Below are 72,089 nucleotides of genomic sequence, written 5' to 3' on the forward strand. Positions count from 1 at the left end.
ACACACCAGCGTTATCATACAGGAGAGAAGCCATATCACTGTGACCAGTGTGGGAAGAACTTCACTACGTCAGGAGATTTAAAGAAACACCAGCGTGTTCATACAGGAGAGAAGCCATACCACTGTGACCAGTGTGGGAAGAACTTCACTACGTCAGGACACTTAAAGAGACACCAGTGTGTTCATACAGGAGAGAAGCCATACCACTGTGACCAGTGTGGAAAGAACTTCACTTCTTTAGGACACTTAAAGAGACACCAGCGTGTTCATACAGTTCATCCAAGAGCTGTGAGTTCACTGAAGCCTGCCTCAAAAAGGACCCCATCTTTGTAAGCAATAGTGTGCGTGTGCGTGTGTGTGTGTTTGTGTGTTTGATATCAATTTGATATCAAATTGACTTTTATGATCTGAAAATCAGTCTATATTCTGAACATCTTTATTGTTTATATTCAGAACATCTTTATTGTCCCTGGAAGGCAACTAGACATACTGTACAACGACACATACAGAACAGTACAAGAAGAATTTCCACACAAACCCACCCCTCCCTACTTTCTCTCTCTTTCTCATTCCCCCTTTCTCTCTCCTCTCAGGTTCACCACCAGCTATTGAAGAAGAGATGGATGAAGGGAGTTGGAGAAAGAGAAAGACCTGTCGTGGAATTTGGAATGGACCTGGTTTCTTAGGCCTTGATTACACTACTGCGTTTTCGCCTACATTTGTGCCTAGCAATGACAATACCGCAGCCAAAATGAAGCTCGAACCCAGAGGCCTCAGGATATGGCTGGGGCTACGTTTCAGCACTCAAAATCTGGAGCTGTGTTCTAGTGTAATAGGCAGATCCAGAGGCTTTTGAAAAAACTAGGAAAAGGCCTACATTGTAATGCTGTGTTCACTTCACATTATAACAATCAGACAGGAGATTTACGAGTTTGAGCTATATAGCATCTTAGTGGATACGATAGTTAATCAGCCAAGCGGACGTTTTGTTCCCGACCAAATATTACCTTCCTCACACCAGTCTGAACTTTCAAGCAATCCTGCCCTTTTCTTTTTGAATAATATTCTCAATATTCTAATCTGGCCCCCGGGTGATTACTGTTTTTTTGCTTCCCTCTGGAATATGTAGAGAATGGGTCGTATGCCCACCTCCCTTGTTCTCTGTAAAGCGCATTGTGTTGCCTCTGGGTATGAAATGCGCTATACAAATAAAGCTTTGATTGATTGATTGAATTCTCCAATATATAGTCCTTACAATCAGTTTGTTTAAGTCCTTCATCCATTCCCTCACGATATACCTCGCATATTACGACGAGACTTGAAATGTGCATCAGACATGGAACAAACACTGGGATGGGATGGAAATGTATTTGTTGGTGACTGTTGGTTGGATGAATGGACAGCTGCATTTTAAACTTGATCATGATGTATATTTTTTCATAAACCTTTTTTAATAAACAAACCTGAGAGAAGTACTGTAGGGAGTTCATTTGTGTGTATGGGGGTTTGTGGCTGAATTTGGCTCATTTTCTCAAAACTCATATCTCAAAAACCCTGCTGATGAAACTTAGCATCTCCTTATAATCAGAAAGATCAGACACAAGAAGACAAAGAACCTTCAGCTTCCAGAATCAGGTCAGAATTGGAAAGGTCTCATCAGTCTCAGGACCACTGTGTCATCTGTTCTCCCAAGGTGTGGAGGCACCATTCATCTCTCGTGAGCCCAGGGATCTACTGGAGTGTAGCATAAAGTTATACAATACCGTCTTCATCTTCCCAACCTTGTCTCCCGGTCTGTGAGAGCCTTTGCAGCCCAAACCCAGAATACTACTAAAACAGATGACTAGCCTCACATTATTGACCAGCCTTGTGAAGTCATCTGCCATCCCCAGAGGCACTGCAGCTTAGCTTTAAAAGTTAAAGTACAATATTTGAGCAGATACGCCCCAGCACAGAAAAACCTTTTTGAAAACCTTCACATTCCAAAATCTTGAACAGCTCGACTGCAACTTTTTTGAAGAATCTCTGAAAGCCTGCGAGCTGTGTGAGGGCATTGCCAAAGACCTGGAGAAGAGATTTCACCCTGGGGCCAAGGTTCGCCCCTTCTCAAAAGTCTCTAAACAGGCTACTGGTGAGACCAGCATCCATCAGACTTCCTTGATAGTCCTTGATGGATAAACTTTGGGAATTTTGATTGACTTGGAAACTTGAAACATGACCATCCAAGTTCAGATAACGTAGTAATGCACACAAAAACATTTACATCCATATCATATTCATTCTTTATTCAAGGACTTTGTGATACAGTGCATTTTCTACCCTTCAAATAACACATGAAGATGTGATGGACTAGTGGGACAGCCCGCATAATATCAAAGAGGCTGATCAAACGACAACTATCCACCAGCCTTACTGCTGCAATTAAATCACCACTGTTTCATTGGAAACATATTCATAGGATATTGACTAGATGGGGTGTGCTTTTATTCAGAAGACCTTCTGGTTACAATAGTTGTCCTCTCAAAATGTAAATTTTAGCTTTTTTCCTTAGAAAACCCTTTCGACTATTACTACTAGGAGCTCATACAATACTACGCCAGCTACAGTTTATCCTGGAGGCAGTCTGTCAACATTGAAGCTTCAAAAGTAGGGATGGATGAATATTGTGCTGTTTTAGTTCTTGTGCTGTTCTTGAGTAACCAGGCCAGGTCACGCCTGGCTTATGTGTGTTGGCTGGCTTGTTTCTGTGCGGGACTGGTAGGACGGTAATGTCTGATAAATAAAGATGGGTCTTGTCACCTGGACACATCAGTTCCAATGCTTCCAATGCTAATCCAGCACAATGAGAGCGGGATAGCCAGTAAGCTCATGGGCTCACAACAACTAGTAGCAGCTTCCATAACATTAATGGTAGCGGTCAGTGGCTAAAGCAGTTACACTGATGATTCCTGTAATGTTAGCTATTTTGCTGCAATGGGTTCAACTTTTGTTTCTGGATAACGGTCATGACTTGCTGTTTTGCACTTCCCTTTAGGTGGTGAATGAGTAGACCCAGGACACAGTGGCTTATTTGGACATTTAGGATCTTGATATTATATTGATATGAAGATATGAAAGTAAAGTATTTGCCTTTAGAAGTAAATTTTAATTAAAATGGTTCTTAGCTAAGTAACCTAAGTGTAGGCAGACTTGAAAGGTCAATTGTAATAATATCTTCAAATTCTTATTTGAATTGTTTTTGACCAACACGTACAATTTGAGATTGTAGTGAGGAAAATAGCTGTATTTTCAGAGAAATGTATTGGTTTAACCTGATCCTGTTAGCTGTTTCTAATTATGATGATTGACCCCTGATTGAAACTGTGTCTCCCTTCCATAGACTTATGAGATAAGGCTGACATTCCTTGGTTGGTACATTCTGTGGACAACAGCAATTGTTGTGGTTAGAGATAGAGACCAGAGCCCTGTACTACGAAACAGGATTACAGGGTTAGCGCGATAACTTCAGGTTCAAGATTGGTTTCTCCGTACTACGAAGGTAGTTCATTTTTCACCGTGCTATATCGCCGTGGTAACTTATGCTGCCGAGCTAACCTGCTCCGGGGCAGGTTAAGTTCCAGATTATGGATCAAAACGTATGAAGCACTGACCGATCAATTCACTTGGAAAAAGACATAATGAATGTTAAGATTCTATTATGGAACTTCAGTGTGCGAATTAAACAATAATCTGCTGTGCGAGAACAGCGAGAGGTTCTTAAGAAGACTTTTTACAAACCGCCAAAACCCTCTTTGGCTTTCCCCGATATCATGAAATATTGCAGAATGACAGCTGCTTGAGCCATATTTTGCCTTGTGCATTTAGTCATAGACTGTAAGCTATGCACTGGCTTGTGTTTTATTAGTCTACCTGCAGTTTCGTGTAGGCTGTGGGTGATGCGGAGAACCAAGTAAAAACACTATTTTTTTATTCAATTGTCAAGTCTTCAATGTTGATTTATTAGACTACCCTCCCGTTCCTAGGAACAAAGAGAAGTAGGCTACATTTAATTAAATTGTGATAGCACCAATGCCTGACAATCAGCCTACTTCTCCAACCCGAGCTTCACTTTTTCCATTTTAATAGCCTGTTTTATCTCTAGTTCCTCTTGTATAGAGACTTCACATTGTCTACTCCAACCTGAAACTATTAAAAACTATAGCCTACATTTGCTTTATTTAAGCGTCCCCTGCCAGTCTAGCAGAGCTGAAATAATAATATATATTGATATAGGCTACAATTGCTTTACATGCCATAAGAATAGCCCAATGATCTAGCCTACTCGTGTTCATGTGGAGGATGATGCTAAAACGTAGGCAGTATTTTTCCAGCTTTCCTTCCTTTGGCAGTAGTGACTGTGTTGCGCCTATAGTTCATATTTCTATATTATTGCTCCTCTTGTGTGAAATGCGGTGGACGGAACTTGGTTATGCGTATTGTTTGCCTTGTCCATGGCCATGTCCGAATACCCATACTAAGGTATGCGATTGGTCATTTCGAGCAAATACCTCCCCTTTTACCGTGAACGCGCTCATAGCTAGATTGGACCAGCTGGGTAGACTTAAGAACTCTCCTGCGCTCTAACCCCCCCCCCCCCCCCACCCACACACACACACACACACACACACACACACACACACACACACACACACACACACACACACACACACACACACACACACACACAGAGCAATGGCACATTAACACTGCAAACAGAAAACCAGCAAAAAAGGGCTTAATACTATTGACTGATTAATCAAATGTGTTAATGAAAATGACCACAGCACAACATCCTATGCATAACAATAATGCATTTCGTGTATATAGCGCTTTTCACAAACTCACTCAAAACAGTTGTGGGGTTGGTGTCGATACAACTTGAGTGATCATTTGACAGAAATGAGTTGCCTTTTCCAGAAATGGACAGAGACGTGATATTTAGTAAATAACTGGAATTAACTTTATTCACATACATGAGTTGATGTTGCGTAGGCATAAAGATGAAATGATAAACTGTCATTCAGCAATTCCACTATAATTAGCCTACTGGTAATACATCTCCGCACTGGCCTGTGAGCCCCCGAGCTCGGCGGGTTAGCCGCGAACTTCATGCCGCAACGAGCGATCTCGTCTCTGGGTGGACAGCTGTTCAACTCGCCTGGGACCAGGTCCCCTGAAGCTATTTCGCCTGGCTGCCCATCGCGCTGTTGTGAACAGAATGAACACCACCTACTAGCAAACAAAACATGTTCAGTCACAATTATACTGTTAAAACTAAGATGGGGAGAGCCATGAACGCGCGTTCACATTTCACATCTGTTCATGGACTACAAGAACGCGTCATTGATACCTTTGACTGCGCATGTCAAAGGTACCAATGACGCGTTTTTCTCAAAGATGGCGCGGTCTTATAGGGCTTCACGTTAGATTTTGAATCCTGGGGGCCTGTTCATAGCTCTCAGGGGCTGTGACAGGAAGTGATCTCTCCCAGACTGTGACAGGAAGTGATCTCTCTCAGAGACTGACAGGAAGGCCCAATCCCAAACCACCCCCTACCCACTCCCACTCCACCACCGAGTGTCCCTCCAAATGAAGTGTCACTCTCAGCATGTGCTTGTTGGTGAGGTCCACGCGAGGAAAACAATCATCTTCGGAAGGTATTTGTACTAGCCTACCTTTGTCTGATTGCTCCTACAGTTTAGGGTGCCATACCATTGTTCCGACATCCTATTAGTCCGACGTCTCATTAGTCCGAAACATCCCATTGTCGGTCGGACTCTTGAGCCGTCGGAACAATGGGATGTCTGACGATCGGTGAACAAGTTTCGGACTAGTGAGACGTCGGAACAATGGTATGTCGGAACAGTGGGCAGTCCCCCAGTTTAGGTAGCCTACTGTAGGCCTACGTTTCGTGCATCCTGTATTTGGCGTAGGCTAAACGTACATTCTGTATTATGTGGCTGTGAGGAAAGTAAACATTCCACACATTCTGTGGTAGGCTATGATTGATTTAGGACCAAAAACAGGGAACGATAACACAGATGATCACTTCATAATGTTGGACCACATTAAACATTTTCCCCTCTGGGAAATTAAGACTCTCATCTAAATCACCCAGTTAATCACACTTAAGCATTTATTTGGCTGCCAACAGAAACACATATCAAATGAATATGGCTACACAATGAAACGTTTAATGGAAAATAAAGTTTACAGACAAAAACTCAAAGAAAATGACTGAAATTGTTTCCCCAGACTCTGACGTGGGGTGGGACTCAGAGGAGGGGGAGTCTGCAGTGATCCTTGACCTGACGGACATGCCCCCGCCGGTTGTAGCCTCCACCTCTAACGCCACGACCTCCAGTGCCTCCACCTCCAGCGCGCCGGCCTCCACCTCCAGCGCCATCTCCATCTCCAGCGCCTCCGTCTCCACCGCCCACGCCTCCACCTCCGGCTGCCAGCGTCCCTGCCTCAAGGGTCCCTGAGGGAAACCGTCTGGGCTTCCTCTCAGACGCTGTGCTGGAGGCCCAGACGGGGACCCTAGAGGCCCAGAGGGACATGGCAGAAGGGATTGGGGCAGTTGTGCAGCAGTTGGTGGAGGTCACCACACTACACCACCAGAGCCAACAGGACATCCTCACTGCACTTCATTCCCACACATGCTGTCACGGACCTCACAGTCACTCACTACCACACTCACGGACCTCACACATTCACTCACAAACGCACTCACACACCTCACACAGTCACCCACCAACAGACAATAAAATGGTAACAATGTGAACCTTACTTGTTTGTGTCTTCATAGCTGGCGCATGACCTCAGCGCGGGCCCTTTGGCCCCGTTGTTAACCCTCATGACGGGGAGGGGGCTGAGGGCTTGAGTCCTCATTTTGTGGTGGGGTCTTGACTGGTTCTCATTCTTAACAGCTTTGAATATGTATCTTGGCAAACATAACACAGGATGATGTACAAGGAGGGGACAGATACCTAGTGAAAGTACTATTGGTTGCTAGTAAAAAGACAATAACGAGGGCTTGGTATAAGGTGGAACGCCCAACCAAGGAGCAGTGGCTGGGTGTTGTGGAGCAGATTTATGTTATGGAGAAGTTCACGCATGCATTGATGCAGGAAGGAAAGTTTGAAGGGAGATGGGAAAAATGGATGGATTATAGAAGGAAGTGTGATGATACCACTAATTTTGAAATTGTAATATTTGAGTAAGAGAAAATAGCTGCATTGTGACTTGATGGAAGTACCCATAAGCTGTTATATTCTTGTGTTTTTTGTTTTATTGTATTGTCGTTGTATGGATGGAAAATGCTAATAAAGATTAAAGTTTAGGAAAAAAAGAATATGTATCTTGGCATACGCACTTACCAACAAGCAAGCAGTCACGCGCAGTGCCTGCCTCCAGTCTAGCCCCTACCCTGCTGTGCGCCAGGATGAATGAGTCGTGTGTGGAGCCAGGCCACCGTGCCACTACACTTGTGATGAGCATGTCGGTGTCATGATTTGGGTATTTATAATGTGCACATTTTTGCGATTCACATAGACGTATTAATTCACTGATGGTGCCTTTATGAATATGTGGGTGCAGTCGCCATCGCCGCCACCTCTTTGGAGTTCTATCTCGGCCAGTAGGCCGAGTAGCGCCGGATTAATTTGGCCTCGCATTACGCACAGGAGGACTGTCATTTATATGCTTACCAAACAGCAAACGGGTCCACATGATCACATATTAATGACAATCTAATTGGTCAACTATTGCCGTTTGATGGAGTGCCTGCATTAGGTGTGTGAGGACATATTGCGCAGAAAGGTTTGGGACAGCGCATAGGTTAAGTTTGGGGAACAAATCCATATCGGACCATTAATGAGCCGGTTAGAGGACACGATCTTGCATTGCGATATATGTTTGTGCAGAATTGGGCTATTAGCCTACATGATTGTGCGTTTATAAACTCTCGCTCTTCCTCTCTCCATCAAACATTGTAATTCACCGACGCACCACCGGCGTCGCCAGTTCCCCCTGTGTTCAAAAAGAGTGTAAAACCCTGTCTAAATCGGTACGCCGAGTCGAAAGGTGTCGTAAAAGCGTGTAAAAGGGCGACTAAATATACGCCCTTTTTGGTTGATAGATCGCGTTGTTGGGGCGGAAGAGTGCGTACGCCAGAAATCTCGGAAAAGACCGTGTAAAAAAAAGGCGTACCTCAATGATAAATGATGCCCCTGATTGGTCAAGTCACGCCTCAGGAGACACGTCACAGTGGAAACCAATGCAGCTGCTTAAGCTGTGCTTCATAGCCATGGATGTATTAATAGAACACACGCACAATTAATGCTGATGATCATTCAATGATGATTCCACAGCTTTCATCTATGACATCATAGAACAATCATAGCCATATAAAAGACAGCGAATAAGTAAAGATCCATCACACATTCCGTCTCCTCCTGGAGTGCATTCACCATTAATTTCCTGTGAACGTTTCAGACATTCCTGATGGCTTTTAAATCGCATTTAAAGCTTCTCATTGGAGTTGCTCTCTTGGTGGCTGCGGCCAAGATCGATCCTTCGCACATCGAGGCCTTCAGAGACACCCTGATGTCTCTCACTGTGCCTGACCAGTGGGCTGCCTCTCCGCCCACTAGAACGGACCGCGTCTTCATCACCCACGACTGCCAGTTACTGGACCATGACGACGGCCGCTTCGCTGGTCTTCAAACGGGGACAGAGACGCCCGACGCCCAGCAGATGGAGACCAGCATGTTCTGGGTCTGGGACCTGTTAGCTAAGACCTTTGCGACAAAGAACACCAACGCCCACCAGAAGACGAGAGTAGCCCTGGTCATCCCCATGATCGAAACACCGACAAGGGTCAGCGCTTTGGACAGCGGTTTACAGAAGAAGACCGGCGGGTTCTGGGACCTCTCAGCTAAGACCTCGGCTAAAATATTCCTTGCTGTGGGAGTTACGTTCCTAGGAGCAGCAATGTTCTGCCTTCTGCGAGGAATTCATTAGGGGCAGTCCTCCAGGTAAACTGGGGCAGCATGGAGGGGACTGAGGAGGTGCAGACTGGCCAATAGGAGGAGACTGACAGAAACCTCTGATATTTTCTTTTTTGTTTGTTGTAATAGTTTAATAAAAGTGTCAAAATGTATAGGGTATCTGTTTTTGAGGCTTTGTTGTACCCTAGGCTTACTAAATGGGCTCTGGTAGCCTAGGGAGAAAGAGAGAGGGAGAGAGAGACCTTGCTGCTTTCATATCTCTCAATAGCTGTCTGTTGATTTTGTACATTCAACTAGAGTGTAGATATTTCTACAATTATCCAATAGAGGGAGCTCTAATGCAAGTGAACTGCAGCACTTGTGCCTCCCATATCCACAGCAAAGAGTCAAGACACGACGTGCCTGCCCTGCATTACCGACAGTGCCTTCGGTAATGAATGAAGGTTTGTATTATGTGCACTAACTTACTACACAGTTTGAACATTTATGAATACTCAGCAATGAACCTGTGAAAGTTTAAGACCACACTGCTTATCAATCCTCATTATCGAGCGAGCTATGTAACATTTGGTTAACTATTTGAGGTGGCTAGCAAGCTTATTATGAAGTGGCCGTGAGAGGTTTTGCTGACCGCAAGATGTTATGAGGGGAAAATGGATCTAACGTTAGCTACATTTGCAGAGGACATCGCTGTATTCTCAAATAAATAACCATCCGAAATAAAATGGTGACTGAATGCATCACACGTTTTGTTATTTTAATCTGAGATAATGATATTAGTTAGCTTGTAACGTAAGCGGAGGGCTACAAAACGTGTCAGTCAAGACAAACATAGCAAGCTGTGCTCAGAGGCTCGCGTCTAACTTAAAGGAAAATGCTCGTTTTTGACAACCTGGACCTTATTTACGACATATTATAAGAAGTTTGACTCACCGAGATCACTTTTGTGTAGTTCGGAGGCCTGTAGAAGAAATGTAAAATCCAGCGCGAGCCAGTATATCCATGTAATGACGGCGATCGGGGCACCGAGAATGCAGTTTCTCAAAATCTATTTTCGGCCGCTAAACGGTTGTTTTCATCAATCAGATTGAATGAATCGACAGTTGAGATTCCTCAACGTTAGCCATTGTAGTGGTTTTCAAATACAGGGTCTGTAGCCTCTGTAATATGATCTTTACACGCCTCTCCCCCACTTGCTCCAGCACGCATGCGCACAGGCCAGCGCGCAGACTGGCTATTCTCCGGCTCACATTCTCTGCGCTACGATCGTTGTTGGTGCCAAGAATATTGTCGTCGTCATTCGTCAGCAACAATCCGATCGTAGCGCAGAGAATGTGAGCCGGAGAATAGCCAGTCTGCGCGCTGGCCTGTGCGCATGCGTGCTGGAGCAAGTGGGGGAGAGGCGTGTAAAGATCATATTACAGAGGCTAAAGACCCTGTATTTGAAAACCACTACAATGGCTAACGTTGAGGAATCTCAACTGTCGATTCATTCAATCTGATTGATGAAAACAACCGTTTAGCGGCCGAAAATAGATTTTGAGAAACTGCATTCTCGGTGCCCCGATCGCCGTCATTACATGGATATACTGGCTCGCGCTGGATTTTACATTTCTTCTACAGGCCTCCGAACAACACCAAAGTGATCTCGGTGAGTCAAACTTCTTATAATATGTCGTAAATAAGGTCCAGGTTGTCAAAAACGAGCATTTTCCTTTAAGTCTGGACGAATTTAGCTCGATATGAGCAGAGTAGGAATGATGCCTGAAAGGGCTTAAGTACAACCACCAGTTTGAATTGTTCACCTACCGCCCCCCAGACCACGAGTTATGGGTATTGATTTAACCGGCCACGATAGAGATGAATGTGTCCCAATGGGGCTTGTTCTCAGTTATACTCCTCATGGGTTAAAGCGGGGAAAAATCCTGCGACGGAAAGACTGCCCGCGCGAGTGAAACCTCCTGCCCTGACAGGAGGTTTCTAGGTGCCAAAAGGGCTCTTGACATTTTATGTAATAAAACATACAAGAAAACTACAGTGGCCTAAATGAGGGCCACAAGAAGATGCACTTATGAGTTCTGGCAAGTAGTAGTACATTAGCTTTTCCTACGTTAAATGCAACTGTTGACCACACCATTCTTATCAGCAGGCTGAGCAGTATTGGGGTGACAAATCACTCTGGCATTGTTTTCACACTATCTTTTCCACCGGGTGCAACACCTAAGGTTTGATAGCTCTCTCACACCCCCTCCCAGTCACCAAGAGTGTCCCTCAAGGTTCCATACTTGGTCCTACCCTGTTTTCCATCTACATCAATAACATACCACTGGCTGCTGGCAACTCACTCATTCATCTTTATGCCAACGACACAATTCTTTATGCCACAGGCCCCTCCCCCACCACTGTTCAATCCACTCTCCAGGGTAGCTTCCTCCAGGTACAACATGCCTTTACCCAACTCAAACTGTCACTAAATACATATAAGACAAAGGCCATGTGGTTCCACCGGAAGGGTGCTCCATCCCCTTCACCGTTAAACATCACTACCTCTGAGGGAGCTATCCTGGATCACGTCACCACCTATAAATACCTGGGCATCTGGTTAGACTCCACTCTATCTTTTTCTCACCACATCTCAAAGCTACAGTCTAAGGTCAAGGCCAAACTAGGGTTCCTCTACAGAAATTGTTCCTCCTTCGCCAAAATCACCCTCATCAATATGACCATCCTCCCCACACTTGACTTTGGTGACACAATATACAGGTCTGCATGTAAGGGCACACTCTCCAAACTCGACACTCTTTACCACTCTGCTATCCGCTTTGCCATAAACGCCCCCTTCAACATGCACCACTGCACTCTTTACTCCCTGTTAAACTGGCCCTCACTACACACCCAACGCAACATTCACTGGCTCACCCTCATCTATAAGACCCTTCTTCACTGGTCAACACCCTACATGTCTCGCCTGCTGCATTCTCTCCCTGTCACATACAACACCCGGTCCTCTCTCTACATCCAACTGAAAATACCCAACTCCAAAACCTCTCTGGGAATTGCATCATTCCAGACTGCTGCTGCCTCTGACTGAAATGCTCTGCAAAACTGGACAAATTCATCTCTATTCCCACCTTCAAAAATGCCATCTCACTCACTCTCGCCGATTCGTGTAAATGCTTTTCCACCATTTAACATCCTCCCTCAGTTGTTTTGCCATTCATTCCACTTGTACTCCTCTTCTGTGTTATGCCTGTTTTACCATGCCTGTGTGATGCTCGGTGTTGTGTTCTGTGTAATTGTATGCTGCATGTTATGTTATATTTGTGTTGTGATGCTTCAATGTGTGCTGTCTTTAACTGTTTTTTTTTAACTGTCCCGCGTGTTTGCTGAAGAGTTTGTGGTGGTGATGCTTAGTTGTATGCTGTATGTTCCATAGGTATTGTGATGCTTCCATGTATGCTGTCCTTAACTGTCTTTTAACTGTCTTGCATGTTTGCTGATAATTTGCTGCTGCTGTATGTCTGTGCTGGTGATTGCTCATTGTAGTGTTGCATGTTGTTTTATATATGTGTTGTGATGTGTCAATGTATGCCGTTTTTCTTCAACTGTCTTATATTTAACCTTGTTTTATTTTTTCCGCCCACTAACCTCCTTCCCTCAAGAGGCTTTTTGCCAGACCGCCTTTGTAAATAAGAACTTGTTCTTAAATGCCTGCCTGGTTAAATAAAGACTAAAAAAATAAAAATAAAAGCTACTGCAATACTGTACCTCAATGTGCCTTTTTTGCAGCCCAGTTTAGAATGTAGAATGTGTGGTAGACTTATATTACTAACCCTTACTGTCAGTAGGCCCTGATGGTGCCATTTTGTTACATGTACTGTATTGTAGTGTAGTATATTTTGACCTAGTAATTGTTTCAACTTTTGTCCATTCTTACTGCAACATCATTAGATACACACATAAGTGAAAGCAGAGGCCTATTGGGTTCAAGCCAGGACACTGTCAACGTAGTCACCGCATCAAGTTCTATTAATACATCCATGATCAGGGCCGTTACTAGGAATTTTGGGCCACCTTAAAGAATATTGGTGTGGGCCCCTACCCCTCCGACTTTTCGTCACCACTTTTTTCGACCCCCATTTTTTATGTATCATTTTGTATTAATTTTTCTGTTTCTCTATGTTCTTTTTCCAATTTACCTCTCCATAGACATTTACCTGTGTACTTCCTGTGCTTGGACTGTCTCTGTCTGTAGCAGTTTCATGACTGGAACTACTATGAGCCTCTTCACTCCCTTCACTCTCTGTTTCTAACTGGCTAGGACCTGGCTCTGTAGACAGTAAGACCAGAACAGTGTCTTCTTAAGACTTATAAATCTATGTAGCACTGTAGAGTTTACAGGAAGCTGGCTAGGCGGCTGTTGATTAGCTAATGAACGCCTTACTTATTTCACGAGCATTCATATGTAGGCTATCTTTACCTGGATTACATCTACATGTTGCTATTCAGTACAGTAGTTCAGTAATAAGTTTAACTAGCCAACCAGTGTCTACCTCACTCACTCACCGTCTAAAGCATCTTCTGGGGGTGGGTGTCTAGGTCAGACGAGGCCACAGCTGATTCTGTGAGTAGCAGGACATAAAGGATTTAAAAAGAAATCAACTCTATATGAATTTCTATTAATTAACTTAACACTATTTATTTATTAACCATGGATTTCTTTATGTAATGTAACTGTTTCATATGTAGGCTATCTTAACCTGGGTTAACTTACATCTACATTTTGCTATTCATAGCAGTACAGTAGTTTAGTAATAAGTTTAATAGCCAACCAGTGTCTACCAGTCACTCACTCACCATCTAAAGGATCTTCTTGGGGCTGGGAGTGGTTGTCTAGATCAGAGGGGGGCACAGCTGATTCTGTGAGTAGCAGCACATAAAGGTTTTAAAAAGACATGTCAACAGGACCGGCTAGCTAGCATAGCACATTATAATTTAAGCATTCATGCGAGTGGAAACATGTGTCCTGGCTGCTGCTACTGGATTTTTATGTATTTATTTGCACGGGAAGTATTTGCAAATGTGCCAGCTGGCAAGCTAGCTAACAGTAGCCACCTCACTAGAACAGTGCAGTGGTTGAGGCTGGCTAGTGAAAGCTAGCTTACTAGAACTGTAGTAGCTGTCTAGTTAATCTGTCATTTAGTTAATGGTAGCGTAATGTTATCTAGCAGCTAGCTTACCAGAACAGTAGTTGGCTGGTTGCTAGCACTGTAGCTCCTAGCTGTATAGTTAATGATAGGTAACGTTATATAGCAGCTAGCTTACCAGAACAGTAGTTGGCTGGTTGCTCAATCAATCAATCAAAGCTTTATTTGTATAGCGCATTTCATACCCAGAGGCAACACAATGCGCTTTACAGAGAACAAGGGAGGTGGGCATACGACCCACTCTCTACATATTCCAGAGGGAAGCAAAAAAACAGTAATCACCCGGGGGCCAGATAAGTGAGCTGTAAAAATTCTTCCCTGACCCCTCTCAACAAGGCGATCGAGCAAGCTCCAGGAGTATGTTTGTCTACCGGCTAAGAACATTTATAAAGCAATACATTACATTAAATTACATTTCAGAGTGAGAGAGGCTAAAAGCATCATAGGAGAGAGAACATTCTACGGACATGCTACGACATCCACAGCAGACACGGGGGTATCTATCGGACTCCGGGAGGTCTGCTGGTGACAGTGGGGCATCCACTGGACCTGGTTAGAAGATAGGAGGGAGAGAGAGAGAGGCACTAGGGAGAGGGAAGGCAGAACAGGGTTAGTAGCACATAGAGCCATACAGACCACACAGATATTGAAACAGGCAAGCTCTTGGAATATATTTGTCTAATGGCTAAGAACATTTAAAGAACAATAAATTACATTAAATTAAATTTTCAGAGCAAGAAAGGCTAAGAGCATCAGGTCCAGGCCTAAGCCGGATGTGGACTGATGTGTGTCTGTGTGTATGTGTGTGTGTGTACTAAATACTACGATATCCACAGCTCCACAGCTGACACTGGACCTGGTTAGAGGATAGGAGGGAGAGAGAGAGGCACTAGGAGAGGCAGAAAACGGTTAGTAGCACACTGAGTCATTGAAGCAACACAGCTGTCAGAACAGAACAAGCCTGTTTCAGGATAACCAGCTTCTGTACACTACTTGATATACATACATTGCATAGCAGGATAAATACCAATGTATACAGAGGATTCACAGGTAGGTTTGAGGCTGCCTTTCTGTGTCTCAAGGTCCTAGCTAGTGATTGTAGGCTAGGTCGAAAAGGTACGTCTTGAGGTCTCGCTTGAAGACCTCCGTTGTTTCGGCCCTTCTTAGGCACTCCGGTAGGGTGTTCCAGAGGTTGGGGGCATAGAAACTAAAAGCTGCCTCTCCGTGTTTCTTGGTCCTGGCTTTTGGAACTGTTAAAAGTTCAGTACCTGAGGATCTGAGTGGTCTGTTGGGCATGTACTTAACAAGCATGTCTGAAATATATTCTGGTGAGTGACTGTGGAGAGATTTATAGACTAGTAATAGTATTTTAAAGTCTATTCTAGAGTTGACTGGTAACCAGTGTAGTGATTTTAAGGCTGGTGTGATGTGTGCCCTTCGTCTAGTCTTAGTGAGGACTCGTGCTGCAGCATTCTGTATCATTTGTAGCTTAGAGATTGCTTTCTTTGGTAGGCCTGATAGTACTAGCTACAGTTGCTAGCACTGTAGCTAGCTGTCTAGTTAATGGTAGCTAACATTATCTAGCAGCTAGCTTACCTACAGTAGTTGGCTGGTTGCTAGAACTGTAGCTAGCAGTAGCTGTCTAGTTAATGGTAGCTAACGTTAGCTAGCAGCTAGCTAACCAGATCGAGTTGTTACCAGAACATAAGCTTACTAGCTAACGTTAGCTACCTAGCTTAGCACTTTCTTCACACACTAGGCTAACGATGTGTATGATTTAACGTTAGGCTATTAGTGCTAGTATTTGACAGCCAGCCTGTATAGTGACGTTAATGTCAAAAGAGGTGAGACTTGCCAGCATGAACCATGGCATGGACCAAACCATTTAAGAAGGGGGATATTGCTCAGTAAATTAAAACTTTTTTCATCTGTATTGCATTATTTGTGGCTTAAATTGAATTCTGATGCAGCATTAGTGTGACTGATCTACATGCAGAATAATTTCCTCATAGAAAGAGGGACCTCTTGTTTTTTTGTGGGCCCTGCTTGCTTGTGGACCCTTATAATCATGATCACCTTTCACCCTAAACAAGAGAGCTCCAACCCGCAGACATACATTCTTGCATTGAACCAATTAGCTACTCGTGTTTCAACGCGTCATTGTTCCCGGCTTTCACCGATTGGCTAAGGGCTTTCAAAAGAAGTAGTCAAGTAGCCGTGACTGTTTGTAATCCGTCTCTCTCTACCTTGGGACCTTTTCCCCGTTTGTCACGCCTGTAAAGATTTGGAATAGCATATCCTTTATCCATCTGAAGAAAACAAGAGACACGCTCTTCATTCTTTTTAGAAAACACACGTTTCCATCATAACCTCTTCACCAACCTTTCACTGTAGGCTACAACAATCTTCAATTCGGTAAGTTGTATGTTCATTTTTATATTAGAGCTCAACGGTTTTGGGCTTCGGTTTAGAAAGTGAATTTCTCATACATTTAGGGTTCGTTCTTTAAAATCATTAAAGGGTTTTAAGCCTGGAGCAAAGTCAACACGCTAGCTGATGAATCGTGATCTTAGGGACCGTTCTTAATTCATGGGAGGGGGTTTTAGTAGCTATGCATTGATCACACGAGCCCGTGTACTTCTGCACCCGTGCCTTTGTCTTCGCGGTTCTGTTCGTCCACATGCAACCAAGCTTTCGGGCCCCTGAAACCGTGTTCGTTTGAAACCGGAGAACAATTCCGGTTTCAGCGGTTGCGTATGTGCTAGTGGTTGAGGTAAAATGGTAAACGTAAGAAAAATGTTGTTGCTACTTATTAGCATGCTGTCGGCAGTCTTTGGGTGTCATATCCAGCTGCTTAACCTGGTCAACGAACAGAGGCGCCCGGACGAGCAAATAGTTATTTTATTTTTATTGTGTTTACATTGTATTCATTGGTGACGTTAAGGAGCAATTCTACCTCACTATCTGTCCAAACAAAATATTCTGCCCTGTGAGTCGCCATTGTTGTTTGTGTTTTCGTATTTCCCTTTCCGCGCTTCTGTTCCGGTATTGACTCTGGCTTCTGATTGGTTAAAATGGCCTTTACTTTTGAAGTTATAGGCCCTTTCTGAATCCAGTCCCTCCCCACTCGCACTCAGTCACCGAGTGCACTCCGTTTTGTAGTCCCCTCACAGCTGAATGTAGTTCCCTTGATTCACTCCAGCGGAAACAGGAAACACAAACCACAACGGTTACCATGGTTTCGCGTCAACAGCACTTTGCAGCGGCAGAGGCATCGTTCGTATCTTCCTTGTTACAGCTTATGAGGGTTGCCTATATCAGTTAGCTACCTAGGTCCTAAGTGGAAATATCCAAATTACAATATGGCCAAGGCATTCAATTATATTTATACATCATTTTAAGAACTCTTACCTATTCATTTCACCGTTACCCTAATTCATTATTATTATTAGGACTATTGTCAATAAAATAATTGTCATTTTTCCACCGCTGCTGCTTCAGCACGATTATTTGTAGGCTAATAGTGTATTCTTTGTTTGTATTTTTGTTTTTATTTGCATTAAAACAAAGCAGGTTTTCCCTGGTCCGGGAAGATGGTTAAAATGTTTTGGTCAGAATGAGTGCTGTGTGACTCCTCCAATCACTCCACATCTTACCAAGTAGTAGTCCTACACATCATTTATCAAGTCCTAGTAATGGGATACAATCACACAATTAATCTTCTTTCAAAGAATCTTAAACATTAAGGTGTTTTTGGTTGTAGGCCTAATCAGTGAAATCTGCCAATGGAACAAGTGAAACTTTGCTTAATGTTTGGAAGAAGATGCATTTATCTAAAGACAAATCACTTGTCCTATATCTCACTGAAATGTTGCTTGTTGGTTGAGTGTCTACATTACGTGTAAAAATATGTGTTTTGTGGTGAGTGGCAGGCCGTTCATGGACTAAACCTGTGAAAAAACTTACTCCCAAGCTTCTTTAGTGCTGTTTTGTTTTTGTGTGGAGAACTTTTCATTTTCCATTCTCAGTTTGATCAGCTGGTTAGTCTGAACAACAGTCCTGGTAAATATCCACCAGCCACCACTTTACATTACAATTAATGAACATGAACATAATCTAGCGTTTTCTGAACTGGAGAACGGAATTTGATGCGAAATATAATGCAAATGTCCTATAATTTGTGAGGAACTTACATTTGTACGGCGCATTTTCCATTTCGGACAATAAAAACAGCTGCACATGTGAATCGAGCCTGCATCGGTGCAGACTCGCTACCGAGGGTGTTATAAGCCACTTCCACTCGGCGCGAATTGGTTTCAGATGGCACTTAATATGGCGCGGCCTCCGCGTGAACGCGCAAACCGAGGGGGAGTGCATAGGGCGAGGGAAGAGGAGCTGGATTCGAAAAGGGCCATATTGTCACCTACTGCTTATATTACATCACTTGGCGTCGGATGTTGCGGTTTCGCCACTCGTGGGGACGAAGCGCTGTACAAATAAAGCTTTGATTGATTGAGCAGGGAGGAGCGAGAGCGAGCCCATAGGAGGGTGGAGCCCAAGCCCCCAGGAATCTAAAGTGAAACCCTATTGAACCGCGCCATCTTGGCTAAATTTGTAGTCATTTGGCTATTTCTGGTGACTTTTGTACTTGCGCAGTTGTGCTTTTCTGTCCTACGCGCGTCCACGAACAAGTGCAATGAAATGAAAACAGGCTTGCATATTAACCTGTTTTTGTCAAATATATCCATTGGAGACATTTTTTTTTTATCCAGGCATCTTAGTTTTAACAGGTTAATTATAGCTGAACATGTTTTGTGAATCAAATGTTAGATCATCTGGGAGAAAGTCTGTGTAATTGTGTATAAGTTGCATTACTGGAATTTGCTGGAATGCTTGTATATTTATATTGTAACAAAAAATGTTATTTTATTGCGACTTGCCACGCTATTTAGTGGCGCAGTGTAAAAAGGGGGCAGAGAAATGTACCATACTGTTGAAAGCTCAGAGACAAACTGAGACCCACCAGGAAATACAAGTACGCCTATAGGATAGGCGGAGCATAAGTCCCCTACCTAATCTAAAATAGTGGTGATTCTCCACAGAAAAGAGCAGAGCTTTTCAAATTGGGGAGGGCTATCTGCTCACTAGGGCAGACACAGACCTGGAGCAAAACTAAACTTAAACAAAAACTCTAGTTTAAGAAGTTTGAATCAGAAATACAAAGTAGGTAAACAATGGATATACCATCACCACTGGCCATTGTGGGATGCAAACATCAAACACTATTAAAGGAAATTGAGAGAACTTCTGGAAAATGTACAAAACACACTAAAAAATTGAGCTCAGCGTGGCCTGAGGGTTGTACTTGAGATGATGGTGTGTGTGTTGTATGGAATGCCTAATAAGAGACTACAGGCCAAGAGATACATCTGATAAAGATTACAGGCCAAGAGATGCATCTGATGAACATCAAAAGAGAATTAGGATTAAAAATCATAAACCTGTTCAAAGATGAGGGCCAACACTACAGGAAAACTGACAAAAGACCAAGAATGGATGAAAGTAAACAGCAGGAATAAAAAGAGAACTTGGGACTTCACACTCAACCAAAGCAAAAACCAATGTTTGAACACCTTAACCAAACTGTAAAAGACATTTGCAAAACCTGTAAAAAGGAAATCATTTAGCAGCTCAATTAGTCCATTAATTGCCAGTCCAAGTATGACATGGATTTAGTGAGAAAAGAGAAGAGACAGTAAAAGAGAAAGTAGCAGAGGGACAAAACAACCCCAGAGAGGGACGCACAAGCAGACAGAACTAAACATGCTGCAGAGCAGCCAGCCAGAAGAGCTACACAGATAGATACAGACGCACAAGCAACCAGAGATAAAGAAGCTCTTAGAAAGCATACGTCTAGGCAGAGACAGATGGAGAGAGATGCACACGCAACCAGAGATGAGCATAATGCTGAACAGCATGCCACTAGAGAGACAGAAACAGCAGGATCCAGACATGATAAGGGACTGTGTGATAGAACTAATAGAAGGAAGTTCATAGAGAAGCAACTCTCAATGAATCCAGAGGCCTATATACAATCAGATGCAAATAAAAAGGCTACGTGAAGGCTAAGCCTAGTGCTTTAAGCCACTATGGCGCTGCTGCTCCGGATTGATCTAATTGACACATTTTACGTTACCGTGTTTGTTGATAAAGTAGTCGGACAATAAACTGCTGTGCGAACACTTGGTCCATTTATTGTCCTTCAGGGCTGTACGTTAACTTTTTTAGCTCCTAGCACTGGTGCTACAGAGGTAAAAAATTTGTAGCACAGGCCAAAATCTTTTAGCACAGGCCAAAAGTTTGTAGCACAGGCCAAAAGAGTCCAGTGATGTCATTGAGCTCTTTTCTCTTTGAAGTTTTGCAACTGTAATTCCCTATATATAGGAAAAGGCTACACCGACGGTGATTAAAAAAAAACCTGCACACATAATTTAAGCATCTAATCCAAATAAGCACAACTGAAAAAAGCATGAAAGTTCTTCTTTAAAACAATGTGGTTAATAAAGGACTAAGCAACCATTTCTGTTGAAATGTAATTACCTTCTTGGCCCTTCCTTTCACATCAGGAGAGGGAGAGACGACAGACAGGTGGTTCATGTGCTGAAGAGTTGCAGCATACTGGCCGCTGTCCTGTTCACCCGATCCAGCTTGTTTGAGAAGTGCATTCAATGCACGCTCAACATGAGGAATCCAGCGTGTGCCTTTGAATAAATGAAAATGTAATCTTGATTCTGAACAAAGCAGCAACAAACCAAAGAAATTACAACTAATAAACAACATCAACTTAAAGGTGTACAGTCGTGCTTTTTTCAGTTGTGCTTATTTGGATTAGATGCTTAAAGTATGTGTGTAGACCTTTTTAAAATCACTGTCAGTATAGCCGGTTCCATATGTGGAATTGCAGGTGCAAAACATTCAAGGAGAAAATGAGTCCTTTGATGTCATTGGTCTCTTCTCTTTGGTCTATTTGGTACAGTGCAGTGGTGGTTCTAGACCTTTTTGACTGGGGTGGCACAAGGGGGGCACAGAGATATGCCAGGGTGGCACTTCAGATTGTTTTTCACGCTTGTATTTGGGGTTCAGTTCAGGCTGGGGTGGATTAAACCATTTTGTACATTTTGCTAAGGGGTGTGTAGGCTCAACTATGACTTATCTCAACCTAGCCCTTCACTACTCACTGAGAGATTAATAATCACCTTTGACACTTGAAGGATTGCTGATGTTGACTCCCAGCATTTCGCCCACTGCCTGGAGCTCCCTCTGTGATTTGGGGCTAAAGTGGTAGGTTTTCCACAGTAGGTGTAGGAGATCATAAACTTTAGCTACCATGGGCTCCTTCTTTTGGACAGTCAGCATGGCCAATTCCAATCTAAAATTAATGACATCGTGAAATTAGATTTGATTATAAAAATCTAAATTAACTCCTTTCTTGATTTTATGTATATTAGATCAAAGTCAGTGTATTTCTAAACAGCATTAAAAATATTTACCGATGAGGCATGCAGTGGAAGGGAATGACATGCTCCCCGACCTCTTCTTTCAGCAGGGCAATGACACCTCAACGATGACCCATATTGACCGCTGCTCCATCTGCTCCGAAGCCCACTAGCTTCTTCATCCACCCAGTCTCCTCCGGTCCCAGCTTCTCAAAAGCAGTCTTGGTGCCTTGTAGTACTCCTTGAATGAGATGGATGAACATGTATCAGAAATAACATAACTTGCATTCAGTGTCCAAAATTAACTTTTTGCACAGCCAAATGGCTAGTGTGTGTTCAAATGCTATGCAATAGATAACTATTGTTGTTGCTGTATTCTTTTTGGGGGATGGTGAGCAGAAAATCTAACAGCTAGAATGTCACACCTGACACAGCACATGCGCGCACACACACACACACACTCCCACCCATTACATTACAGCCCCCCCCCCCCCCCCCCCCACACACACACACACATACATACAGGCAAGCACACACACTTGCTTTTGTCTGGCGACTGGCGCTAATTCTGGACCCTTAGCCTTATTGTCGCCGTCTCATAATAAAAAATATATATATAGTGGGGCTACTCACCTACTGCATTGCCGTGTTCTAGCTCCTGCTGTCCGACCAGCATATTGGCTGGTTTTCCGTTTTGGATGAGACGCACGTACACCATCTCACACTCCTTGTTAGAGGCATCTGTGTCACCGTCGATCATGACAGAGACATAGTGGTTTTGTTTGATTTCCTCAGCCAGGTTGGACTTCATTTGTTCTGCTATGGTCTGAACCATCTCTCCACAACGAACATGGTTGTCATAGGATGGCGTGATATCTGCTCCATTCTTTTTGCATAGTGAAATTAAAGGCCTAAACTTTGTAAAAGGAAGTTCTTCTTTTGCGATGCAATAAGCAACATTCATCTTCATCTTTACTTCACGGAGAGCAGCCTCGTCTGCTCTGGTGAGCCCAGCATTGAGTAGTTTAGAGACAGTACCAGCCCGGTTCGGTTTTTGTTTAGCATTGAATGCATCTCTGGCCAAAAGATGACGGTGAGAAGTGTTGTGTTTGCTAACGTTATCTCGTTTAAAAATGTTATTGCCTACAACATAAGGACTGTTGTCGCTCTTTTTCGAAGTTTCCTTACAGTACGAACAAAACAATAGCCCTTTCGCTTCGTCGAAGATTAGCCAAGGGAAGTCTTTTTTCCACTCTGGGTTGTACTTGTATGTTTTCTCTTTAGTGGTAACGTCTTTTTCTGTTTCAGCTGGAACAGTTATGATGCTGGGTTCTTCTCTTCCATCCCTTTCTTCCTGGCGAGCTCGTTTGCCATCTTTCTCGAGCGGCAGAAAAAAGCGCTTCATCTTTGAGCCTAGCTCACCTGCTCAACTTAAAGCGTTCCTTAAGCGGAAGTTGTGAAATGGACCCACTGCATTGTGGGAAATGGTGTTTGGTGAACAGGCAATTCTATGGTGAGGGAAGGACAAAAGGACTACAACTGAAAAACAAATGGCAACAAAACAGCCGGTAGCACGTGTGCTAGTATGCAAAATAAGTCATAGCACTGCCCATTTTTCCACTAGCACGTGCGACATATATGTCGCACTGTACAGCCCTGTCCTTCCATAATCAATAATCCAGCAAACAACCATTTTCTGTTTGTACGCATGTTTGTGAGTGCGTGTGTGGTCAAAAACTGTTTGCCCTCCGTGCAGCAACACCTAGCCAACAACAGGAGAGTTCCTACCTAAATATCATCAGTTCCTATTAACATGGGAGGGGCAACGCATTGACCCAATTAACCTGAATTTGGCTCTTACAGGCTATTTTAAAGGAAAGATTTCATGAACAATTAAACAGGACAAAAATAGGCAGAATAGGACTTTTTAGAGATCAGGGATGGACCCATCTTTGCATGTGTTAACTGTAGAATGATTAGGCATTACAGTAGAATGATTAGGCATTACAATCAGGTGGAGAAATATGAACACATGTTCATTTCTCAGATTTCCAGAATCTATTCTGCTGCTCCCACTCAAAATAAACCACCTCTCCAGTCTTGAAAGTTTCCTTCCCTCCCTCCCTCCCTCCATACAGTCAGACCCTACATCTCACCCACTTGGTTTTCTCCCTCCCTCTCTTCCTTCATCCTTCCTTCCTTCCATCTCTCCCTCCCTCACCAGTTTGTTTTTAAGAAACCATCCCCCCTTTCTCCTAGGTATGTGAACCGTGCCTGTACTGAGGAAGAGCAGAACCTGGTAGCGTTTCAGTACCGTGGAGGGATCCTGTATCGCTGCTGTCGGCTGCTGGCTGTCGGGGAGGAGCTGCTGGTCTGGTACGGACAGGAGTACAGATACAAGAGCATCTCCTTCGACTACTTCTGGGACAAAAAGAGCACCACTAGAGGTAGCTGTCATCGACTCTCCTTCCCTCTGTCTTCTCCATCTCTCTCTCATCCACTTCTTTTCCTTAAAGCTGAAACAACCAGAGGTCTGCTAGTCATAATAGTAACCGCTGTCCAAGTAGCTCTCCTCTTCCGGCCTTCCCTCTCTCCTCTGTCTTTTTCCCATGGTGCCAGAGAGCAGGAAACGTGGGCATACAGCGTGAAATTCAGGACACTCATGGATGCAACGATACAGGGGACAGTATGTGATGCACTGCAATGGCGCCTGTGCAAATTGCTGTTGTGGGGCACGGAATGCTCTTAGTTGCCATGGAACATGGAAGCTTGACATAAGTTAAGGAGTGCTGGCTAGCTTATTCTAGCTATCTAAGTTAACACCGTGGGCTTCAACATATTACATGTTTTCTCTCCTCTCTCCTATTTAGATTTTGTCACTTCTTTTTCTCTCTCCTCTGTCGCTTTCCCTCCGAGCTCAGCCAGAGGAACCTGTTGCATATCTTTCTCTCTCCTGTCCACAATCGGAACTTGTCATGTGGTTGTGTCCCCCCCACCTTCACTAGCTACATATAATCACCCTATACAGTATTTGAACTTGTACTAAATGTGTGATAATCATTTTAATGTTTGTGTGTCTCTCTTTCACTCTCAATCCCAGAAGTGATGTCAGACTTGCCCCAGATGTACTCCTGGTCCGAGTGCCAATTCTCCTAAAACTCCCAAATCTCACTCCACAATCACATCAAGAGCAGCCATGACAACCTCTACATCTCTCTGCTAAGGAACGGAGAGATCAGACCAGAGACTCTCCCAACCTGCTCCTCTTGATCACTCCCTTTCACCACCTCCAACACCCCGCTCACTGCAGCTCCTGGCCAGAGGCAGAGAGACATTGACAAGCCAAGATCGTATCACTGTGACCAGTGTGGGAAGAACTTCAGTCTCAAGGCTAATCTCAGGACGCACCAGTGTGTTCATTAAGGAGAGAAGCCATACCAATGTGACCAGTGTGGGAAGAGCTTCATTACATCAGGAGAGTTAAAGACACACCATTGTGTTCATACAGGAGAGAAGCTTTGCCACCGTGAGCAGGGTGGAAAGAACTTCAGGGAGTCAGGAAAGTTAAAGACACACCATTGTGTTCATACAGGAGAGAAGCCATACCACTGTGACCAGTGTGGAAAGAACTTCACTATGTCAGGACACTTAAAGACACACCAGCGTGTTCATACAGGAGAGAAGCCATACCACTGTGACCAGTGTGGGAAGAACTTCACTATGTCAGGAAACTTAAAGACACACCAGCGTGTTCATACAGGAGAGAAGCCATACCACTGTGACCAGTGTGGAAAGAACTTCACTACATCAGGAGAGTTAAAGAAACACCAGCGTGTTCATACAGGAGAGAAGCAATACCACTGTGACCAGTGTGGAAAGAACTTCACTAGATCAGAAGAGTTAAAGACACACCAGCGTGTTCATACAGGAGAGAAGCCATACCACTGTGACCAGTGTGGTAAGACCTTCACTCAGTCGGCACACTTAAAGATGCACCAGCGTGTTCATACAGGAGAGAAGCCATACCACTGTGACCAGTGTGGAAAGAACTTCACTTCTTTAGGAAACTTGAAGAGACACCAGCGTTTTCATACAGGAGAGAAGCCATACCACTGTGACCAGTGTGGAAAGAACTTCACTATGTCAGGACACTTAAAGACACCAGCGTGTTCATACAGGAGAGAAGCCATACCACTGTGACCAGTGTGGGAAGAACTTCACTATGTCAGGAAACTTAAAGACACACCAGCGTGTTCATACAGGAGAGAAGCCATACCACTGTGACCAGTGTGGAAAGAACTTCACTACATCAGGAGAGTTAAAGAAACACCAGCGTGTTCATACAGGAGAGAAGCAATACCACTGTGACCAGTGTGGAAAGAACTTCACTAGATCAGAAGAGTTAAAGACACACCAGCGTGTTCATACAGGAGAGAAGCCATACCACTGTGACCAGTGTGGTAAGACCTTCACTACGTCAGGAGATTTAAAGAAACACCAGCGTGTTCATACAGGAGAGAAGCCATATCACTGTGACCAGTGTGGAAAGAACTTCACTACTTCAGGAGATTTAAAGAGACACCAGCGTGTTCATACAGGAGAGAAGCCATACCACTGTGACCAGTGTGGAAAGAACTTCACTACGTCAGGAGATTTAAAGAAACACCAGCGTGTTCATACAGGAGAGAAGCCATATCACTGTGACCAGTGTGGAAAGAACTTCACTACTTCAGGAGATTTAAAGAGACACCAGCGTGTTCATACAGGAGAGAAGCCATACCACTGTGACCAGTGTGGAAAGAACTTCACTTCTTTAGGACACTTAAAGAGACACCAGTGTGTTCATACAGTTCATCCAACAGCTGCACAGACTTCACTGAAGCCTGCCTCAAAAAGGACCCCATGTTTGTAAGCAATAGTGTGTATGTGTGTGTGTGTTTGATATCAATTTGATATCAAATTGACTTTTATGATCTAAAAATCAGTCTATATTCTGAACATCTTTATTGTTTATATTCAGAACATCTTTATTGTCCCTGGAAGGCAACTAGACATACTGTACAACAACACATACAGAACCGTACAAGAAGAGTTTACACACAAACCCGCACCCCCCCTCCCTACTTTCTCTCTCTTTCTCATTCCCCCTTTCTCTCTCCTCTCAGGTTCACCACCAGCTATTGAAGAAGCGATAGATGAAGGAGAAGGGAGTTGGAGAAAGAGAAAGACCTGTCGTGGAATTTCGAATGGACCTGGTTTCTTAGGCCTTGATTACACTACTGCGTTTTCGCCTACATTTGTGCCTAGCAATGACAATACCGCAGCCAAAATGAAGCTCGAACCCAGAGGCCTCAGGATACGGCTGGGGCTACGTTTCAGCACTCAAAATCTGGAGCTGTGTTCTAGTGTAATAGGCAGATCCAGAGGCTTTTGAAAAAACTAGGAAAAGGCCTACATTGTAATGCTGTGTTCAGTTCACATTATAACAATCAGACAGGTGATTTACGAGTTTGAGCTATATAACATCTTAGTGGATACGATAGTTAATCAGCCAAGCGGACTGATCTTTTTTGTTCCCGACCAAATAGTACCTTCCTCACACCAGTCTGAACTTTCAAGCAATCCTGCCCTTTTCTTTTTGAATAATATTCTCAAATCTCCAATATATAGTCCTTACAATCAGTTTGTTTAAGTCCTTCATCCATTCCCTCACAATATTGCTCGTATATTACGACGAGACTTGAAATGTGCACCAGACATGGAACAAACACTGGGATGGGATGGAAATGTATTTGTTGGTGACTGTTGGTTGGATGTCTGGACAGCTGCATTTTAAACTTGATCATGATGCATATTTTTTCATAAACCTTTTTTAATAAACATTGTATAACCTGAGACAGGTACTGTAGGGAGTTTATTTGTGTGTATGGGGGTTTGTGGCCGAATTTGGCTCATTTTCTCAAAACTCACATCTCAAAAACCCAAAATGACACTGCTGATGAATCTTAGCATCTCCTTAATAATCAGAAAGATCAGACACAAGAAGACAAAGAACCTTCAGCTTCCAGAATCAGGTCAGAATTGAAAAAGGTCTCATCAGTATCAGGACCACTGTGTCATCTATTCTCCCAAGGTGTGGAGGCACCATTCATCTCTCGTGAGCCCAGGGATCTACTGGAGTGTAGCATAAAGTATAAAGTTATACAATACCGTCTTCATCTTCCCAACCTTGTCTCCCGGTATGTGAGAGCCTTTGCAGCCCAAACCCAGAATACCACTAAAACAGATGACTAGCCTCACATTGACCAGCCTCGTGAAGTCATCTGCCATCCCCAGAGGCACTGCAGCTGAGCTTTAAAAGTTAAAGTACAATATTTGAGCAGATATGCCCCAGCCCAGAAAAACCTTTTAGAAAACCATCACATTCCATTCCAGAACAGCTCAACTGCAACTGTTTATGAAGAATCTCTGAATGCCTCCGAGCTGTGTGAGGGTATTGCCAAAGACCTGGAGAAGAGATTTCACCCTGGGACCAAGGTTCGCCCCTTCTCAAAAGTCTCTAAACAGGCTACTGGTGAGACCAGCATCCATCAGACTTCCTTGATAGTCCTTGATAGATAAACTTTGGGAATTTTGATTGACTTGGAATCTTGAAACATGACCATCCAAGTTCAGATAACGTAGTAATGCACACAAAAACATTTACATCCATATCATATTCATTCTTTATTCAAGGACTTCATGATACAGTGCATTTTCTACCCTTCAAATAACACATGAAGTTGTGATAGACTAGTGGGCCAGCCTGCATAATATCAAAGAGGTTGATAAAATGACAACTATCTACCAGCCTTACTGCTGCAATTAAATCACCACTGTTTCATTGGAAACATATTCATAGGATATTGACTAGATGGGGTGTGCTTTTATTCAGAAGACCCTCTGGTTACAATGGTTGTCCGGTCCAAATGTACATTTTTGCTTGTGTCCTTAGAACACCCTTTGGACTATTACTACTAGGAGCTCATACAATACTACGCCAGCTACAGTTTATCCTGGAGGCAGTCTGTCAACATGGAAGCTTCAAAAGTAGGGATGGATGAATATTGTGCTGTTTTAGTTCTTGTGCTGTTCTTGAGTAACCAGGCCAGGTCACGCCTGACTTATGTGTGTTGGCTGGCTTGTTTCTGTGCGGGACTGGTAGGACGGTAATGTCTGATAAATAAAGATGGGTCTTGTCACCTGGACACATCAGTTCCAATGCTTCCAATGCTAATCCAGCACAATGAGAGCGGGATAGCCAGTAAGCTCATGGGCTCACAACAACTAGCAGCAGCTTCCATAACATTAATGTTATTGGTCAGTGGCTAAAGCAGTTACACTGATGATTCCTGTAATGTTAGCTATTTTGTTGCAATGGGTTCAACTTGTGTTTCTGGATAACGGTCATGACTTGCTGTTTTGCACTTCCCTTTAGGTGGTGAATAAGTAGACCCAGGACACAGTGGGTTATTTGGACATCTAGGATCTTGATATTATATTGATATGAAGATATGAAAGTAAAGTATTTGCCCTTAGAAGTAAATTGTAATTAAAATGGTTCTTAGCTAAGTAACCTAAGTGTAGGCAGACTTGAAAGGTCAATTGTAATAATATGATGAATGAACAATTGTAAACATAGTACTCAACAGAATAGGTAATATTCAAGTCTTGATTGAAACTTTTCCTAAATGCTTTATTAAACATACAGACATGCACATTAAAAGTAGCCATAAGTTGTTGTTTTGAATGTTCTCTCAGGACATGTGGTTGTGACCATCTTTGTAAAGAAGAGAGGCATGTAATGCACATGTATACAGTAGTACAGAGTCAGTTGTCTATTGTATAGACAACCCTACTAACACAGTGGGTTGCAGCAACTTCGCACATAAGTTGTAGTTTGGTCCTATAGGGAGGGAAAGTGAAAACATGCGCCCCTAGCGGATTTGTTCCTGTCGGAGAGGAGTTTCAACTCCATAGACCGGATTTTCTAATAATTACTACGAAGCCATTTCGGTGACATTATCAAAACAAAAACTTGTGAGTGTCTTTACAGTAATAACCTACTAACCGTGATAATTTCAAACAGTATTTCACCTTCTTTCAAATTTTCGAAATTGCTCCATTCCTCCAGTCAAAGTCAATGGAATTTAAGAAAAATATTTTCATGATTCGGATTGTGATTGAAAATCAACTATGATCACTAGAATCAATAAAGTTTGTCTCCAACATATTTGTCGTTTAAGGCATTCTACTAACTTTTCGGTGTAGACCAAGATATCGTTTTTCAAAAGACGTGTCTATGAGAAACCCCATTCATTCTATCGGCATTAGGAACACTACCACTAGGGGGCGATGAGATTACTTTCCCTCCCTATAGCAAAAGTATCTGGCGGCGGACTGGAGACACATAGGTTACGCCCACCAAAGTTACGCCCACACATAGGTTACGCCCACCAAAGTTACGTCTCTGTGGGTACTCGATCGGCGCATGCGCGATTACGGCATCGCCACTTGGGCAAAACATACCAGATGTCCTATGTTTCGCGATCCGCAAATACGACGAAACCGATCGGGTACCGGCAGTCATATCTGACTCTGGTATGTTTTGTTTTATATTTGGATGGATATGAAGCTAGCTAGCTAGCTGGCTAAATTACGAATGATAATACTAGTAGCCCACAACACACACGATGGTCATCTAGTTGGCTTGTTACATAATTATATTTATTATTGATCAGTGTATTCTTCCCTAGGCCATTATTGATCATGTCTGTGTTCAACGCAGGTGGAAGTATGTCAATATATTCAACATGAAGTTTGACCCATATTCTCCTCGGCGAAAGGTGCCCAGATCTTCCTGTACCTGCGGATTGGGGTGGTGAGCTCATGCTGTGCTGGTGTGGGATCTGAAGATGGACTGTAGTGTGTAGACTGTGGCGCAGCTGAAGACTAAGATGACGTGAGATAACATAGCTTTTATTAATCATCAGTGGGGGGGTATTTGATGTTGTCACAGCAGCAGTGATACATTATACATATACAATAGGCTACTTATACAATAGGCTACTTTAAAGAACTGCCCTCACTTGTATACTGTTATGTGTATCTTGTGTATTGTGACTACCTTATGACATAAGGTAATGTGTATCTTGTGTATTGTCACTACCTTATGACATAACATAAGGTAATGAAAATACACAAGACACACAACAGTATACAAGTGAAGGCAGTTCTTTAAAGTAGCCTATTGTGTAAGTACACTCATTTTAATTAGTGCATTTAACAAAAATGTAATTCAGTTAGTATAGTTCCGAATATCACACCCTGACTGAACAGGTAAGCATGGCGACACTAACATAGCTAAAAGCCACCCCCCACGCCTAAGCCTGCCCGTTTAGGGCCTAGTGAAGCTAGATTGGTGGAGGAGTGACCATACAGATGTGTCGCCTGTCAACCTAACAACAATCGGGAGATTCTTGGGGAGACAAACTGACTTCTAACCAACTTTGACTTCGTAACGTTGCCTATTGGCCTAACGTTATACAACACAGCATACTCACAACAGTTCTGGTAGGCTATAGCTTCAGAAACCTACAGCACAGTTTGCACCTGATTAATTCTGTTTAATGACAGGGAAGGGTACAGTGAGTATGGTGTGCTGTGTTTCTGCCATTGCACAGGCTAACGTTCGGTTCCATCTTTTATAAACTTAGTTTTTGGCCTGTCACTCCTTCTTTCCAAACGTCACAACATCATCAACCAAACAATGGTATGCAGATCAGTCCTACGTCAATCACTAGGCAGTTCAGACATCATCTGAGCTCCTACAATCTCCATATACGGTCATAACATACACAGTCTTAAACAGAAATCACATGATCTAACGGTTTCTTCATGCACATGACTACCCCCCGCAATGGAACCGTTGGTGCTTTCCGAGAAAGGGGAAGTGGCCCCTTTCACTGCGAAAAGAGGAAGTCACTCGCAGGTGCGGCTCTATTTTAGGATTTACAGTTACAAAGGTTAAACAGAGTTAAAACAGTTAGTCATAATTCAGGATTCTTGTTAACATCGTTAATATCACGTCTATAAACACACTACAACTGCCAGCAATGCATGATTGTCATCTCACAATATTTGTTACCTTTCAGAAGTCAGGATCTAAGTCGCAATGCAGCTCAAGCTCCGTGTCTTCGAAGTCGTCCTTCAGGACCAGGTCGTTCCCCTTCAGGGATTCTTCCAAAGCATCAAACACCATATCCGTCTTCTCCGGGTTTGTCACGACCTCTCTTGAACCTGACTGTGAGGGTCGCTTGGGAGGTCACTGAACTGAAGTGCCCTCGGCCTTGGCTGCCTGCGGTGGCACATACGCACAAATCCTCTTCCCCCTTTCTCTTCTGTCGGCGTCTAGTTGACTTGTGAGGTCGATCTGAGGCCGCTCCTCTCTAGGCCTCCCAGGATCCCTCAGTTGGTTTGGAGACCAGGGTCGCCCTCCATAGCCCCCTCTCCTCTCTGGCCACTTCTTCCCCTGGATCACATCAGGGTGTGTGCTAAGAGAGATCACATCAGGGTGTGTGCTAAGAGAGATCACATCAGGGTGTGTGCTAAGAGAGATCACATCAGGGTGTGTGCTAAGAGAGATCACATCAGGGTGTGTGCTAAGAGAGATCACATCAGGGTGTGTGCTAAGAGAGATCACATCAGGGTGTGTGCTAAGAGAGATCACATCAGGGTGTGTGCTAAGAGAGATCACATCAGGGTGTGTGCTAAGAGAGATCACATCAGGGTGTGTGCTAAGAGAGATCACATTTTGTCACCTTGAGTTTTAATAGTGTTTGTGACCATATGAAATGTTCCTCTGATCCCCACAGACTCAGGCAGAGAACACAAGAGAGGAAACCCCCCCCCACACCCCAGCGGGGGCCGGACCTCTCCACAGCTGCCCCAGCTACCCACCCCCTCACTCAACACCGCAACACCACAATAAAGAACCCTTAGGCAGAGAGTGTAGGCTGGTTCCCTGTAGGGATAAGGGTGCTGCTTGTTTTCTACAGTAATGCATATTTTACTATTTGTAATTGTAGCTATATACTCCAAAGCCAAATAAAACTAGCAAACAGTTCATGATATAGCTACTGTTTCCCTTGGAAAACAATATTTGCATCTCAGTGGTTAAAAGTTACATTTAAAGACATTGTTTATATTAGACCTATTGCCTGATTTCCCTCCATGGTCTGCGTCTCTCTCCCTCAGGTTTTGAGGGACTCCCAGGCTCGGTAGTGGATTGGTCAGTCAGTATATCTTCATCAACAATCTAAAATGATGTTGGTAATGAGGTTGAGCATTGGAACTGAATAGTCGTCTTGGACTGTTAGAACCAATCATGGGAATTGTTGTTTTTATGTTAGAAATATCTGAAACTCTTTATATTATGGACTGAAATCATCATACTGTAGTTTTATTGTGTTGTATTGAGAGATGTGTTTTAATGGCTGTTGAAGAGCAGGCTAATGACTGAGTGATTTCAAAGTGATGGCTTATTATGTGAAGTCCCTCCCACGGCTTATAGAACCTCACCACCCGCTCCACTCACCACCAGGTTTTATTGTTATCCGTGGCTCATGAATCTAATATGTTCTTTTTAAACTACCATCACATGAGTCAATCAGCCCCAACCTCTCTTAAGATGCTTTCCCCATTTCTCTCTCTCTCCCAGATGTGTGTGTGCTCCAATTCACTCTCTCTGTCAGAGCCGTGCCACTTGATTTAAGCCTCTGTCCGTGCTTACAGGTCAAAGGTTAACCCCTCTGTGTGCACTCACACACACATTCCAGGCCCAGACCAAGCTCCCTTTAGCCGGCCTGGGCTGGCCCAATCGCCCTGCTTTAAGACCTTCTAGCTAAATCTCAATCTTTAATTCAATGACCCAAGCAAGATATATCAATACTCACCAAACCAATAAAGGCGAGGAGAAAATATCTGGTGCCAGAGTAAGAATCTTTATAAAAACGTGGTTTATAAAGTTATACAGATAATCGAGTTACATGAAAAATACAAGTTAACATAACAACATAACAACATAAAAGAGAATAGCTCCTAGGTCTTCTGCTGCTGACTTCTTCCACGCCTCTGTTGATGGAAAGAAAGTCCCGTCTCTCCTGTTGTGAGCTGTTTTTAATCCGAACAGGGAAGGCAGGGGCTGACATCACATCTCTTTGGATGAACACAGAAAGGGCTCCACCTTTCTATCTCTGTATTGCGCAATATTTCCTGAGCCTATGCCCGCACTGTTTCGTTTCCGCCCCGTGCCTCTCCGTGTCATCTTTCTGTTCCTCCCCGGTCCCATCCTGGGGCCTCATTTATCATTGTGCATTGTACCCTTTTTCATTAACACCTGATTTTTGTACTTGGTTTTCTCCGCAGATAATGTGATGTATCATGCCAAAACTCAATGGGAAATATTGTGAGATATAAACACAATATTTCCCATCGAGTTTTGTCGTGATATATTACAATCAGGTGTAAATGAAATAGGGTGTATCCACAATGATAAATGAGGCCCCTGGGGAGGCATAGGCTATTTCATGTTCTGTTGATTCATGTCCGTGATACCCTCCTTAACTTCGAGGTGGGCGGGAGCTCCAACCCGCAGACATACATTCTTGCATTGAGCCACTTAGCTACTCGTGTTTCAACGCGTCATTGTTCCCGGCTTTCACCGATTGGCTAAGGGCTTTCAAAAGAAGTACTGTAGTCAAGTAGCCGTGACTGTTTTGTAATCCGTCTCTCTCTACCTTGGGACCTTTTCCCCGTTTGTCACGCATGTAAAGATTAGAAATAGCATATCCTTTTATCCATCTGAAGAAAACAAGAGACAAGCTCTTAATTCTTTTTGAGTAAACACGCGTTTCAATCACACCTCTTTAACTGTAGGATACAATAACCTTCAAATCGGTAAGTTGTATGTTATTTTTTATATTTAAGAATAGAGCTCAACGGTTATGGGCTTCGGTTTAGAAAGTGAATTTCTCATACATTTAGGGTTCGTTCTTTAAAATCATTAAAGGGTTTTAAGCCTGGAGCCAAGTCAACACGCTAGCTGATGAATCGTGATCTTAGGGACCGTTCTTAATTCATGGGAGGGGGTTTTAGTAGCCTATATATTTTAGTTTGGTTAAAGAAGGAAGTCGAGGTCCGTCGATGCCGGTTCAACTCATGCTGCGTGCACACTATGGGTAGGACTATTTTTAAAATGCGCTGCGGATTTCTTTCCATTCAAAGCTATGGGAAAATATCAAAATGCGGGCGGATATTGAAATGCGCTGCGCATGTGCGCTGGCCAGAGCGGATTCCTGAAGTTGAAAATAGTTCAACTTTTTGAGAAATCCGCTTTGACGTGGAGCGTGTTTTTATCAGACGACCAATCATGACGGAGGTGGGATAGCAGGCGCGCGCAGTGATGCCAACTTAGCGACTTTCCAGACCCCCCTGGGGACTTATTTCATGAAAAGCGACTAGCGACAAATCTAGCTACTTTTTCTGGTCATTTGGGGAATTATCGTGTTGACAAGGAAGCGAGCTCAGCTCACGAGTCACGAGAGAGAGAACTTTTTTTGCTTCCTTCACGTCCTCTCTCCCTCGCTCGCCCACACACACACCACACGCGCTGGAACCCTCCCGCAACAACCAATCATATTGTCAGAAACGGCTAGTTCACCTAGATACTGGTGACGTTAGGTTAAGTTTCAATTAAGCCATGTAGGCTATATTTTCCCCCGTTATTCTTTAGGTTTACAGACCTACGTTGTTTAAAAGAAAAAGGGTAATGTTATACAGCAACAAAAAAACAAGTTTGTATATAAGTCAATAGTTTGATTGTTTGTTCCATGCCCATCATCATCACATGGCTAGGGTTGCACTGTAAAAAGTAGCTAATGTTATACAATATATCCCGCCATCTAGCTACTTCTAGCGACTTCTGGGACAGCCAATAGCTGCTTCCCTTACTGAAGAGTTGGCAACACTTGGCGCGCGGAGGATATCGTGAACCCATAATAATGGAGTCCGACCAACTTTCTCCTCTTCAGCCTCTAAATAGGCTACAGCCAGAGCAATCTTTCTACTTTTTGACAGTAAAAGCCAAAAAGTTGCGAAGTGCAAGTAAATAATGTAACGGTTGGTTACAAGACAAAACGTACAATGTATCGAACTTGGGTAGAGTCAAGAATGTTGTTATGGAAACGAAATACCTTCGCGAGAGCCTTAGTTGGGTAGTCTAGACCTGGTCCAGGATATCCTAGTATAACGCTGTTACTCTCAATGCAATTTGCCTATGAAAGCGCTTCATCGGCCCGCTTGTCCGAGTCTACAGACAAAACCGTTTCGTTACTCACCAAAGTAAACACATCGTTGGAAAGATGAAAGCCTTTTCTCCTAAAGCGCTACAGTTTGTAGTCCCCCACCTTTCAAATAAAGGGCAAATTTGTACACTTAAATGTTTTATATCCACAGCGCATCGACTGTCTTCTTCTACCGGCGAATCGGCGCTAGATTAATCAATTGTGCAGCCATGAAGCATGTTTACACATCTTCTGTTAACGTTAGTCCTGCCTATAGAAATGCACTGATATCAGATGGGCAGGGAAGTGCAGAAAAAAATGCTGCTGGATTATTTTTCAGACGGGACATGTGTTAGGAGGGGTGGAGCCTAACCTTCGTCAGAGGGCTTTCTGCTCCCCCTCCCTTCGCTCACAATGACAAAGTCAGCTGTTATCGTGGGTTTTAGCCAGTTTAGGGGCGCAGTGTAAAAAGGGAGCAGAGAAGTGTACCATACTGTTGAAAGCTTGGAGACAAACTGAGACCCACCAGGAAATACAAGTAAGCCGATAGGATAGGCGGAGCATAATTGTGCGTTCCAGGCAACCCGTAACTCGTGTTTTTCCGACCTCCTACGCGTGAAAATGCTCCGCCGGGAGCATTGCAGGCAACTGGGAGTACATCGATCTGTACGAGTTCACGGGTGGGAAGTTACGGGTTTGACTGCCATTCCAGAGCATTTTCACGTGTAGGAGGTCTGAAAAACACGAGTTACGGGTTGCCTAGAACGCGCCATAAGTCCCCTACCTAATCTAAAGTAGTGGTGATTCTCCACAGAAAAGAGCAGAGCTTTTCAAATTGGGGAGGGCTATCTGCTCACTAGGGCAGACAGAACTGGAGCAAAACTAAACTCTCACACAAAAACTCTAGTTTAAGAAGTTTGAATCAGAAATACAAAGTAGGAAAACAGTGGATATACCATCACCACTGGCCATTATGGGATGCAAACATCAAACACTATTAAAGGACATTGAGAAAACTTCTGGAAAATGTACAAAACACACTAAAAGATTTAGCTCAGCATGGCCCGAGGGTTGTACTTGAGATGTGGGTGTGTGTGAGGTTATGGAATGCCTAATAAGAGACTACAGGTGAAGAAATGCATCTGATAAAGACTACAGGCCAAGAGATATATCTGATAAAGACTACAGGCCAAGAGATGAATCTGATGAACGTCAAAAGAAAAGAGAATTAGGATTAAAAATCATAAACCTGTTCAAAGATGAGGGCCAACACTACAGGAATGCTTTGAGACCTTTCTGGACCAGAGTGGGCTCCCTTCATTAAATAAAGGTAAAATAAAAAACTAAAAAAACTAAAGACCAAGCATGGATGAAAGTAAACAGCAGGAATAAAAAGAGAACTTGGGTAACTTCACACTCAACCAAAGCAAAAAACAATATGTTTGAACACCTTAACCAAACTGTAAAAAGCAAAACCTGTAAAGGAAATCATTGAGTCTCATACAGCAGCTCAATTAGTCCATTAATTGCCAGTCCAACTATGACATGGATTTAGTGAGAAAAGAGAAGAGACAGTAAAAGAGAAAGTAGCAGAGGGACAAAACAACCCCAGAGAGGGACGCACAAGCAGACAGAACTAAACATGCTGCAGAGCAGCCAGCCAGCAGAGCTACACAGATAGATACAGACGCACAAGCAACCAGAGATGAAGAAGCTCTTAGAAAGCATACGTCTAGGCAGAGACAGATGGAGAGAGATGCACACGCAACCAGAGATGAGCATAATGCTGAACAGCATGCCACTAGAGAGACAGAAACAGCAGGATCCAGACATGATAAGGGACTGTGTGATAGAACTAATAGAAGGAAGTTCATAGAGAAGCAACTCTCAATGAATCCAGAGGCCTATATACAATCAGATGCAAATAAAAAGGCTACGTGAAGGCTAAGCCTAGTGCTTTAAGCCACTATGGCGCTGCTGCTCCGGATTGATCTTATTGACACATTTTACGTTACCGTGTTTGTTGATTAAGTAGTCGGACAATAAACTGCTGTGCGAACACTTGGTCCATTTATTGTCCTTCCATAATCAATAATCCAATAGTCCAGCAAACAACCCGGTACGCATGTTTGTGAGTGCGTGTGTGGTCAAAAACTGTTTGCCCTCCGTGCAGCAACACCTAGCCAACAACAGGTGAGTTCCTACCTAAATATCATCAGTTCCTATTAACATGGGAGGAGCAACGCATTGACCCAATTAACCTGAATTTGGCTCTTACAGGCTATGTTAAAGGAAAGATTTCATGAACAATTAAACAGGACAAAAATAGGCAGAATAGGACTTTTTAGAGATCAGGGATGGACCCATCTTTGCATGTGTAAACTGTAGAATAATTAGGCATTACAATCAGGTGAAGAAATATGAACACATGTTCATTTCTCAGATTTCCAGAATCTATTCTGCTGCTCCCACTCAAAATAAACCACCTCTCCAGTCTTGAAAGTTTCCTTCCCTCCCTCCCTCCATACAGTCAGACCCTACATCTCACCCACTTGGTTTTCTCCCTCCCTCTCTTCCTTCATCCTTCCTTCCTTCCATCTCTCCCTCCCTCACCAGTTTGTTTTTAAGAAACCATCCCCCCTTTCTCCTAGGTAAGTGAACTGTGCCTGTACTGAGGAAGAGCAGAACCTGGTAGCGTTTCAGTACCGTGGAGGGATCCTGTATCGCTGCTGTCGGCTGCTGGCTGTCGGGAGGAGCTGCTGGTCTGGTACGGACAGGAGTACAGATACAAGAGCATCTCCTTCGACTACTTCTGGGACAAAAAGAGCACCACTAGAGGTAGCTGTCCTAGAATCTCCTTCCCTCTGTCTTCTCCTCCATCTCTCTCTCATCCACTTCTTTTCCTTAAAGCTGAAACAACCAGAGGTCTACTAGTCATAATAGTAGCCGCTGTCCAAGTAGCTCTCCTCTTCCGGCCTTCCCTCTCTCCTCTGTGTTTTTCCCATGGTGCCAGACAGCAGGCTGACGTGGGCATACAGCGTGAAATTCAGGACACTCATGGATGCAACGATACAGGGGACAGTATGTGATGCACTGCAATGGCGCCTGTGCAAATTGCTGTTGTGGGGCACGCAAATTGCCGATATTAGGCAGCCACGCTATCTATGAACAGAATGTGTAGGAGCCATTTATGAGTTTGGTATTTCATCCTTTGAGTTTGTATTATGAAATTATGAAATATAGTAATTATATGATTTACACTTATTGTTATTGTTATTATTTCTATGATTTGCATCATGATGTGTACTTCCCCTTTAAGAGGCCTGCTGCCCAAGTTGAATGAATTACCTGAATGAGTGGTTTACCTTGATAAGGAGTGGTTGCTTGGGTGGGAGGGAGAAGGACCGGGAAGGCAAACAGTTTTTCTACCGCACGGTATAGACATACCGCATGAGAGTGTTTGTTTGTTTTTCAAAAATAAATGATTGATTCAGTTTATACAGCGATCGGATGGATCAGAACTCTGTATTTGTGCGCGTAGACTTATTGGCTATCCGGGAGTGGAAGTGACTATCATAGCGAGTTTGATATTGTTTAAAAATACGAAGCCACTATAGAATGGAATGCTCTTAGTTGCCATGGAACATGGTAGCTTGACATAAGTTAAGGAGTGCTGGCTAGCTTATTCTAGCTATCTAAGTTAACACCGTGGGCTTCAACGTATTACATGTTTTCTCTCCTATTTAGATTGTGTCACTTCTTTTTCTCTCTCCTCTGTCGCCTTCCCTCCGAGCTCAGCCAGAGGAACCTGTTGCATATCTTTCTCTCTCCTGTCCACAATCTGAAGTCGTCATGTCGTTGTGTCCCCCCCCCCTTCACTAGCTACATATAATCACCCTATACAGTATTTTAACTTGTACTAAATGTGTGATAATCATTTTAATGTTTGTGTGTCTCTCTTTCAATCTCAATCCCAGAAGTGATGTCAGACTTGCCCCAGGTGTGCTCCTGGTCCGAGTGCAAATTCTCCTAAAACTCCCAAATCTCCCTCCACAATCACATCAAGAGCAGCCATGACAACATCTACATCTCTCTGCTAAGGAACGGAGAGATCAGACCAGAGACTCTCCCATCCTGCTCCTCTTGATCACTCCCTTTCACCACCTCCAACACCCCGCTCACTGCAGCTCCTGGCCAGAGGCAGAGAGACATTGACAAGCCAAGATCGTACCACTGTGACCAGTTTGGAAAGAACTTCGGTCTAAAGGCTAATCTCAGGACGCACCAGCGTGTTCATTAAGGAGAGAAGCCATACCAATGTGACCAGTGTGGGAAGAGCTTCACTACATCAGGAGAGTTAAAGACACACCATTGTGTTCATACAGGAGAGAAGCCATGCCACTGTGAGCAGGGTGGAATGAACTTCAGGGAGTCAGGAAAGTTAAAGATACACCAGCGTGTTCATACACGAGAGACGCCATACCACTGTGACCAGTGTGGAAAGAACTTCACTACGTCAGGAGAGTTAAAGACAGACCAGCGTGTTCATACAGGAGAGAAGCCATACCACTGTGACCAGTGTGGAAAGAACTTCACTAGATCAGGAGAGTTGAAGACACCAGCGTATTCATACAGGAGAGAAGCCATACCACTGTGACCAGTGTGGGAAGACCTTCACTCAGTAAGGAAACTTAAAGACACCAGCGTGTTCATACAGGAGAGAAGCCATACCACTGTGACCAGTGTGGGAAGAACTTCACATCGTCAGAAAAATTAAAAACACACCAGCGTGTTCATACAGGAGAGAAGCCATACCACTGTGACCAGTGTGGGAAGAACTTCACTTAGTCAGAAAAGTTAAAAATACACCAGCGTGTTCATACAGGAGAAGAGCCATACCACTGTGACCAGTGTGGGAAGAACTTCACTTCGTCAGAAAGGTTAAAAACACACCAGCGTTTTCATACAGGAGAGAAGCCATACCACTGTGACCAGTGTGGGAAGAACTTCACTATGTCAGGACACTTAAAGACACACCAGCATGTTCATACTGGAGAGAAGCCATATCACTGTGACCAGTGTGGAAAGAACTTCACTACGTCAACAGAGTTAAAGACACACCAGCGTGTTCATACAGGAGAGAAGCCATACCACTGTGACCAGTGTGGAAAGAACTTCACTAGATCAGGAGAGTTAAAGACACACCAGCATGTTAATACAGGACAGAAGCCATACCACTGTGACCAGTGTGGGAAGACCTTCACTCAGTCAGGAAACTTAAACACACACCAGCGTGTTCATACAGGAGAGAAGCCATACCACTGTGACCAGTGTGGGAAGACCTTCACTCAGTCAGGAAGCTTAAAGACACACCAGCGTGTTCATACAGGAGAGAAGCCATACCACTGTGACCAGTGTGGAAAGAACTTCACTGGATCAGGAGAGTTAAAGACACACCAGCGTGTTCATACAGGAGAGAAGCCATACCACTGTGACCAGTGTGGGAAGAACTTCACTTTGTCAGGACACTTAAAGACACACCAGCGTGTTCATACAGGAGAGAAGCCATACCACTGTGACCAGTGTGGGAAGAACTTCACTATGTCAGGACACTTAAAGACACACCAGCGTGTTCATACAGGAGAGAAGCCATACCACTGTGACCAGTGTGGGAAGAACTTCACTACGTCAGCAGAGTTAAAGGCACACCAGCGTTTTCATACAGGAGAGAAGCCATATCACTGTGACCAGTGTGGAAAGAACTTCACTCATTTAGGAAACTTAAAGACACACCAGCATGTTCATACAGGAGAGAAGCCATACCACTGTGACCAGTGTGGAAAGAACTTCACTCAGTCAGGTAGCTTAAAGACACACCAGCGTGTTCATAGAGGAGAGAAGCCATATCACTGTGAGCAGTGTGGGAAGAACTTCACTACGTCAGCAGAGTTAAAGACACACCAGCGTGTTCATACAGGAGAGGAGCCATACCACTGTGACCAGTGTGGGAAGAACTTCACTCATTCAGGAAGCTTAAAGACACACCAGCGTGTTCATAGAGGAGAGAAGCCATACCACTGTGAGCAGTGTGGGAAGAACTTCACTACTTCAGCAGAGTTAAAGACACACCAGCGTGTTCATACAGGAGAGGAGCCATACCACTGTGACCAGTGTGGGAAGAACTTCACTCAGTCAGGAAGCTTAAAGACACACCAGCGTGTTCATAGAGTAGAGAAGCCATACCACTGTGAGCAGTGTGGGAAGAACTTCACTACGTCAGGAAACTTAAAGACACACCAGCGTGTTCATACAGGAGAGAAGCCATATCACTGTGACCAGTGTGGAAAGAACTTCACTGCGTCAGGAGATTTAAAGAAACACCAGCGTGTTCATACAGGAGAGAAGCCATACCACTGTGACCAGTGTGGAAAGAACTTCACTCAGTCAGGAAGCTTAAAGACACACCAGTGTGTTCATACAGTTCATCCAAGAGCTGTGAGTTCACTGAAGCCTGCCTCAAAAAGGACCCCATCTTTGTAAGCAATAGTGTGTATGTGTGTGTGTGTGTGTGTGTTTGATATCAATTTGATATCAAATTGACTTATGATCTGAAAATCAGTCTATATTCTGAACATCTTTATTGTTTATATTCAGAACATCTTTATTGTCCCTGGAAGGCAACTAGACATACTGTACAATGACACATACAGAACAGTACAAGAAGAGTTTCCACACAAACCCACCCCCCCCCTCCCTACTTTCTCTCTCTTTCTCATTCCCCCTTTCTCTCTCCTCTCAGGTTCACCACCAGCTATTGAAGAAGCGATAGATGAAGGAGAAGGGAGTTGGAGAAAGAGAAAGACCTGTAATGGAATTTGGAATGGACCTGGTTTCTTAGGCCTTAATTACACTACTGCGTTTTCGCCTACATTTGTGCCTAGCAATGACAATACCGCAGCCAAAATGAAGCTCAAACCCAGAGGCCTCAGGATACGGCTGGGGCTACGTTTCGGCACTCAAAATCTGGAGCTGTGTTCTAGTGTAATAGGCAGATCCAGAGGCTTTTGAAAAAACTAGGAAAAGGCCTACATTGTAATGCTGTGTTCACTTCACATTATAACAATCAGACAGGTGATTTACGAGTTTGAGCTATATAGCATCTTAGTGGATACGATAGTTAATCAGCCAAGCGGACTGATCTTTTTTGTTCCCGACCAAATAGTACCTTCCTCACACCAGTCTGAACTTTCGAGCAATCCTGCCCTTTTCTTTTTGAATAATATTCTCAATTCTAATCTGGCCCCCGGGTGATTACTGTTTTTTTGCTTCCCTCTGGAATATGTAGAGAATGGGTCGTATGCCCACCTCCCTTGTTTTCTGTAAAGCACATTGTGTTGCCTCTGGGTATGAAATGCGCTATACAAATAAAGCTTTGATTGATTGATTGAATTCTCCAATATATATAGTCCTTACAATCAGTTTGTTTAAGTCCTTCATCCATTCCCTCACGATATAGCTCGCATATTACGACGAGACTTGAAATGTGCATCAGACATGGAACAAACACTGGGATGGGATGGAAATGTATTTGTTGGATGTCTGGACAGCTGCATTTTAAACTTGATCATGATGTATATTTTTCCATAAACCTCTTTTTAATAAACAAACCTGAGAGAAGTACTGTAGGGAGTTCATTTGTGTGTATGGGGGTTTGTGGCTGAATTTGGCTCATTTTCTCAAAACTCATATCTCAAAAACCCTGCTGATGAATCTTAGCATCTCCTTATAATCAGAAAGATCAGACACAAGAAGACAAAGAACCTTCAGCTTCCAGAATCAGGTCAGAATTGGAAAAGGTCTCATCAGTCTCAGGACCACTGTGTCATCTGTTCTCCCAAGGTGTGGAGGCACCATTCATCTCTCGTGAGCCCAGGGATCTACTGGAGTGTAGTATAAAGTTATACAATACCGTCTCCATCTTCCCAACCTTGTCTCCCGGTCTGTGAGAGCCTTTGCAGCCCAAACCCAGAATACCACTAAAACAGATGACTAGCCTAACATTATTGACCAGCCTCGTGAAGTCATCTGCCATCCCCAGAGGCACTGCAGCTTAGCTACAAAAGTTAAAGTACAATATTTGAGCAGATACGCCCCAGCACAGAAAAAAACTTTTTGAAAACCTTCACATTCCAAAATCTTGAACGGCTCAACTGCAACTGTTTTTGAAGAATCTCTGAAAGCCTGCGAGCTGTGTGAGGGCATTGCCAAAGACCTGGAGAAGAGATTTCACCCTGGGGCCAAGGTTCGCCCCTTCTCAAAAGTCTCTAAACAGGCTAATGGTGAGACCAGCATCCATCAGACTTCCTTGATAGTCCTTGATGGATAAACTTTGGGAATTTTGATTGACTTGGAATCTTGAAACATGACCATCCAAGTTCAGATAACGTAGTAATGCACACAAAAACATTTACATCCATATCATATTCATTCTTTATTCAAGGACTTTGTGATACAGTGCATTTTCTACCCTTCAAATAACACATGAAGATGTGATGGACTATTGGGACAGCCTGCATAATTTCAAAGAGGCTGATAAAACGACCACTATCTACCAGCCTTACTGCTGCAATTAAATCACCACTGTTTCATTGGAAACATATTAATAGGATATTGACTAGATGGGGTGTGCTTTTATTCAGAAGACCTTCTGGTTACAATAGTTGTCCTGTCAAAATGTAAATTTTTGCTTGTTTCCTTAGAAAACCCTTTCGACTATTACTACTAGGAGCTCATACAATACTACGCCAGCTACAGTTTATCCTGGAGGCAGTCTGTCAACATTGAAGCTTCAAAAGTAGGGATGGATGAATATTGTGCTGTTTTAGTTCTTGTGCTGTTCTTTAGTAACCAGGCCAGGTCACGCCTGGCTTATGTGTGTTGGCTGGCTTGTTTCTGTGCGGGACTGGTAGGACGGTAATGTCTGATAAATAAAGATGGGTCTTGTCACCTGGACACATCAGTTCCAATGCTTCCAATGCTAATCCAGCACAATGAGAGTGGGATAGCCAGTAAGCTCATGGGCTCACAACAACTAGTAGCAGCTTCCATAACATTAATGGTAGCGGTCAGTGGCTAAAGCAGTTACACTGATGATTCCTGTAATGTTAGCTATTTTGCTGCAATGGGTTCAACTTTTGTTTCTGGATAACGTTCATGACTTGCTGTTTTGCATGTTACGGCTCGCATGCCCTCGCCTCCACAACCGCCTCCCTCTCTCCCCTCTGGGCCCGCTGCGCGCTCGGGGCGTCCTACGCGCTCTACCGCACGTCGCATCGGCCCGGGCATACAACGCTCGGACTCTCCGGAGTTTCCCCCCACTGCCGGGCGTTCCCCGTCTCCGGCCAGCTCCGCGGACTCGGCAGTCTCCTCCCTCTCCGGTGACGAAGAGTCGGATCCCGACATGCCCAGCACATCGGCCCGTGCGCAAAGACAAGAACGGCGCGCTCGTCTCCGACGATGACGCGGGCGCGGCTCTACTCACCGGTTTCCAATTATCATCACCACACCTGTCCCTCGTTCTGCAATCACCTTCAACCTCTACAAGAACCTGGTCTACACTCCACTCATCGCCAGATCTTACCATAAACTCATGTGGTAAAGTATAGCCTAGCCTACAATCTCCTTACCCGTATTTTGTAGTGTTTTTTCCCGTTCCCCGTTTGTGATTACTCTCACTCACCCTGCCTCCCCTCCTCCTCTCTCCAGTTCCTGCCTGACCCACGCCTGTACGATTACCCCGCTCCTGCCTGACCATCGCCTGTACGACAACCCCGCTCCTGCCTGACCATCGCCTGTACTACAACCCCGCTCCTGCCTGACCATCGCCTGTACGACAACCCCGCTCCTGCCTGACCATCGCCTGTACGACAACCCCGCTCCTGCCTGACCATCGCCTGTACGACTACCACGCTCCTGCCTGACCATCGGCTGTACGACTACCACATCCCCCTTTGTGATCTTATTAAATCGCCCCTCCGGGCGTTACCGTTCCTTGCCTCCTCCTTTCCTGTTGCGCCTGGGTCCCAAACCGAACCCTAACAGTAAGATCTGGCCCGTTTTGACCCAGCCAACATGGAGGAGAGACCTGCACCTCCCGGACCACTCCAAGCCCTCCAACAGACCCAAGCTGAGCAACTGCCGCAGGTATCCGGCCAACAGCAAGCCCAGGACGAGCGACTGAGGGGACTCGCTACTCTGGTCAGCACCCTGTCCGACCAGGTCACCGCGCTCAGTGCCCGCCTGTCCAGTTCGCCCACAAAGCGGCGCTCCCTATCTCCCCTCTGGAGAGGCCCCTCTCGGCCTTCGCTCTGGATGGCCATCCCATGGGTCCCATTACTCACCGGACCCTGCCCCTCACCCTCACAGCCTCGGGAAACCACGTGGAGAACATCCGCCCCTTCGTCATCCACTCTCCCGACGCTCCGTTCATCCTAGGAAGGCCCTGGCTGGAACTCCATACCCCTCATGTCTGCTGGAGCTCGGGGCACATCCTCAGCTGGAGCACCGCCTGCCACGCCCGCTGCCTCCGAGCTGCTCAGACCTCCACTCGGGTTGACCGACCCCGTCCCGCTCCTCCGGACCTCTCCACGGTCCCTTCGATGTACCACGACCTTGGGGAGGCCTTCAGTAAGGAGCGCGCCCGCACACTCCCCCCTCATCGACCCTACGACTGCGCCATCGAGCTCCAACCTGGCGTCCCTCTTCCAGTGCTCAGTGCCCGCCTGGCTCCGTTCCTGAACCCCACCGCTCCACCAAACCGGGAGCCCCATCTCGCCTCCCCGGCCCCCTACGACGGGACATTCACCCTCTGCCGGGAGTTCCTCATGCAGTGTGAGTACGTGTTTGATCTCCAGCCAAGCATGTACTCCACTGCGTCAGCTCGCATAGCCTACATCGCTAACCTAACCACGGGACGGGCTCGCCGCTGGGTCATGGCGGGTCGCGAAGGCGCAGCTGCCTACATGCAGGACTACACAGCCTTCGTGGCAGAATTCAGGACTGTGTTCGACCACGACGTCCACGGACAGGACGCGGACGCTGCTCTCTCCACCCTCACCCAGGGTTCCAGCTCAGTAGCGGACTACGCCACGGAGTTCCGCATCCTCGCTGCCCGTTGCTCCTGGAACGAGTCTGCCCTGTACAGCGCCTTCCGGCGGGGCCTGGGGGACGCCATGAAGGACAGCCTGACTGGAGGAGACAGACCAGCGACCCTGAACCAACTCGTCTCCCTCTCCATAGCCATAGACGAGCGCCACCGGGAACGCAGGCGCGAGCGGGCGCACCAACACCACAGCGCACCCAGACCGTCTCCGCCTCCCTCTGCCGGTCTCTCTCGGCCTGCCCCGGCCTCCCTCGCCCCCCCAAACACCGCTGGAGAGGAACCCATGCAACTGGGTTGGACCCGACTGACCCCTGCAGAGCGTGAGCACCGGGAACAGAACGGACTGTGCATATACTGCGCTAGCCCAGCGCACGCCGTCGACTCCTGTTCCTCTGCACCTCCCAGGGCGGCAAAAAGAGTAGGCTCACTCGCCAGGGGGTACCGAGTAAGCCGGCTCATCCATCCCCAATCCCGGACCCGTGCCGCCAGGTTCACTGTCACCCTCGCCTGGCAGGGGCACACGCTCTCCGTCCCTGCTCTCATCGACTCCGGTGCTGACGAGAGCTTCGTGGACGTCCAGTTCGCCCACAAAGCGGCGCTCCCTATCTCCCCTCTGGAGAGGCCCCTCTCGGCCTTCGCTCTGGATGGCCATCCCATGGGTCCCATTACTCACCGGACCCTGCCCCTCACCCTCACAGCCTCGGGAAACCACGTGGAGAACATCCGCCCCTTCGTCATCCACTCTCCCGACGCTCCGTTCATCCTAGGAAGGCCCTGGCTGGAACTCCATACCCCTCATGTCTGCTGGAGCTCGGGGCACATCCTCAGCTGGAGCACCGCCTGCCACGCCCGCTGCCTCCGAGCTGCTCAGACCTCCACTCGGGTTGACCGACCCCGTCCCGCTCCTCCGGACCTCTCCACGGTCCCTTCGATGTACCACGACCTTGGGGAGGCCTTCAGTAAGGAGCGCGCCCGCACACTCCCCCCTCATCGACCCTACGACTGCGCCATCGAGCTCCAACCTGGCGTCCCTCTTCCAGCCAGTCGTCTCTACAACCTCTCCCTCCCGGAGAAAGCAGCCATGGACACCTACATCTCCGAGTGCTTGGCCGAGGGTCTCATCCGACCATCTCGATCCCAGGTGGCAGCGGGGTTCTTCTTCGTTAAGAAGAAGGGAGGAGATCTGAGGCCGTGCATCGACTACAGGCTGCTCAATAACATCACGGTCAAGAATAAGTATCCACTCCCCCTCATGAGCTCCAACTTCGAACCCCTCATCGGTGCCACCATCTTCACCAAGTTGGATCTCAGGAACGCTTATCACCTGGTGCGTATCCGTGAGGGGGACGAATGGAAGACCGCCTTCAAGACCTCCCGTGGCCACTACGAGTACCTCGTCATGCCCTTCGGCCTCACCAACGCCCCCGCCGTCTTCCAGGCGCTGATGAACGACGTGCTCAGGGACATGCTGGATGTCTTTGTGGTCCTTTACCTGGACGACATCCTGGTATTCTCCAGGAGCGCTGAGGAGCACGTCCAGCATGTCCGCATGGTCATCCAGCGTCTCCGGGAGAACCGCCTGTATATCAAGGCGGAGAAGTGCACTTTTCACTCCTCGTCAGTGGAGTTCCTGGGGCTCATTGTGGAGGGAGGCCTGACGCGACCCGACCCCCGCAAGATCAAGACCGTGGTCGAATGGCCTCAACCCACGACCCGGAGGCAACTTCATAGCTTCCTTGGCTTCGCTAACTTTTACCGCCGTTTCATACGGGACTACAGCCGGGTAGCAGCTCCCCTCACCCACCTCACCTCATCCCTGCGTCCATTCGTCTGGACACCGGCTGCCAGCGCTGCCTTCTCCGCGCTCAAGGAGTGCTTCACCACCACCCCGGTCCTTCTCCATCCTGACCCCTCCAGGCAGTTCGTGGTCGAGGTGGACGCATCAGACACAGGCATCGGTGCTGTTCTGTCCCAGCGGTCAGTGGAGGACCAGAAGTTGCACCCCTGTGCCTTCCTCTCCCGCCGGTTCACCCCAGCTGAGGTGAATTACGACATCGGGAACAGGGAGTTGTTGGCGGTGGTGGGGGCCTTGGAGGAGTGGCGCCACTGGCTTGAGGGCGCCGAACACACCACCCTCGTCTGGTCAGACCACAAGAACCTGACCTTCATCCGGGCGGCCAAGCGCCTCAACTCCCGCCAGGCGCGGTGGTCCCAGTTCCTCGGGAGGTTTGATTTTACCCTCACCTTCCGGCCCGGCTCCCGCAACGCCAAGGCCGACGCGCTGTCCCGCCTCCACGCGCCCGAGGCGCCCCCCGCGGAGCCTGAGACCATTCTGCCGGTCTCGCGTGTCATAGGGGTGGTCACCATGAACATCGAGGCAGTGGTGAGGCAGGCCCAACGCGCCCAACCCAGTCCGGCCAACGTTCCTCCCCGCCGGCTCTTCGTGCCTGACTCGGTCCGGTCCCGGGTGCTCCAGTGGGGCCATGCCAGCCGGTTTGCGTGCCATCCCGGGGTTCACCGCACCCTCTCCTTCCTGAGTCGACGGTTCTGGTGGCCCTCCATGAGGTCCGACGTCCGGGAGTTTGTGGTCGCCTGTCCCGTCTGCTCCCGCAGCAAGGCGTCCCACCAGCCCCCGGCTGGCCTCCTGCGTCCTCTCCCGGTCCCCAGCCGTCCCTGGTCCCACATCGCCCTGGACTTCATCACCGGTCTTCCCCCCTCCAGGGGCAACACGGTCATCCTCACCGTGGTGGACCGGTTCTCCAAGGCGGTCCATCTGGTGGCGCTCCCCAAGCTCCCGTCCTCTGCGGAGACAGCTGAGCTCCTCGTCCAGCATGTCTACCGGCTCCACGGTCTCCCCGGAGACATTGTCTCGGACCGTGGGCCTCAATTCACCTCCCAGGTCTGGAGGGCCTTCTGCAAGGAGATCGGCGCCACCATCAGCCTCTCCTCTGGCTACCACCCGCAGACCAACGGCCAGGCCGAACGGGCCAACCAGAGCCTGGAGTCCGCTCTCCGCTGTGTGTCGGCTCTCCACCCCACCTCCTGGAGCAAGGACCTACCCTGGGTCGAATACTCCCTCAATGCCCTGACCAGCGCTGCCACTGGCAGGTCTCCGTTCGAGTCATCCCTCGGGTACCAGCCCCCGCTGTTCTCTCTCCAGGAGTCGGAGGCCTCCGTCCCCTCCGTCCAGGCCCACCTCAGCCGCTGTCGCCGTGTCTGGAGGGAGGTCCGCAGGGCCCTGCTCCGCTCCAACGAGCGCTCCTGCCGCGGGGCCAACCGCCGCCGCACTCCTGCTCCGGCGTATCGGCCCGGTCAACGTGTCTACCTCTCCACCGCTGATCTTCCGCTCCAGGTCCCCTCCAGGAAGCTGGCTCCGCGCTTCGTTGGGCCCTTCGAGATCGACCGTGTCCTGAACCCAGCTGCGGTACGCCTTAAGCTCCCTGCTTCCATGCGGGTACACCCTGTGTTCCACGTGTCCAAGGTCAAGCCTGTCTCCTCGAGTCCCCTCATGCCTTCTGCCCCGGCTCCTCCGCCTCCCCAGATGGTCGACGGGCATCCCCAGTGGACGGTTCGGCGGCTGCTGAAGGTGCGCCGCCGGGGTCGGGGTTTCCAATACCTGGCGGATTGGGAGGGGTACGGCCCCGAGGAGTGCAGCTGGATCTCCAGGCAGCTCATTATGGACCCGTCTCTCCTCCGGGACTTCTACCGGGCCCATCCTGACGCCCCCGGTCGGTCGCCAGGTGGCTCCCCTCGGGGGGGGGGGTCCTGTTACGGCTCGCATGCCCTCGCCTCCACAACCGCCTCCCTCTCTCCCCTCTGGGCCCGCTGCGCGCTCGGGGCGTCCTACGCGCTCTACCGCACGTCGCATCGGCCCGGGCATACAACGCTCGGACTCTCCGGAGTTTCCCCCCACTGCCGGGCGTTCCCCGTCTCCGGCCAGCTCCGCGGACTCGGCAGTCTCCTCCCTCTCCGGTGACGAAGAGTCGGATCCCGACATGCCCAGCACATCGGCCCGTGCGCAAAGACAAGAACGGCGCGCTCGTCTCCGACGATGACGCGGGCGCGGCTCTACTCACCGGTTTCCAATTATCATCACCACACCTGTCCCTCGTTCTGCAATCACCTTCAACCTCTACAAGAACCTGGTCTACACTCCACTCATCGCCAGATCTTACCATAAACTCATGTGGTAAAGTATAGCCTAGCCTACAATCTCCTTACCCGTATTTTGTAGTGTTTTTTCCCGTTCCCCGTTTGTGATTACTCTCACTCACCCTGCCTCCCCTCCTCCTCTCTCCAGTTCCTGCCTGACCCACGCCTGTACGATTACCCCGCTCCTGCCTGACCATCGCCTGTACGACAACCCCGCTCCTGCCTGACCATCGCCTGTACTACAACCCCGCTCCTGCCTGACCATCGCCTGTACGACAACCCCGCTCCTGCCTGACCATCGCCTGTACGACAACCCCGCTCCTGCCTGACCATCGCCTGTACGACTACCACGCTCCTGCCTGACCATCGGCTGTACGACTACCACATCCCCCTTTGTGATCTTATTAAATCGCCCCTCCGGGCGTTACCGTTCCTTGCCTCCTCCTTTCCTGTTGCGCCTGGGTCCCAAACCGAACCCTAACATTGCACTTCCCTTTAGGTGGTGAATAAGTAGACCCAGGACACAGTGGGTTATTTGGACATTTAGGATCTTGATATTATATTGATATGAAGATATGAAAGTAAAGTATTTGCCTTTAGAAGTAAATTGTAATTAAAATGGTTCTTAGCTAAGTAACCTAAGTGTAGGCAGACTTGAAAGGTCAATTGTAATAATATCTTCAAATTCTAATTAGGGCCCGAGCACTGGCGGTGCGAGGCCCTATTGTATTTCGAAGGATTATTATTCTACCTTCTTGTTCTTGTTAGGGCCCGAGCACTGGCGGTGCGAGGCCCTATTGTATTTCGAAGGATTATTATTAGGGCCCGAGCACTGGCGGTGCGAGGCCCTATTGAAACTCGAAGGATTATTATTATTCTTCTCCTTCTTCTCCTTCTTCTTCTCCTTTACTCCAAACAAATGCCTTTTAGGCGGCCTGAACATCGATGAAAACGGATGAAACTTTGCAGATACGTCAGTCCCGGTGAAAAATTTGATAATTCATGGGTGACAGAAATGGGCGTGACAAAACGGCTCAAGAGCGCCCCCTGGAAAGTTTAAAATGGCGAGCCCCACCTTTCAGTTTGATGTAGGCTAACGAAATTCGGTGGGCATATGTATTTCATCGAGCCACACTTAAATGTCTCTTGGAGCTATACCCAACATGCAACAGGAAGTCCGCCATTTTGCTCTTAATGTGCCATTTTGTCCTTGTTTTGACCATTTCCATGCCTCGTACTTCGACGAACTCCTCCTACAGATTTCATCCGATCAACTTCATATCGGGTCAGCTTCATCTTAAGACCTTTGTGATCAAAAGTTATCAAAAAAATTGAGTTTTCACCAAACACCCTTGCCGTGGCGCCCTGCCAAAGTTTGACATTTCGCCATAAAACACGAAGTCCTCATAACTCCTCCATACATTATCCAATTTGTCCGATATATCTCACGCTTCATGACGGTTCTGTCCTGAACACATCTATGTGTCAGTATTGCGTCATACTTATAGCGCCACCTATTGGTGAAACAGGAAGTCCTCATAACTCCTCCATACATTATCCAATTTGTCCGATATATCTCACGCTTCATGACGGTTCTGTCCTGAACACATCTATGTGTCAGTATTGCGTCATACTTATAGCGCCACCTATTGGTGAAACAGGAAGTCCTCATAACTCCTCCATACATTATCCAATTTGTCCGATATATCTCACGCTTCATGACGGTTCTGTCCTGAACACATCTTTGTGTCAGTATTGCGTCATACTTATAGCGCAACCTATTGGTGAAACAGGAAGTCCTCATAACTCCTCCATACATTATCCAATTTGTCCAATATATCTCACGCTTCATGACGGTTCTGTCCTGAACACATCTATGTGTCAGTATTGCGTCATACTTATAGCGCCACCTATTGGTGAAACAGGAAGTCCTCATAACTCCTCCATACATTATCCGATTTGTCCGATATATCTCACGCTTCATGACGGTTCTGTCCTGAACACATCTATGTGTCAGTATTGCGTCATACTTATAGCGCCACCTATTGGTGAAACAGGAAGTCCTCATAACTCCTACATACATTATCCAATTCGTCCGATATATCTCACGCTTCATGAAGGTTCTGTCCTGAACACATCTGTGTCAGTATTGCATCATACTTATAGCGCCACCTATTGGTGAAACATGAAGTCCTCATAACTCCTATATACATTATCCAATTTGTCCGATATATCTCACGCTTCATGACGGTTCTGTCCTGAACACATCTTTGTGTCAGTATTGCATCATACTTATAGCGCCACCTATTGGTGAAACAGGAAGTCCTCATAACTCCTACATACATTATCCAATTCGTCCGATATATCTCACGCTTCATAAAGGTTCTGTCCTGAACACATCTATGTGTCAGTATTGCGTCATACTTACAGCGCCACCTATTGGTGAAACAGGAAGTCCTCATAACTCCTACATACATTATCCAATTTGTCCGATATATCTCACGCTTCATGACGGTTCTGTCCTGAGCACATCTTTGTGTCAGTATTGCATCATACTTATAGCGCCACCTATTGGTGAAACAGGAAGTCCTCATAACTCCTACATACATTATCCAATTTGTCCGATATATCTCACGCTTCATGACGGTTCTGTCCTGAACACATCTATGTGTCAGTATTGCATCATACTTATAGCGCCACCTATTGGTGAAACAGGAAGTCCTCATAACTCCTACATACATTATCCAATTTTTCCGATATATCTCACGATTCATGACGTTTCTGTCCTGAACACATCTATGTGTCAGTATTGCGTCATACTTATAGCGCCACCTATTGGTGAAACAGGAAGTCCTCATAACTCCTCCATACATTATCCAATTTGTCCCATATATCTCACGCTTCATGACGGTTCTGTCCTGAACACATCTATGTGTCAGTATTGCGTCATACTTATAGCGCCACCTATTGGTGAAACAGGAAGTCCTCATAACTCCTCCATACATTATCCAATTTGTCCTATATATCTCACGCTTCATGACGGTTCTGTCCTGAACACATCTATCTGTCAGTATTGCGTCATACTTATAGCGCCACCTATTGGAGAAACAGGAAGTCCTCATAACTCCTCCATACATTATCCAATTTGTCCGATATATCTCACGCTTCATGACGGTTCTGTCCTGAACACATCTGTGTCAGTATTGCGTCATACGAATAGCGCCACCTATTGTTGAAACAGGAAGTCCTCATAACTCCTGCATACATCATCCGATTTGCACCAAATTGCTGATGCTTCATGAAGGTGGCCTTCTGAACCCATCTATGTGTCGGTATTGAGTCACACTTACAGCGCCACCTACTGGTGAAACAGGAAGTCCTCATAACTCCTACATACGTTATCCGATTTACTCAACATTTCTCACGCTTCATCAAGGTACCGTCCTGAACACATCTATGCTTCGGTATTGAGTCACGCCTAGAGCGCCACCTACTGGTGACAGGAAGTTTCTCTCAGTACTGCACACCGAAATAGCACAGCCTTTAACGGCGCAGCACCCCGACACGCATGGGGTGCGAGGGCCCGCTCACTGCTGCTCGCAGCCCTAGTTAGGGCCCGAGCACTGGCGGTGCGAGGCCCTATTGAAACTCGAAGGATTATTATTCTCCTTCTCCTTCTTCTTCTCCTTTACTCCAAACAAATGCCTTTTAGGCGGCCTGAACATCGATGAAAACGGATGAAACTTTGCAGATACGTCAGTCCCGGTGAAAAATTTGATAATTCATGGGTGACGGAAATGGGCGTGGCAAAACGGCTCAAGAGCGCCCCCTGGAAAGTTCAAATGGCGAGCCCCACCTTTCAGTTTGATGTAGGCGAACGAAATTCGGAGGGCATATGTATTTCATCGAGCCACACTTAAATGTCTCTTGGAGCTATACCCAACATGCAACAGGAAGTCCGCCATTTTGCTCTTAATGTGCCATTTTGTCCTTGTTTTGACCATTTCCATGCCTCGTACTTCGACGAACTCCTCCTACAGATTTCATCCGATCAACTTCATATCGGGTCAGCTTCATCTTAAGACCTTTGTGATCAAAAGTTATCAAAAAAATTGAGTTTTCACCACACACCCTTGCCGTGGCGCCCCGCCAAAGTTTGACATTTCGCCATAAAACACGAAGTCCTCATAACTCCTCCATACATTATTCAATTTGTCCGATATATGTCACGCTTCATGACGGTTCTGTCCTGAACACATCTATGTGTCAGTATTGCGTCATACTTATAGCGCCACCTATTGGTGAAACAGTACGTCCTCATAACTCCTCCATACATTATCCGATTTGTCCGATATGTCTCACGCTTCATGACGGTTCTGTCCTGAACACATCTATGTGTCAGTATTGCGTCATACTTATAGCGCCACCTATTGGTGAAACAGGAAGTCCTCATAACTCCTCCATACATTATCCAATTTGTCCGATATATCTCACGCTTCATGACGGTTCTGTCCTGAACACATCTTTGTGTCAGTATTGCGTCATACTTATAGCGCAACCTATTGGTGAAACAGGAAGTCCTCATAACTCCTCCATACATTATCCAATTTGTCCAATATATCTCACGCTTCATGACGGTTCTGTCCTGAACACATCTATGTGTCAGTATTGCGTCATACTTATAGCGCCACCTATTGGTGAAACAGGAAGTCCTCATAACTCCTCCATACATTATCCGATTTGTCCGATATATCTCACGCTTCATGACGGTTCTGTCCTGAACACATCTATGTGTCAGTATTGCGTCATACTTATAGCGCCACCTATTGGTGAAACAGGAAGTCCTCATAACTCCTACATACATTATCCAATTCGTCCGATATATCTCACGCTTCATGAAGGTTCTGTCCTGAACACATCTGTGTCAGTATTGCATCATACTTATAGCGCCACCTATTGGTGAAACATGAAGTCCTCATAACTCCTATATACATTATCCAATTTGTCCGATATATCTCACGCTTCATGACGGTTCTGTCCTGAACACATCTTTGTGTCAGTATTGCATCATACTTATAGCGCCACCTATTGGTGAAACAGGAAGTCCTCATAACTCCTACATACATTATCCAATTCGTCCGATATATCTCACGCTTCATAAAGGTTCTGTCCTGAACACATCTATGTGTCAGTATTGCGTCATACTTACAGCGCCACCTATTGGTGAAACAGGAAGTCCTCATAACTCCTACATACATTATCCAATTTGTCCGATATATCTCACGCTTCATGACGGTTCTGTCCTGAGCACATCTTTGTGTCAGTATTGCATCATACTTATAGCGCCACCTATTGGTGAAACAGGAAGTCCTCATAACTCCTACATACATTATCCAATTTGTCCGATATATCTCACGCTTCATGACGGTTCTGTCCTGAACACATCTATGTGTCAGTATTGCATCATACTTATAGCGCCACCTATTGGTGAAACAGGAAGTCCTCATAACTCCTACATACATTATCCAATTTTTCCGATATATCTCACGATTCATGACGTTTCTGTCCTGAACACATCTATGTGTCAGTATTGCGTCATACTTATAGCGCCACCTATTGGTGAAACAGGAAGTCCTCATAACTCCTCCATACATTATCCAATTTGTCCCATATATCTCACGCTTCATGACGGTTCTGTCCTGAACACATCTATGTGTCAGTATTGCGTCATACTTATAGCGCCACCTATTGGTGAAACAGGAAGTCCTCATAACTCCTCCATACATTATCCAATTTGTCCTATATATCTCACGCTTCATGACGGTTCTGTCCTGAACACATCTATCTGTCAGTATTGCGTCATACTTATAGCGCCACCTATTGGAGAAACAGGAAGTCCTCATAACTCCTCCATACATTATCCAATTTGTCCGATATATCTCACGCTTCATGACGGTTCTGTCCTGAACACATCTGTGTCAGTATTGCGTCATACGAATAGCGCCACCTATTGTTGAAACAGGAAGTCCTCATAACTCCTGCATACATCATCCGATTTGCACCAAATTGCTGATGCTTCATGAAGGTGGCCTTCTGAACCCATCTATGTGTCGGTATTGAGTCACACTTACAGCGCCACCTAGTGGTGAAACAGGAAGTCCTCATAACTCCTACATACGTTATCCGATTTACTCAACATTTCTCACGCTTCATCAAGGTACCGTCCTGAACACATCTATGCTTCGGTATTGAGTCACGCCTAGAGCGCCACCTACTGGTGACAGGAAGTTTCTCTCAGTACTGCACACCGAAATAGCACAGCCTTTAACGGCGCAGCACCCCGACACGCATGGGGTGCGAGGGCCCGCTCACTGCTGCTCGCAGCCCTAGTTAGGGCCCGAGCACTGGCGGTGCGAGGCCCTATTGAAATTGTAAGGATTATTAGGGCCCGAGCACTGGCGGTGCGAGGCCCTATTGTATTTCGAAGGATTATTATTCTTCTTCCAAAACAAATGCCTTTTTGGCGGCCTAAACATCGATGAAAACGGATGAAACTTTGCAGATACGTCAGTCCCGGTGAAAAATTTGATAATTCATGGGTGCCGGAAATAGGCGTGGCAAAACGGCTCAAGAGCGCCCCCTGGAAAATTTAAAATGGCGAGCCCCACCTTTCAGTTTGATGTAGGCGAACGAAATTCGGAGGGCATATGTATTTTATCGAGCCACACTTAAATGTCTCTTGGAGCTATACCCAACATGCAACAGGAAGTCCGCCATTTTGCTCTTAATGTGCCATTTTGTCCTTGTTTTGACCATTTCCATGCCTCGTACTTCGACGAACTCCTCCTACAGATTTCATCCGATCAACTTCATATCGGGTCAGCTTCATCTGAAGACCTTTGTGATCAAAAGTTATCAAAAAAATTGAGTTTTCACCAAACACCCTTGCCGTGGCGCCCCGCCAAAGTTTGACATTTCGCCATAAAACACGATGTCCTCATAACTCCTCCATACATTATCGGATTTGTCCGATATATCTCACGCTTCATGACAGTTCTGTCCTGAACACATCTATGTGTCAGTATTGCGTCATACTTATTGCGCCACCTATTGGTGAAACAGGAAGTCCTCATAACTCCTACATACATTATCCAATTCGTCCGATATATCTCACGCTTCATGACGGTTCTGTCCTGAACACATCTATGTGTCAGTATTGCATCATACTTATAGCGCCACCTATTGGTGAAACAGGAAGTCCCCATAACTCCTCCATACATTATCGGATTTGTCCGATATATCTCACGCTTCATGAGGGTTCTGTCCTGAACACATCTATGTGTCAGTATTGCGTCATACTTATAGCGCCACCTATTGGTGAAACAGGAAGTCCTCATAACTCCTCCATACATTATCCAATTTGTCCGATATATCTCACGCTTCATGACGGTTCTGTCCTGAACACATCTATGTGTCAGTATTGCGTCATACTTATAGCGCAACCTATTGGTGAAACAGGAAGTCCTCATAACTCCTCCATACATTATCCAATTTGTCCGATATATCTCACGCTTCATGACGGTTCTGTCCTGAACACATCTATGTGTCAGTATTGCGTCATACTTATAGCGCCACCTATTGGTGAAACAGGAAGTCCTCATAACTCCTCCATACATTATCCAATTTGTCCGATATATCTCACGCTTCATGAGGGTTCTGTCCTGAACACATCTATGTGTCAGTATTGCGTCATACTTATAGCGCCACCTATTGGTGAAACAGGAAGTCCTCATAACTCCTCCATACATTATCCAATTTGTCCGATATATCTCACGCTTCATGACGGTTCTGTCCTGAACACATCTATGTGTCAGTATTGCGTCATACTTATAGCGCCACCTATTGGTGAAACAGGAAGTCCTCATAACTCCTCCATACATTATCCAATTTGTCCGATATATCTCACGCTTCATGACGGTTCTGTCCTGAACACATCTATGTGTCAGTATTGCGTAATACGTATAGCGCCACCTATTGGTGAAACAGGAAGTCCTCATAACTCCTGCATACATCATCCGATTTGCACCAAATTGCTGATGCTTCATGAAGGTGGCCTTCTGAACCCATCTATGTGTCGGTATTGAGTCACACTTACAGCGCCACCTACTGGTGAAACAGGAAGTCCTCATAACTCCTACATACTTTGTCCGATTTACACAACATTTCTCACGCTTCATCAAGGTACTGTCCTGAACACATCTATGCGTCGGTATTGAGTCACGCTTAGAGCGCTACCTACTGGTGACAGGAAGTTTCTGTCAGTACTGGACACCGAAATAGCACACCCTTTAACGGCGCCACACCCCGACCCGCGTGGGGTGCGAGGGCCCGCTCACTGCTGCTCGCAGCACTAGTTAGGGCCCGAGCACTGGCTGTGCGAGGCCCTATTGAAACTCGAAGGATTATTATTATTCTTCTCCTTCTCCTTCTCCTTCTCCTTCTCCTTTACTCCAAACAAATGCCTTTTAGGCGGCCTGAACATCGATGAAAACGGATGAAACTTTGCAGATACGTCAGTCCCGGTGAAAAATTTGATAATTCATGGGTGACGGAAATAGGCGTGGCATAACGGCTCAAGAGCGCCCCCTGGAAAATCTAAAATGGCGAGCCCCACCTTTCAGTTTGATGTAGGCGAATGAAATTCGGAGGGCATATGTAGTTCATCGAGACGCACTAAAATGTCTCTTGGAGCTATACCCAACATGCAACAGTAAGGCCGCCATTTTGCTTTTAATGTGCCATTTTGTCCTTGTTTTGACCATTTCCATGCCTCGTACTTCGACGAACTCCTCCTACAGATTTCATCCGATCAACTTCATATCGGGTCAGCTTCATCTTAAGGCCTTTGTGATCAAAATTTATCAAAAAAATTTAGTTTTCACCAAACACCCTTGCCGTGGCGCCCCTCCAAAGTTTGACATTTCGCCATAAAACACGAAGTCCTCATAACTCCTCCATACATTATCCAATTTGTCCGATATATCTCACGCTTCATGAGGGTTCTGTCCTGAACACATCTATGTGTCAGTATTGCATCATACTTATAGCGCCACCTATTGGTGAAACAGGAAGTCCCCATAACTCCTCCATACATTATCGGATTTGTCCGATATATCTCACGCTTCATGAGGGTTCTGTCCTGAACACATCTATGTGTCAGTATTGCGTCATACTTATAGCGCCACCTATTGGTGAAACAGTACATCCTCATAACTCCTCCATACATTATCCGATTTGTCCGATATGTCTCACGCTTCATGACGGTTCTGTCCTGAACACATCTATGTGTCAGTATTGCGTCATACTTATAGCGCCACCTATTGGTGAAACAGTACGTCCTCATAACTCCTCCATACATTATCCGATTTGTCCGATATGTCTCACGCTTCATGATGGTTCTGTCCTGAACACATCTATGTGTCAGTATTGCATCATACTTATAGCGCCACCTATTGGTGAAACAGGAAGTCCTCATAACTCCTACATACATTATCCAATTCGTCCGATATATCTCACGCTTCATGAAGGTTCTGTCCTGAACACATCTATGTGTCAGTATTGCATCATACTTATAGCGCCACCTATTGGTGAAACATGAAGTCCTCATAACTCCTACATACATTATCCAATTTGTCCGATATATCTCACGCTTCATGACAGTTCTGTCCTGAACACATCTTTGTGTCAGTATTGCATCATACTTATAGCGCCACCTATTGGTGAAACAGGAAGTCCTCATAACTCCTACATACATTATCCGATTTGTCCGATATTTCTCACGCTTCATGACGGTTCTGTCCTGAACACATCTATGTGTCAGTATTGCGTCATACTTATAGCACCACCTATTGGTGAAACAGTACGTCCTCATAACTCCTACATACATTATCCGATTTGCACCAAATTGCTGATGCTTCGTGTAGGTCGCATTCTGAACACATCTATGCTTCGGTATTGAGTCACACTTACAGCGCCACCTACTGGTGAAACAGGAAGTACTCATAACTCCTACATATGTTATCCGATTTACACCAAATTGCTCATGCTTGATGAAGGTCGTGTCCTAAACACATCTGTAGGTCAGTATTAAGTCATACTTATAGCGCCGCCTACAGGTCAAGCAGAAAGTCATCATAACTCCTACATACATTATCCGATTTACTCAACATGTCTCACGCTTTATCAAGGTACCGTCCTGAACACATCTATGCTTCGGTATTGAGTCACGCCTAGAGCGCCACCTACTGGTGACAGGAAGTTTCTCTCAGCACAGGACACCGAAATAGCACACCCTTTAACGGTGCTGCACCCCGACACGCGTGGGGTGCGAGGGCCCGCTCACTGCTGCTCGCAGCACTAGTTATTATTAGGGCCCGAGCACTGGCGGTGCGAGGCCCTATTGAATTTCGAAGGATTATTATTATTATTATTATTATTATTCTTCCGAAACAAATGCCTTTTTGGCGGCCTAAACATCGATGAAAACGGATGAAACTTTGCAGATACGTCAGTCCCGGTGAAAAATTTGATAATTCATGGGTGACGGAAATGGGCGTGGCAAAACGGCTCAAGAGCGCCCCCTGGAAAATTTAAAATGGCGAGCCCCACCTTTCAGTTTGATGTAGGTGAACGAAATTCGAAGGGCATATGTATTTCATCGAGACACACTAAAATGTCTCTTGGAGCTATACCCAACATGCAACAGGAAGGCCGCCATTTTGCTTTTAATGTGCCATTTTGTCCTTGTTTTGACCATTTCCATGCCTCGTACTTTGACGAACTCCTCCTACAGATTTCATCCGATCAACTTCATATCGGGTCAGCTTCATCTTAAGACCTTTTTGATCAAAAGTTATCAAAAAAATTGAGTTTTCACCAAACACCCTTGCCGTGGCGCCCCGCCAAAGTTTGACATTTCGCCATAAAACACGAAGTCCTCATAACTCCTCCATACATTATCCAATTTGTCCGATATATCTCACGCTTCATGACGGTTCTGTCCTGAACACATCTATGTGTCAGTATTGCGTCATACTTATAGCGCCACCTATTGGTGAAACAGGAAGTCCTCATAACTCCTCCATACATTATCCAATTCGTCCGATATATCTCACGCTTCATGAGGGTTCTGTCTTGAACACATCTATGTGTCAGTATTGCGTCATACTTATAGCGCCACCTATTGGTGAAACAGGAAGTCCTCATAACTCCTCCATACATTATCCGATTTGTCCGATTTATCTCACGCTTCATGACGGTTCTGTCCTGAACACATCTATGTGTCAGTATTGCTTCATACTTATAGCGCCACCTATTGGTGAAACAGGAAGTCCTCATAACTCCTGCATACATCATCCAATTTCCACCAAATTGCTGACGCTTCATGAAGGTCACCTTCTGAACACATCTATGCGTCGGTATTGAGTTACACTTACAGCGCCACCTACTGGTGAAACAGGAAGTACTCATAACTCCTACATACATTATCCGATTTACTCCAAATTGCTCATGCTTGATGAAGGTCGCATCTTGAACACATCTGTAGGTCAGTATTGTGTCATACCTACAGCGCCATCTACTGCTTACAGGAAGTCCTCATAACTCCTACATACTTTGTCCGATTTACACAACATTTCTCACGCTTCATCAAGGTACTGTCCTGAACACATCTATGCGTCGGTATTGAGTCACGCTTAGAGCGCCACCTACTGGTGACAGGAAGTTTCTGTCAGTACTGGACAACGAAATAGCACACCCTTTAACGGCGCCACACCCCGACCCGTGTGGGGTGCGAGGGCCCGCTCACTGCTGCTCGCAGCACTAGTTATTAATCTACCTTCTCCTTCTTCCAAAACAAATGCCTTTTTGGCGGCCTAAACATCGATGAAAACGGATGAAACTTTGCAGATACGTCAGTCCCGGTGAAAAATTTGATAATTCATGGGTGACGGAAATAAGCGTGGCAAAACGGCTCAAGAGCGCCCCCTGGAAAATCTAAAATGGCGAGCCCCACCTTTCAGTTTGATGTAGGCGAACGAAATTCGGAGGGCATATGTAGTTCATCGAGACGCACTAAAATGTCTCTTGGAGCTATACCCAACATGCAACAGGAAGGCCGCCATTTTGCTTTTAATGTGCCATTTTGTCCTTGTTTTGACCATTTCCATGCCTCGTACTTCGACGAACTCCTCCTACAGATTTCATCCGATCAACTTCATATCGGGTCAGCTTCATCTTAAGACCTTTGTGATCAAAAGTTATCAAAAAAATTGAGTTTTTACCAAACACCCTTGCCGTGGCGCCCCGCCAAAGTTTGACATTTCGCCATAAAACACGAAGTCCTCATAACTCCTCCATACATTATCCAATTTGTCCGATATATCTCACGCTTCATGACGGTTCTGTCCTGAACACATCTATGTGTCAGTATTGCGTCATACTTATAGCGCCACCTATTGGTGAAACAGGAAGTCCTCATAACTCCTCCATACATTATCCGATTTGTCCGATATATCTCACGCTTCATGACGGTTCTGTCCTGAACACATCTATGTGTCAGTATTGCGTCATACTTATAGCGCCACCTATTGGTGAAACAGGAAGTCCTCATAACTCCTCCATACATTATCCAATTTGTCCGATATATATCACGCTTCATGACGGTTCTGTCCTGAACACATCTATGTGTCAGTATTGCGTCATACTTATAGCGCCACCTATTGGTGAAACAGGAAGTCCTCATAACTCCTCCATACATTATCCAATTTGTCCGATATATCTCACGCTTCATGACGGTTCTGTCCTGAACACATCTATGTGTCAGTATTGCGTCATACTTATAGCGCCACCTATTGGTGAAACAGGAAGTCCTCATTACTCCTCCATACATTATCCAATTTGTCCGATATATCTCACGCTTCATGACGGTTCTGTCCTGAACACATCTATGTGTCAGTATTGCGTCATACTTATAGCGCCACCTATTGGTGAAACAGGAAGTCCTCATTACTCCTCCATACATTATCCAATTTGTCCGATATATCTCAAGCTTCATGACGGTTCTGTCCGGAACACATCTATGTGTCAGTATTGCGTCATACTTATAGCGCCACCTATTGGTGAAACAGGAAGTCCTCATAACTCCTCCATACATTATTCAATTTGTCCGATATATGTCACGCTTCATGACGGTTCTGTCCTGAACACATCTATGTGTCAGTATTGCATCATACTTATAGCGCCACCTATTGGTGAAACAGGAAGTCCTCATAACTCCTCCATACATTATCCAATTCGTCCGATATATCTCACGCTTCATGAAGGTTCTGTCCTGAACACATCTATGTGTCAGTATTGCGTCATACTTATAGCGCCACCTATTGGTAAAACAGGAAGTCCTCATAACTCCTCCATACATTATCCGATTTGTCCGATATATCTCACGCTTCATGACGGTTCTGTCCTGAACACATCTATGTGTCAGTATTGCGTCATACTTATAGCGCCACCTATTGGTGAAACAGGAAGTCCTCATAACTCCTCCATACATTATCCGATTTGTCCGATTTATCTCACGCTTCATGACGGTTCTGTCCTGAACACATCTATGTGTCAGTATTGCGTCATACTTATAGCGCCACCTATTGGTGAAACAGGAAGTCCTCATAACTCCTCCATACATTATCCGATTTGTCCGATTTATCTCACGATTCATGACGGTTCTGTCCTAAACACATCTATGTGTCAGTATTGCTTCATACTTATAGCGCCACCTATTGGTGAAACAGGAAGTCCTCATAACTCCTGCATACATCATCCGATTTGCACCAAATTGCTGACGCTTCATGAAGGTCGCATCTTGAACACATCTGTAGGTCAGTATTGCGTCATACCTACAGCGCCACCTACTGCTTACAGGAAGTCCTCATAAGTCCTACATACTTTGTCCGATTTACACAACATTTCTCACGCTTCATCAAGGTACTGTCCTGAACACATCTATGCGTCGGTATTGAGTCACGCTTAGAGCGCCACCTACTGGTGACAGGAAGTTTCTGTCAGTACTGGACACCGAAATAGCACACCCTTTAACGGCGCCACACCCCGACCCGCGTGGGGTGCGAGGGCCCGCTCACTGCTGCTCGCAGCACTAGTTAGGGCCCGAGCACTGGCGGTGCGAGGCCCTATTGAAATTCGAAAGATTATTATTATTATTATTCTACCTTCTCCTTCTTCCAAAACAAATGCCTTTTAGGCGGCCTGAACATCGATGAAAACGGATGAAACTTTGCAGATACGTCAGTCCCGGTGAAAAATTTGATAATTCACGGGTGACAGAAATGGGCGTGGCAAAACGGCTCAAGAGCGCCCCCTGGAAAGTTTAAAACGGCGAGCCCCACCTTTCAGTTTGATGTAGATGAACGAAATTCGGTGGGCATATGTATTTCATCGAGCCACACTAAAATGTCTCTTGGAGCTATACCCAACATGCAACAGGAAGTCCGCCATTTTGCTCTTAATGTGCCATTTTGTCCTTGTTTTGACCATTTCCATGCCTCGTACTTCGACGAACTCCTCCTACAGATTTCATCCGATCAACTTCATATCGGGTCAGCTTCATCTTAAGGCCTTTGTGATCAAAAATTATCAAAAAAATTGAGTTTTCACCAAACACCCTTGCCGTGGCGCCCCGCCAAAATTTGACATTTCGCCATAAAACACGAAGTCCTCATAACTCCTCCATACATTATCCAATTTGTCCGATATATCTCACGCTTCATGACGGTTCTGTCCTGAACACATCTATGTGTCAGTATTGCGTCATACTTATAGCGCCACCTATTGGTGAAACAGGAAGTCCTCATAACTCCTCCATACATTATCCGATTTGTCCGATATGTCTCACGCTGTATGACAGTTCTGTCCTGAACACATCTATGTGTCAGTATTGTGTCATACTTATAGCGCCACCTATTGGTGAAACAGGAAGTCCTCATAACTCCTCCATACATTATCCAATTTGTCCGATATATCTCACGCTTCATGAAGGTTCTGTCCTGAACACATCTATGTGTCAGTATTGAGTCACACTTACAGTGCCACCTACTGGTGAAACAGGAAGTACTCATAACCCCTCCATACATTATCCAATTTGTCCGATATATCTGATGCTTCATGACGGTTCTGTCCTGAACACATCTATGTGTCAGTATTGCGTCATACTTATAGCGCCACCTATTGGTGAAACAGGAAGTCCTGATAACTCCTGCATACATCATCCGATTTGCACCAAATTGCTGACGCTTCATGAAGGTCACTTTCTGAATACATCTATGCGTCGGTATTGAGTCACACTTACAGCGCCACGTACTGGTGAAACAGGAAGTCCTCATAACTCCTGCATACATCATCCGATTTGCACCAAATTGCTGACGCTTCATGAAGGTCACCTTCTGAACCGATCTATGCGTCGGTATTGAGTTACACTTACAGCGCCACCTACTGGTGAAACAGGAAGTACTCATAACTCCTACATACGTTATCCGATTTACTCCAAATTGCTCGTGCTTGATGAAGGTTGCATCTTGAACACATCTGTAGGTCAGTATTGCTTCATACCTACAGCGCCACCTACTGCTTACAGGAAGTCCTCATAACTCCTACATACTTTGTCCGATTTACACAACATTTCTCACGCTTCATCAAGGTACCGTCCTGAACACATCTATGCGTTGGTATTGAGTCACGCTTAGAGCGCCACCTACTGGTGACAGGGAGTTTCTGTCAGTACTGGACACCGAAATAGCACACCCTTTAACGGCGCCACAGCCCGACCCGCGTGGGGTGCGAGGGCCCGCTCAATGCTGCTCGCAGCCCTAGTTAGGGCCCGAGCACTGGCGGTGCGAGGCCCTATTGAAACTCGAAGGATTATTATTATTCTTCTCCTTCTCCTTCTCCTTCTCCTTCTCCTTTACTCCAAACAAATGCCTTTTAGGCGGCCTGAACATCGATGAAAACGGATTAAACTTTGCAGATACGTCAGTCCCGGTGAAAAATTTGATAATTCATGGGTGACGGAAATGGGCGTGGCAAAACGGCTCAAGAGCGCCCCCTGGAAAATCTAAAATGGCGAGCCCCACCTTTCAGTTTGATGTAGGCGAACGAAATTCGGAGGGCATATGTAGTTCATCGAGACGCACTAAAATGTCTCTTGGAGCTATACCCAACATGCAACAGGAAGGCCGCCATTTTGCTTTTAATGTGCCATTTTGTCCTTGTTTTGACCATTTCCATGCCTCGTACATCGACGAACTCCTCCTACAGATTTCATCCGATCAACTTCATATCGGGTCAGCTTCATCTTAAGACCTTTGTGATCAAAAGTTATCAAAAAAATTGAGTTTTCACCAAACACCCTTGCCGTGGCGCCCCGCCAAAGTTTGACATTTCGCCATAAAACACGAAGTCCTCATAACTCCTCCATACATTATCCAATTTGTCCGATATATCTCACGCTTCATGACGGTTCTGTCCTGAACACATCTATGTGTCAGTATTGCATCATACTTATAGCGCCACCTATTGGTGAAACAGGAAATCCTCATAACTCCTCCATACATTATCCAATTCGTCCGATATATCTCACGATTCATGAAGGTTCTGTCCTGAACACATCTATGTGTCAGTATTGCGTCATACTTATAGCGCCACCTATTGGTAAAACAGGAAGTCCTCATAACTCCTCCATACATTATCCGATTTGTCCGATATATCTCACGCTTCATGACGGTTCTGACCTGAACACATCTATGTGTCAGTATTGCGTCATACTTATAGCGCCACCTATTGGTGAAACAGGAAGTCCTCATAACTCCTCCATACATTATCCGATTTGTCCGATTTATCTCACGCTTCATGACGGTTCTGTCCTGAACACATCTAGGTGTCAGTATTGCGTCATACTTATAGCGCCACCTATTGGTGAAACAGGAAGTCCTCATAACTCCTGCATACATCATCCGATTTGCACCAAATTGCTGACGCTTCATGAAGGTCACCTTCTGAACACATCTATGCGTCGGTATTGAGTTACACTTACAGCGCCACCTACTGGTGAAACAGGAAGTACTCATAACTCCTACATACATTATCCGATTTACTCCAAATTGCTCATGCTTGATGAAGGTCGCATCTTGAACACATCTGTAGGTCAGTATTGCGTCATACCTACAGCGCCACCTACTGCTTACAGGAAGTCCTCATAACTCCTACATACTTTGTCCGATTTACACAACATTTATTACGCTTCATCAAGGTACTGTCCTGAACACATCTATGCGTCGGTATTGAGTCACGCTTAGAGCGCCACCTACTGGTGACAGGAAGTTTCTGTCAGTACTGGACACCGAAATAGCACACCCTTTAACGGCGCCACACCCCGACCCGCGTGGGGTGCGAGGGCCCGCTCAATGCTGCTCGCAGCCCTAGTTATTATTATTATTCTCCTTCTTCTCCTTCTTTACTCCAAACAAATGCCTTTTAGGCGGCCTGAACATCGATGAAAACGGATGAAACTTTGCAGATACGTCAGTCCCGGTGAAAAATTTGATAATTCATGGGTGACGGAAATGGGTGTGGCAAAACGGCTCAAGAGCGCCCCCTGGAAAGTTTAAAATGGCGAGCCCCACCTTTCAGTTTGATGTAGGCGAACGAAATTCGATGGGCATATGTATTTCATCGAGCCACACTTAAATGTCTCTTGGAGCTATACCCAACATGCAACAGGAAGTCCGCCATTTTGCTCTTAATGTGCCATTTTGTCCTTGTTTTGACCATTTCCATGCCTCGTACTTCGACGAACTCCTCCTACAGATTTCATCCGATCAACTTCATATCGGGTCAGCTTCATCTTAAGACCTTTGTTATCAAAAGTTATCAAAAAAATTGAGTTTTCACCAAACACCCTTGCCGTGGCGCCCCGCCAAAGTTTGACATTTCGCCATAAAACACGAAGTCCTCATAACTCCTCCATACATTATCCAATTTGTCCGATATATCTCACGCTTCATGACGGTTCTGTCCTGAACACATCTATGTGTCAGTATTGCGTCATACTTATAGCGCCACCTATTGGTGAAACAGGAAGTCCTCATAACTCCTCCATACATTATCCCATTTGTCCGATATAGCTCACGCTTCATGACGGTTCTGTCCTGAACACATCTATGTGTCAGTATTGCGTCATACGTATAGCGCCACCTATTGGTGAAACAGGAAGTCCTCATAACTCCTGCATACATCATCCGATTTGCACCAAATTGCTGATGCTTCATGAAGGTGGCCTTCTGAACCCATCTATGTGTCGGTATTGAGTCACACTTACAGCGCCACCTACTGGTGAAACAGGAAGTCCTCATAACTCCTCCATACATTATCCAATTTGTCCGATATATCTCACGCTTCATGACGGTTCTGTCCTGAACACATCTATGTGTCAGTATTGCGTCATACTTATAGCGCCACCTATTGGTGAAACAGGAAGTCCTCATAACTCCTGCATACATCATCCGATTTGCACCAAATTACTGACGCTTCGTGAAGGTCACCTTCTGAACACATCTATGCGTCGATATTGAGTCACACTTACAGCGCCACCTACTGGTGAAACAGGAAGTACTCATAACTCCTCCATACATTATCCAATTTGTCCGATATATCTCACGCTTCATGACGGTTCTGTCCTGAACACATCTATGTGTCAGTATTGCGTCATACTTATAGCGCCACCTATTGGTGAAACAGGAAGTCCTCATAACTCCTCCATACATTATCCAATTTGTCCGATATATCTCACGCTTCATGACGGTTCTGTCCTGAACACATCTATGTGTCAGTATTGCGTCATACTTATAGCGCCACCTATTGGTGAAACAGTACGTCCTCATAACTCCTCCATACATTATCCCATTTGTCCGATATGTCTCACGCTTCATGACAGTTCTGTCCTGAACACTTCTATGTGTCAGTATTGCGTCATACTAATAGCGCCACCTATTGGTGAAACAGGAAGTCCTCATAACTCCTGCATACATCATCCGATTTGCACCAAATTGCTGACGCTTCATGAAGGTGGCCTTCTGAACCCATCTATGTGTCGGTATTGAGTCACACTTACAGCGCCACCTACTGGTGAAACAGGAAGTCCTCATAACTCCTACATACGTTATCCGATTTACTCAACATTTCTCACGCTTCATCAAGGTACCGTCCTGAACACATCTATGCTTCGGTATTGAGTCACGCCTAGAGCGCCACCTACTGGTGACAGGAAGTTTCTCGCAGTACTGCACACCGAAATAGCACACCCTTTAACAGCGCGGCACCCCGACACGCGTGGGGTGCGAGGGCCCGCTCACTGCTGCTCGCAGCACTAGTTAGGGCCCGAGCACTGGCGGTGCGAGGCCCTATTGAATTTCGAAGGATTATTATTATTCTACCTTCTTGTTCTTCTTCTCCCCAAACAAATGCCTTTTTGGCGGCCTAAACATCGATGAAAACGGATGAAACTTTGCAGATACGTCAGTCCCGGTAAAAGATTTGATAATTGATGGGTGACGGAAATAGGCGTGGCAAAACGGCTCAAGAGCGCCCCCTGGAAAATTTAAAATGGCGAGCCCCACCTTTCAGTTTGATGTAGGCGAACGAAATTCGGTGGGCTTATGTAGTTTATCGAGACACACTAAAATGTCTCTTGGAGCTATACCCAACATGCAACAGGAAGTCCGCCATTTTGGTTTTAATATGCCATTTTGTCCTTGTTTTGACCATTTCCATGCCTCGTACTTCAACGAACTCCTCCTAGAGATTTCATCCGATCAACTTCATACTCGGTCAGCTTCATCTTAAGACCTTTGTGATCAAAAGTTATCAAAAAAATTGAGTTTTCACCACACACCCTTGCCGTGGCGCCCCGCCAAAGATTGACATTTCGCCATAAAACACGAAGTCCTCATAACTCCTCCATACATTAACCAATTTGTCCGATATATCTCACGCTTCATGACGGTTCTGTCTTGAACACATCTATGTGTCAGTATTGCGTCATACTTATAGCGCCACCTATTGGTAAAACAGGAAGTCCTCATAACTCCTACATACATTATCCAATTCTTCCGATATATCTCACGATTCTTGACGGTTCTCTCCTGAACACATCTATGTGTCAGTATTGCATCATACTTATAGCGCCACCTATTGGTGAAACAGGAAGTCCCCATAACTCCTCCATACATTATCGGATTTGTCCGATATATCTCACGCTTCATGACGGTTCTGTCCTGAACACATCTATGTGTCAGTATTGCGTCATACTTATAGCGCCACCTATTGGTGAAACAGGAAGTCCTCATAACTCCTGCATACATCATCCGATTTGCGCCAAATGGCTGACGCTTCATGAAGGTGGCCTTCTGAACCCATCTATGTGTCGGTATTGAGTCACACTTACAGCGCCACCTACTGGTGAAACAGGAAGTCCTCATAACTCCTACATACGTTATCCGATTTACTCAACATTTCTCACA

This window comes from Borostomias antarcticus (genome assembly GCF_949987555.1).
Source record: "Borostomias antarcticus genome assembly, chromosome: 26".
NCBI classification, from domain to species: domain Eukaryota; kingdom Metazoa; phylum Chordata; class Actinopteri; order Stomiiformes; family Stomiidae; genus Borostomias; species Borostomias antarcticus.